General features: G+C 39.2%; 1 protein-coding gene across 6 annotated transcripts; it reads right to left on the bottom strand.

Annotated features, from left to right (window-relative positions):
* Positions 1-14,663: 14,663 nt before the first annotated feature.
* On the bottom strand, positions 14,664-49,878 carry NFE2L2 (NFE2 like bZIP transcription factor 2). Of its 6 annotated transcripts, none has more exons than XM_078146961.1 (6): positions 49,663-49,878; positions 41,221-41,381; positions 19,040-19,300; positions 18,824-18,913; positions 17,355-17,531; positions 14,664-16,436 (listed from the first exon to the last, which is right to left on the bottom strand). In XM_078146961.1, the coding sequence occupies exons 2-6, from the start codon at positions 41,239-41,241 to the stop codon at positions 15,204-15,206; spliced, it is 1,782 nt and encodes a 593-aa protein (XP_078003087.1). In that variant the 5' UTR covers positions 41,242-41,381; positions 49,663-49,878; the 3' UTR covers positions 14,664-15,203. The 6 variants fall into 6 exon arrangements, with proteins under 6 accessions (XP_078003087.1, XP_020846701.1, XP_020846698.1 ...); XM_020991042.2 differs by having other exon boundaries at positions 41,288-41,381; XM_020991039.2 differs by lacking the exon at positions 41,221-41,381.
* Positions 49,879-72,089: the final 22,211 nt, after the last annotated feature.

Below are 72,089 nucleotides of genomic sequence, written 5' to 3'. Positions count from 1 at the left end.
GATAGTGCTTAATCATTTATTGCTGGTTTAATTTTCAAGCGTTACATTCGGTATTGAGCTTGGGTTTTTCTGTGGCTTCAATTGGTTTAAAAAAAAAAACTTGTTGGAGCAGCTAAGTGGCACAGTGGCTAGAGCACTGGCCCTGAAGTCAGGAGGACCAAAGTTGAAATTCGGCCTCGGACCAAACACTTGTCACTTACTAGCTGTGTGACCCGAGGCAAGTCACTTAACCCCAATTGCCTAAAAACAAAACAAAACGAAAGTTAACGTAGTTGGTTTTAAATGTGGAGCTTCCATGCCTGTCAGGTGTAGGTACTACTGATATCCTCATCTTATAAATAAGGAAAGTCTGAATGGTGATGATGTGCACATGGTCATAAGAGGCAAGGTTGAAATCTAGGTTTTGCTTCTTTTGTACCACACTTCCTCCTATAGAACATAAAGGTAGTATGGTGTAAGAGGTACAAAACACTGAACTTGGGAGTGAAGAGGTCTAAAACAGCAAGTAAATTATGTTGCTTTAGCTTAAATTAGTATCTCATGGGAAAGAAATTCTTTAAACTTCAGGTATTTTTTTTAATTACCGTGGACACTTACCATGCAAAGTCGATCAATACACTGAAAATAAGAGGGATTTTGCCAAGAAATTCAATGTGATAATTACATGATACCAGATTGAAGACATCGAATTTATATTTCTTGGTACTTTGCTTATGGTCCCATGGCATTATAACACCTTTTTAAATTATTAAAGAAGATGTAATGAAATTACATTGTCTTTATTACTTGAGGTGTTAAATTTGTCTTTAGTACTTTGAGGGGAAGCCATGTGTTATACTTTACTGTCTTAATAGAATACTCATCACAATGCTAAGCATTTTGTAGCTATTTACGATAAGTGGAAGAAGATAACTAAAATATTCAGGGCTTCAGTATTTTCTAGAATGACATCAAGTATATATTCCTTAGGACATGAGTTGCCCTTGATGGGTCTTAAGGAGAAAAGCATGTGACATCTGCATCAACAGTTTCATAAAGGTGACAAATTACATTTATGTAGTGGCTTGTAAAATATTTTACAGTTGAAGTATTGCAAATATTACGCCCATTTTGTAAATGAGGAAAGAAGAGTCAGAGCTTATGAAGAGGATATGCAACTAGTGCCTGAAGAGAAATATAAACCCAGCTCTTATAACTTCCATGGTCCACCATACCTACCACACTACCTCATATAAAGACTTTTAGTGGTATCTTCAAAATTGTTACAGGGTTCAAGGCTGTTTTATGTCTTTATGGGAAATTTATTAAGAAGTTTAAAATGATTTAGATTTTTCTCATACTTGACTGAGGTGTGACCTGCATAATATTTGGTCAAGTAAAAACTATAGTGACCCACCAGTGTCCTAGAGATTAGGAAGGCAGATATAGTATGAGAAAGGATTATGACTAAGATTTTAAAGCCTGGCCCTAAGATTGCTTTAGATACAGGTGAGAGATAGCATTGACATGGTAGATGGGACACGAGCATTGGAAGATGGGTTCAAATCCTGTTTCTAATGTGAGTTGTGTGACCCAGGATAAGTCACATAACTTCTTGCCTCAGTTTTCTCTCTCTGAAACAAGGGGGTTGGATTTGATAGCTTTCTAAGATTCCTTCCAGCCTTAAATTTGAGATCTTGTCAGTTTTTACCTTGATTGCAATGTCTACTGCTATTATCCTAGTCCATTCAAAAACAGCATTCACAAATACTTAGATTGTGTGTATTATAAAATGCAAATCACATAATGCTTGCTATCATGTACTCCTGCAAGAAGGTTCTGCTACTAAACTATATTTGTTTTTGTCCAGAATTTTTATTTAATTAATATGAGGAAAGTAGGAAGCAATGAGGCTGTTCAGTGGATAGAGCACTGGGGCAAGTCAGAAAGACCTGTGATCAAATCTGGCCTCAGATATGCACTAGCTGTGTAAGCCTGGGCAAGACACTTAAGCTATTTGCCTTAATCCACTGGAGAAGGAAATGGCAATCTTTGCCAAGAAAACCCCGTGTGAGGTTACCATGAGTTGGACATGACCAAACAACAAAATAAAGGGAAGTAACTCCCTGATGAGGAAACCCCTTCTACCAATCCAGATCCTGAAAACGTGTGCAATTTACAATCTTGGAATTGCCTGGGACATTGAGATTTTCTCAAGGTCATACAACTGGTATGTCAGGCGCAGGACTTAAATCACCCAGATCATCCATCCATCCATCTTGGACATTTGCCATTTACCCTCCCAACTGATCATTTGGATCAGACCTCCAGAAACCATTATCCTCCGTCCCCATTCAATGAATCCATTCAACATTGGAAATACACCCTGAGACTGAAATGTCCTCTGTGGTGAGTGCACACTATCACCTAACCCATTATGTCTAGGGGGATCCACCCCATGCTTCATATATTTGCCCTGGTCTTGGAATCTGCCCTATGCATTTCTTCTTCTTTTCCAACCTGTTTTCCAATTCTCGTTCTGGGACAATTTCCCTATGGCTCTATTCTCCATTCCACACCCCAGACCAAAATACAGTTCCCTGATCACCGCTTCTGTGTTGTCTGCATCAGAATGTAAGCTCCCTGAAGGTAGGATCTGTCTTACAACTGTGTTTGTATCCCCAGCACATAGCAGATATATAGTAGAAAGGCTTTTTCATTCCTAATTCTCCAGGCTGGCTCTCAAAGCATTTTATCACTCTGCCTCCTTATTTAAATTACACAAACTAAAAGACTACAGCAACACTATTTTAAAAGCCAGCCTGATAAGATGTCACATTGTACTGAAGTGTTTAGGACGGTCAAAGCTCTTTGGTGAAAAGCATCTTTAATACTTTAGGAATAATTGGCCTTGTAAAGTCTTGCTTCATCAATAATCAGAATTTAGCTCCAGAAGAGAATTTAACCTCATCTTCCAGATTAATGTACTGAGGCTCAAAGGCTGCCTACATCCCTCCCACCCTCAACAGAAGGCCTGCTCTTAAACTCTGAGAAAGTTGAGGCCATTCTTCTTGAGTTCCCTCTTCCCAATTCTATGATTCAAATCAGGAAAACATCATCCCATGAACACCTGTACTCTAGTCTGAGGATGAATACCGAGCCCTTGGTTCCCTTCTCTTGCTTCCTCTAGAAGCTGGACCCTTAGATCATCCTCCTTTTATTCTCCTCCACTGACAGTTTTCAATCTCTGCATCCACTAGAAAACAAGCCCAGATCTTCATCTTTTTTTTGGGGGGGGGCTAGGCAATGGGGTTAAGTGACTTGCGCAGGGTGACACAGCCTAGTGTTAATATGTATGAGGCCAGATTTGAACTCAGGTCCTCCTGACTCCAGGGCTGGTGCTGCACCCACTGTGCCACCTAGCTGCCCCCAGATCTTCATCTTTAAAACACCTTCATTTGCTCTCACCATCCCTCAAGCTTTCCTACAACATTTCTCTCTTTTACAGCCAAATTCCTACAAAAATCTGTGCTCCTCATCTCCACTTTCTCATCTATTCCCTTCTCGGCTCCTTGCACGCTGGCTTTCAGGTCCACCATTTGACCAAAATGCCTCTCTCCAAGGACACCAATGATACTTTGCTAAATTCTGTGTCTTCATCTTTACATCTCTGTAGCCATTGGGTTCTATCTGTAAATCCTCTTCCCTGGATTTCTTTGCTTCTGCCTGTAAGGTGGCTTTTCAGGTTCCTTTGCTGGATCATTCTTCTTGTCCTACCCTCCTGTGTGTGGGTGTCTGCCAGAACTGTCCTAGACTCTTTTTATCCCCCCTCCCTCTATACTCTTGATCTCATCAGCTCTCATGTGTTACATTATTTGTAGACAATTCCTAAGTCTTTATATAAACCTAGTCTCTGTCCTGAACTCCAATTCTACATCACCAAATGCATGCTAAGCATTTCCAAATGGATATCCCCAAGTCATCTTAGTATGTCCAAAACATAATTTGTCTCCTCTCTCCCTACCCACACTCCATTTTAACTACCCTACAGATACTGAGGGCACCATCATCCTTCAGATCATTCAGGATTACAACCAACCTGTTATCCTTAACTTCTCACTCTAACACCCTCCCCCCATATCTTCAATTGACAAACCTTGTCGACCAGTCAGTAAGCATTTACTAAGTGCCTGTGTGCCAGACTATGTACTACGTGCTTATGATACAAAGAAAAGCAAGAGAAAGTTTTTCTTCTTGAGGAGCTCCAAGTTTAATGGGAAGACAACATGCAAATTATGTACAAACAAAATCTATGCAGGAAAAATTGGAGATGAGATAATTGAGAAAAGGCACTAATATTAAGGGGGATCAAGAAAGGCATTTGGTAGAAGATGGCATTTTACCTGGGACTTGAAGGAAGTCAGGAGAACTAGGAAGCTGTGATGAGGAGAGAGCGTACCAAGCGCAGCAACCACCATGGAAAAGGCCCAGAGTCTAAAGATGGAGTGTCTTGTGTGAGGAACTGTAAGAAGATGGGAAAGGTGGGAAGGGGCCAGGTTGTTAAGACTTTTGAATGCCAAACAGCATTTTATATTTCATCCTGGAGGTAATGGGGAACCATTGTAACTTACTGAATAAGATTATATCAGATCTGGATTTTAGGAAGATTAATTTGACAGCTGAAAGGAGGATGGACTGGAGTGGGGAGAGACACAAGGCCGAGAGACCAGGATAGGCTATTGCAATAGTCCAGGTATGAGGTTTTTAAGGGTCTGAACTAAGGCACTCTCAGTGTCAGAGCAAAGAAGAGGATACGTACGAGATGTTACCAAGGTAAAACTGACAGGACTTGTCAACAGGTTGGATATGGGGACTCTGGGTGGGAGAGTGGAGTTGAGGATGACACCTAGGTTCTGAGCCTGGATGGCTGCATACCCTCAATTTATTGTATCATATTTATTGTAACAGGAAAGTTCAGAAGTAGGGAGGGTTTTCCAGGAAAGATAATGGGCTGAGTTTTGAACACAATGAATTTATATCTTAAAGAATTTCAAATAGAAATAGAGGAATTAAATATTAAATAGAATTTTCTGGTTGTGAGGAAAGTTTTTTCAGAATCACCTTCCTTAGATCCTTAATAGTAAGCTAGAGCTTCATCTTTCCAAATGAGATGCATGCTGCAACCCATTTGATTTGTTTTTTGAATTTTTTTTTCAATACATTGAAAAAATTCACAAATACATGCAGTGTGTGACACCTGTGGACCTCCCATCTCCACTGAGGAGTGAATTATGTGTATAGAATAATTTACACAGGGCCTGTTTAATTGTGCAATAGCCAATATCGTAGCCCTCATGGCTAATAAGGTGGAAAATACCAATGGGCAGGAAGGTATGCTAATCACATGTATATGTGTAGACAATGTGTCACCAGGGTGTAACATATGATCAGGGAACATATGTGAAGAGATACATGTGGAGGAGCACACACATACTCGTTAACTTACACCTGCAATGCTTCAGTGTCACCAATGCCCTCTGGTGATTCCAGTGCACTGCTATCTGAAGCTGTCTGTTGGGTAAGATGTCACTGCTGGACAATGAATCATTAGTGGGTGTTGCATCTCGCCTCTCTGCTAGGCACTGTGTAGTCTGGCAACCAATTTGAGACACCTTACAGCCCGAGATACAAGTGTGGAAGTTAGGAAAGAGGGCTGGGAAAAGTACATCTGAGATCATCAGCACAGGGATGATAACTGACCCTGTGGGAGCTGATGAGATCCCCAAAGTGAGAGAACCCAGGGGAAATCTAGTTAGTAAGCATGACTTCTATGAAGAGCCAGCCCAGGAGACGGAGAAGCAGTCTGAGAAGTAGAAGAACCAGAACGGAGTATTATCAGAGAACTCTAGAAAGCACAGAGCATCAAGGAAAGGAGGGTAATCAACACTGTCAAATGCTATAGAGAGGTCAAGAAGGATGAAGATTGAGAAAAGGCTGTCAGATTTATTGATTAAGAGATCATTGGTGACTGGAGAGAGCAGGTGTGACTGAATGATAAGGTTGGAAGCCTGACTTCAGAGTGAAAAAGAGAAAAGAAAGGAAGTGAAGGCATCAATTACAGATAGCTTGGTAGCCACAAAAGAGAGAAAAGATATGGGGGCAATAGGTAGTGTACATGGATATATCAAGTTAAGGGGATGGGAGAGATATGCTAGGCATTTCTATGGGCACATGTCTAGGCAGTAGGAAAGTAGCCTATGACTAATACGGAGAGCTGGAAGGTAAGTGGGAGTGATGGAGGGGGAAATCTGCTGGAGAAGATGGAATGGAATAAGATCACTTGTGCAGGTACAGGGGTTTGCCTTGGTGAGAAGGTTCCCTTCATGTGAGACAGAAGTGAAGACAGTGGCAGAAGGTGCTTGAGTGAGATGAGAGGAGAGCTTTTAGTGAATGGCCTCAATTTTTTCAGTGAAATATGAAGCAAGGTTCTCAGCTAAGAGTGTGGTACAGGGCAGGGGCACCGGTGCCATGGGAGGTTTGAGGTGGAATGAAAAGATTTGGAAGAGCCTCTGTGTTTAAAAGCCACAGAGTTAATGAGGGAAATAAATTTATTTTTAAAAAATTTAGTTTTTAACATTCACTTCAATAAGATTCTGAGTTCTAAATTTTCTCCCCCTCTCTACCCCTCCAAGACAGCGTGCAATCTGATATAGGTGCTACATATACATTCATATTAAACATATTTTCATGTTAGTCATGTTGTAAAGAATTAGAACCAATAGGAGGAACCACAGGAAGAAACAAACAAACAAACAAAAACCAAAGCAAATAGTATGCTTTGATCTGCATTCAGACTCCATAGTTCTTTTTTTGGATGTGGATAGCATCTTCCATAGGGAAATAAATTTAACAGCATTGTCTTGCAGCAATGAAGGCCCAGTTGGGATCATGTAACATAAATTTGTAATAGGATGGTTTTATGATTTTTTTCTCCAGCTTCTTTCAGCAGCACTTTTGTAGGAACAAAGGCAGCTGGCAGGTGGGAGTGATCCAAGGCTGAGGCTGGTCAGGATAAGATCAGCTATATAAAGGGGCAAGGGACTCCAGAGGACTGTGCAGAGTTGAACTTGTTCACCCAAGGATCAAGATGAGAAAGAGAAGACTGTAGCTAATAAAGATGTCATTGCTTGGAAAAGAAATGAGGGGTCAAGGACTGGAGGTCACTGTGCAAATGAAAACCAAGGTTTGGCATTTGCAAGGCAGGAGAGGCGAAACAATAGATTTTGATCAAATAAAGCAACTTCAGTGTTTCTGAACATGAAAACGGTGTGCTTGTGGGTGATGACAACATCAAGGGTATTGTTGAGGGCCAGAGCCGAAGAGTCTTAATATGGGATAAGGAATTTAGGTTAGAGCTTGACTCTTTCCTTTTCCTACCCATAAGGTCTTAATTATTCAGAATATTTGGCTCACCAATTTTCCATCCTGCAAGGTGTTAGAATACTCTGCCCCTTGAACCTTGATGGCAAGCAGGTGTGAACAATTAAGGATGCGCATAAGGGCTGGGATTAGTCATGTAAGAATCATGGGAACACCTCAGGGATGATTGTTAGCTTTCACTATATAACCTGGACCCTCAGAATAATAAACGGCTCAGTCTTTCACTGACCCACCTGGCCCACGTTTCTTCATTGCACACTCCTCCATTCCATGCAACACTTAGTCGCGGGCGACAGGGTATGAGCATCTTTGCTTGGCTGAGGTGGAGTGGAGGAGTAGGTCATGTGAATCCTACCTCTACAATGTATTTAGCATCTATCCCCTTCTCTCCAGTCACACTTGCCACCATCCTAGTTAAACCTCTCATCCCCTCAGTCTATTGCAATAGCCTGCTACTTGATGCAGTTCCCATCCACCCTCCAATACAAATATGTATTTTTAAGTATATGCCTCCATGTCAATCACCTGCTAAGAAAGGTCCGGTATAAAGTTTCTTCTTGCCTCCAAGATAAAATGCGAAGTCTTCAAGTCAAAATCTACTTCTTTTCTAGGTTTGCTGAACATTGCTATTTTTCACTCTCCATTCCCCAACTGGCTACCTTGCTATTCTTCACAAGGACATTCCATCTCTAGTCTTTATATGGACTGTCCTTTATGCTTGGAGCACCTCTTTCCTCCAGTTGTTCAGTGCTCTCCTCCCAGAAAATATTTAGCATTTGTTTTTTTTTTAATACCTTTTCTGGGTACAGATAATTGACCCTACTTCATCTTGTCATCCCCATCCCCTCCCTCCATTAAGTGTGTGTTCGCGTTTGAGGGGAGGGATTATTTTTGTCTTCTGTATCTCCAACATCTGACACAATGCCTGACAAACAGTAGGTGCTTACTAAATGCTTGGGGAATAAATGTGCTCCAAGATCACACAAGCAGAAAGCAACAGACCTGCAATTCAAGCCCAGTCCTCTGGCTACTACTAATCAGATCATTATTGTGAAGCCATGACTTTTGTCAAATAGTAATTAACCAAACCACGATTTTGTGATGAATTCACTGCTACATCCCACAAACAGAACTTATTGCCCTAATTATATTCTTTGAAGCCTGTAAGACAGAAGAATACTGTGGTCCCTCTAGGTCTCAAGGTAGGTCTTGGCCAGCTCTATTGGCAAGAGGCTTAGTGTCAGATCAGTGGGGGTGGGTAGCTCCCTAGAAAGCTAACAGGGGGTGGGTAGCTCCCTAGAAAGCAACCAAATAGATCTTCACTAGAATCCTTTAGTCTCAGAGAGATCAGTTCCTAAAAAGGGGTGAGGCAGGGAAGGAGGTTGAATGGTAGCACCAATGACGGCCCACCAGTTTTCCTTTTTTCTACACAAAAAGGTCTCACATGATGCACATCAGTGACATTTGTTTTTCTAGTACCCAGGGATTCTAAAGAAAATTGGCTAGATGGGATAGCAAACATATTATCAGAACATTCATCTTTACTATCTCTCAGCAGCATGTGGAAATCTATAGGAAACAGCATTCTTAAAAAATAAAAACTATTTAATTTGGGCTGAGATGAACATTACAATTTTTAAGAATTTATAGCTTGAACATGACATTCGATGTCCAGGCTTGGTACTTTTTCACTGACTTGTCTCACTCTTCTGGAATGCTTTCCCTCCTCACTTCCACCTCCTGGCTTCCTTCAAGACTGCTCAGATCCCACTTTCTGCAAAAGGCCTCTCCCAGTACCCCACACTGCTAGCTCCTTCCCTCTTAAGATTATCTTTCATCTACTCTGTATGTATTTTCTATGTCTGAATGTTGTTTCCTCCCATTAGGATAGCTCTACGAAAGGCAAGGACCATGTTTTTGCCTTTCTTTGCATTTCCAGAGTTTAACACTGTGTCTGGCACAAAGTAAGCACTGAATAAAATGCTTACTGACCGACCACTACCCAGAGAATTGCCTTGATGCATATTCTTTGATGAAAGGATAACAAAGCCTTTGCTTTATGGATTTAGAACTTTGCTTTGAGAAGGCTCTCAGATAAAATGCTAGCCTAGAGTCTAAAAGAAAATACTTGGGGAGTCCTTATATAAGAGAAAAGGGAACCAACTTATCAAAATAGATGCATGTAAGTGTGTATGTACATGTTCTCTAACGAGCAAAAGCAATTCATTTATTTTCACAAAGGATGGCATTTATTGACTACAAGAAGCTTAACCTGGCTTCTGTGACCTTGTTTTAAAAATATTTTTAATAGCTATTTCAATTGATTTCTAATCCTCCATATTTCATTTTATGCATTAAAATTTTTTTTCTGATAAGATTTCACCAGACTGACATAAGGCTCGATGACACAAAAGAGTAAGAATCCCTGCCCTATAAAGAAAATGTTTCTTTAAATAAATTATAAAAAGAACAACCACAAACCACATACCAAATACATCGTGACAGTAGTAAGTTAGCATTTACATAGCACCTGTTTGCCAGACACTTTGCTAAGCACTTTACAAATATTGTCTCATTTGATCCTCACAACAACCCTGTGAGGTAGGTGGTGGTGTTATCTTCATTTTACATTTAAGGAAACTGAGGCAAATAGGGTTAAGTGACTTGCCCAGGGTCACAGAGCTGGTGTCTAATGAGGCCAGATTTGAGCTCAGGTCTTCCTGACTCCAGGCCTGGTCCTCTATCTACTGTGCCCCTTGTCATAGTTCAGTTGATGCTAAAACAGAATGTCATTCTGTTAATAGGAAACATCAATTTCTATATAAAAAGGTCAATGACTGAATAAGAATCATAGTGTCCCAAAATTCTTAATACAGTTTTAAGCTATTAAAACTTAAAACTACACTAAGAATTTTAGGATGCCCTATATTAATGTTTCACCCACTTCAATAAAGCAATAAAGAAATGTAAAAAAAATTTCTTGCAAGTGATATTCATTATGTATAAATAAAGCTTTGATTTTCACCCCCCTTTAAGCCTACACAATGCAGATAAAACAGGTCCAGAGAAGTTAAGGGATTTGGTCCAAGGTCAATGGCAACATTTACCTCTCCAGTGCATCATGCTACAGACAGACACCCTGAGGCGTTTCTAAGTTATTTCATAAGATGAAAGTAGAAAGTGAAATCAAATATGGGCAGGCACATTAATGATTCACTGTTAGTGGAGTTGTGAAGTGGTCCAACTATTCTAGAAAATAATTCAGAATTTTATGAGAAAAGTCATTAAGCTGTACATACCATTCAGGCCAGTGGTACCACAACTAATAAAGACTTCAGTGGTATATATACAAAAATATTGATTGCAGCACTTTTGGGGGTACTCATCAACTAGGGAGAGGCTGAGCAAATTATGGCATATGAATGTGGCAGAATATTATTTATTATGCTGTAAGAAACAACAAATATGCATATTCAGGGAAACAAGGGGGGATTTGTATAAACTGATGCAAGGTGGGTGTAACTGGAACAATTTGCACAATGATCACAGTAACTTAAGGGTACAAAGCACTTTCCTCGAAGTAACCTTCTGTGGCAGGCACTGCAGGTATTAATGTTTTATGATTAAGGAATTTTTACAAGGTGATATGCCCACAATTACACAGCTTGTGAGTGGCAGAGCTAGAATTCTAACAAAGAAGTCCAATAATATTTCCCTAAGTAGGGTTAACTGTTAACTGGGCTAACTGAATCTAAAGCAGTCTTAAGAAGTACCTTCATAAACCCCAAATGTCTAATTCTGATTTTAATCCCCGAGCAGAAAATACACAACCTGAGTTCAGGGAAACACCTCTTTTCCCATCACTTATCTGGAGCTGATATAAAAAAACTGAGGCTCCAAACTATACATAGGCTCTAAGTCAACAATCTTCCACTTCCCTCCCTATAGTACTCTTTCCCTTCCTCCAACCCCAACCCCCAACTCAGCCACAGAGAAGCATCATCTACAACTAGGAAGCTCCTGCTGTTGACCTTCCAGAAATGATGTGAAATAAAGATAATAGTGAGCCAATATGCTGCAGAAAAATGTCAGATACAATTTGAGTCTCAATAGAAATCTAACCTGCCATTGTTTGTGGACTTAAGAAAACCAAAATAAGGTCCACTGTTACCGAAAGGAAGTTTGGTCAGAGATCAAGATTTTGTTCAAGGGTCTCAATAGCTAATTTTACACTCACTCAGCATATAAATAAATCCCCTTTGCAGATGCTGTTTTAAGTTGCTTTATGAGCCAAGATCATCAGTAGGCCATTGTTTATTTCCAATTCCAAGACTAGGCTAAAATCTATGTAGCTTCTCTTGAAAGTCTAGGCTGTGTTGTTTCAGCTTTTTAGTGGATATATATTACAGTAAGGAAACATTCCCAACTTTTCAGCACTGTTCTCTTTAGTGTCCTCTGAAATTCACCCATACTAAAAAATCATGTTCTGTTAATGGGAAATTTGTCTCTTCTGGAATGAATACATCAAGCTATGCTGGGGAAGGAGAAGAATTCATTTGATTTCTTCATGGAGAGATACACTGGCTTCCCTTACTCCTGTCATTTCAGAGCACATACTGGCCCTCCTAAGTCGCAGGCTCAGCCTTTTGTGGTGAGATCATAACAGTCCTTCTCCAAAGTCTTACTGTGGCACAGAACCAACTACGCTTGGGTTCGCAAAAGCTATGCCAGTAAATTTCAAGCTCTGGCATCATCCTAGTATCAGATTATGCCTGCTTTCCATTGCTTAATATGCAAAGGAATAATCACTGGAAAGTAGACTACTGAGGGATAAATTCTTTGGCCACAGTAAGCCATAAAATGGGTAAAAATACAAAATGACCCTCAGTCCTCCATGAACCCCCTTCTACTTCTGAAGAGATCATGGCAGAAAGGAGAAGAGGGCATTAAGAATCAGCATTATTTTAGATTGCATATAAACTATGGATATTCAGTGTGAAATCTGCCCAGTGACCCTACTGGAAGAACTGAAACACATCCACATGGACATTCTTGCCATAAATGAACCAGAAGACATAATGATGTGGCCACCAAATGTAACTCAGGTTCTCTTCAGAGAGGCAAAAGGAGTTGGTTTCATGTTTTGCCCAAATGCAACAAATATCATTTCACTGTCATCTCCACCTTGTTGTGCTCATAATATGCATAAACAAAATGATGATCACTGAGATAGTGATACATAAATTGCATTTATTTGCTGGAGAAGATAATGTAGAAATATTCTACAAAGAACTTCAATAACAACTTTTAACCAAGTATATATGTATGTATTAATACTCAATTACTGCAATATGAAAGTGGGCATACAAGATAGTGAAGAATATGTTGGAAAACATGGTTTGGAATTAAAGTGTCTCCCTCAACCCTGCAAAAATAAAAAGTAAAAAACAAGCACGGTGACATAGTGCCTTGGACTGTAGGAGGGTCAGGAGAGACCTGGGCTCAACTTGCAGCTCTGGCATGAGCACTAAGGCCAGGGGCTAGTCACTTCTTTGAGTCTCAGTTTATTCATCTATAAAAGGGGGTGACTAATACCTGCAATACCGACGTAAAAAGCACGCTGCAAACCTTAAAGTATGATATAAAATGGCAGCCATTATAGTGGACTATATGGTAGGAGCTTCACACCAAACATCATTTGTTCAAGTCAGTAGGTACTACATATGGCAAGCACTGAGAAATGACAAAAAATGAAACTGTATCTTAGCAGACAAGAAACAACTGATAACCAATACGGAAGTCACTTCAGAATCATGTGTGTTTGTATATTCAGTTCTTTGGTCAGAATACCAAATGAGGATAGTGTTGAGAAGACACTACATGCAAATGCTATAGCTCCAAATCAACATATTTAAACAAGATGTTGACTTGGAAAAATTGATAAGACACTGATTCTGATTATCAAGAAGTTTTAATTAATGTAAAACACGAACCACAACTTGGCCATGAGAGTTCCAAAACCACCTCAACTAGCAAACACCTACTTGATCTCCTTGCTAGTTGGAAAGACACGGCAGCCAAGAGCAATATTCTTTTGGAACCTGTACTCTAAGGGGAAGGAGGACAGTTGATTAGGAGCAGTGTTTCCTTACAAAGCTGGAGGTGGTGGGGGAAGGGGGAAAGGGAGAACAGTCTCCTGTAAGGCTGTCCTTAACAAAGGTATTAAAAGCTAGGATAAAGTACACTGGCAAAATTTTCAGTTTTACTTATCAAAATTATGAAAAAGGCTACTACAAAATGTATATTCTACTCCCTTGTGCCTCAAAAGAAAGTAAGTTCCTTGGGAGAAGGGCTAATTTTGATTTTTGTCTTTCTCACTCTAGCATCCACCACAGTGCCTGGCATGTAGTAGGTGCTTAATAAATGCCTGTTTAATTGAATATGCAAACCGTTTTTAAGTTTAAAAGGAAAATGACCTTGAGTATTTAAGCGTCAAGATCCTTTTAGGGATTAAATTCTCATCCCTGTTAACAACTTCCTGCATCTTTCCTTTATCAGTAGGTCTCATGTACTTAAAAAAGGAACCCTGAGTATAGAAGATGTAAGAAGTGGTTAAAAGACATGAAAACATTGCAGAATGTTTGCTATTTCTGGTACAATGCTTTAGAAACCATTGAATATAAATGGGAAAAGTTGTTATAAGGCCAAAATAAGCTATAGCTACACTGAATGCAATGTATACATACACAAACACATACAGATATGTATGTATGTGTGTATATATGTATATGTACACACACTGTTTCATTAAAAATCACTTAACTGGAGGAAAAAGGAGAGAGTTCCAACAGATTAAGGGGATTATGTTAGAAAAGCTCTTAACTGAACTGACTGCATTTTGCAAATGAAGTGGACAAAATACAACATTAAATCGCCTGATAAAATTTTTTTTCAAATAATTAGAATGCTTTCCAGGAGAAATAGGTCCAAAACTTTCGATGCATGTAACTGATAGGAAGTAAATGTTTTTCTTAGATAAAATGAACTTACTAAAGTGAAGAGATTTATACTTCCCTGATGTGCATCAATGGCCTGCTGAAATAACTGTACCTAAAACTCTGCCTGATGAAGAACTTTTATGCTTGTGAAAAAAGTTCATTCTATAAATATAAAGCATCAAAATGAGATAACATTTATAATCAGTGTTATTATGTAGAAAACAGCACAATGCAAATTCAAATAAATGAATTACAAAGTAATCATTTAATGAATACTCAAAATTAAGTTACATATCTTTATTAGTATTAGCTTTTTTTTGCTAAATTAAATTTTTAGGTAAAGCAAAATAACTACATAAGAAAATGACACTTTAAGATCATACGGTATTTATAAAAAGGCACTTGTGGTTAGTCTTGCAACAAAACTGTATTTAGGGTAAGCTAAATCATATTTTCATATAAACCTATGAATATAACCAATGAGATAGGAACAGTATAAATAAGAAGTCTGCACTATTTACACTTATACAGAAACTAGCCCAAATGGTGCAACAAGAAAATATTTGTTGTTAAAAGTGAGATTATAGATTCTGCATACATATATATGCCATCTTATTATTTTAATGCTTTTATATTGTGTGCAATTTCTATACTACACTGGATACATACTTGCATAGAATTTTTTTTTATAAAATATCACTTAATTATGCATTTCACATCACAGTAGGAGCTTTTAGTAAAACAGTACAAAAACACTACCTCAGTAAAGGGCAAATCCTCCCAAATCTAATTTCTCTTAATGTCAGGTTTCTTGCTTTTGGGAACAAGGAATACATTTCCGTCCCTTGTCTGCTGCAGGGAATACTCACTAGGGGAATAGGGATCTCCATTTTCATCTCGTAGCATGCTGAAGACCTCAAGATATAAGGTGCTGAGCTGTTTTTTCAGGAGATGGAGGCTTTTGTCATTTTCTCCTTTTTCTTTCAGCAGCTTTTCCTTCTCATCTTTTAAGTGATCCAGATCTTGCTCCAGTTCCACGATATTTTCCAGTTTTCTTTTCCGGCAGTTCTGAGCAGCCACCTTGTTCTTACCCCTCCTACGTATATCTCGAATAAGTGCAAGCTGAGCCTCGTTAAACTGCTCTTTTGACATCATTTCATTGAAGTCATCCATAGGAAGGTTAATAATTTTTTCTACAGGGAAAGAGATATGAAGAGCTTTTGCTCTCATCTCATCTCTCGTGAAATGGGATTCTAGGCGGCTTGAATGCTTGTCTTTGGTGAATGGGGTTTTCTGGTGACCAGGACTGGTGGGCGATTCCTTCTTTGGTGTGCTTACACTCTGCAGCACATCAGGCACTGGAATGGCCGGGCCCTGCGCGGGTGACATTGGATAACTCATGTCTTCTTGAAATGGCACTGGCTGTGTCTTGGTGCTACTCTGCTGAATGCTTCCAGGAGCACTGTCAATATCTTCCATTTCAGAATCACTGAAGCCAAGTGGCGTGTCTCCATAGATGGAAGACTCTACCGAGTGTTCTGGTGATGCCATGTTGGAGCTTGTGTTCAAAGAAATGCCTGAGTCAGAATCATTATATTCTGGTGTGTTTTCAGGATGGTTGCTGTTAAACGCCTTACAAAGTGAAAGGTCAGAAATATCAATGGGCTCATTTAAAAGTTCTGAGAGTGACTGGTTGATGTGGGTGGGGGAAGGCATACTGCTGTTTATGTTTGTTTCTGCTATGAAAGTTGAGTAAAATTCCTCACAAAAATCAGTGTTTATTGTGGCATTTGAATTTAAAGAGTTCATTCTCAACTGGTTAGGATCTTCTTCGGGGAGCATGTTGCCAAAGGAGTCCTCAAATGCATCGAGGAAATCTGGACTGCAGGAAGCTACTTCTTTTTCCATTGTCGAGAGTGAAGTGTAGAAACTGTAGCTGTTGTCAATTTCTGTTGGTTTAGCTTCAGGACTTGGAACTATGGTGGCCTCAGCCAGCTTGTCATTTTGAATGTTAAGACACTGCATAAATAAATGTTAAAGTAAGATTTTATGTAAGCAACGCCAAAAATTTTCACACCATTAACCCATATCTGAAGCTGGTTTTAGGTGGTGTGTATATATGCAAGAAAGCATGCGAGCAAACCCGTTAAAGTCTTCAAGTCGTTCTTAGAAAATTACATAGCCTATCTGAGCTGGATGAACCCTTATAATCATCCAATCATTTTATACAGATATGGAAAATGAGGTCCAAAAAGTTGTGACTTGCCCAAGGTCATCTATATGCCAAAGTGTAGTCTGATTTCTAGCACAGACATTCATAAATTGATTTCCATTTTCTAAGCATAAACATGATTTTAAGAGTTTCAAAGTCAGATTTGAAATGCTTGCCATCTGTCCTAGTCATCATGGTGGTGCACTATAAATCTTCTGCTTATTATGAAATGAGACAGGACCTGTTATTTTGCTGAAGTATAGTCTTAAGTAAGCTGCACAGGGTGATGTGGGGCCAAGTGACCTGTCTGGGTCACAAAGGTGGCACTTGAATCCAAGTCTTCCTGACTGGGAGGCCTGCTCTTTAGGCATAGAGGCAGCACAGGAGATAGACCACTGGGCCTGCAGTCAGAAAGACCTGAGTTCAAAATCAACCTCTGGCACTGACTAGTCATTTAACCTCTCTCTGTCTGCCTCAGTTCCTCAACAGTAAAATGGGGATCATAACAGCACCTACTCCCCAGGGTTGCGAGGATGAAATGAGATGATGAATGAGATGATATCTATATAGCACTTAGTATGGAGCCTGGCATAGTAGGGGCTATGCAAATGCTTGTTTTTTTCCTTTCCTTTTTCCTAGAGAGCTGCTACTCATTAAATAATTAGTTCTTCTGCTGATGGTTAGTGAAATATAAAATAATGCCTTTGTTCTTGGCTCTTGATTACCTGTAACTCTGGAATGGACATCAGCTCCTCCCACACTTGTTCTATATCCTGCATACTGTTGTCCACTACTGAATGCAGGGCAGTTGATCCAGGTAGCTGAGCTTGATTAGAAGTAACAAAGACTGGGTTGCTGTCAATGTGATCTGGAACAAGTGACTGAAATGTGGCTGAAGAAACCTAAAATTGAGAAATAATTTATTTAAAATATGAGGTTCTTACCAATAATACATGAAACCACAGTCCTTATGGAAACTCCTATGCCCCAAGCTATGATTATAGCTTTTTAAGTTCCTGTGTCTCCCTTCTCCAACCCACCCCATATCTGACCCTAATTTCTTTTCTGTGCCAGATACAATTTTGTTCTTCCTGACCCAATTGACCCTCCCTACCTCTTACCTCTGCCCCCCCATTTATTATCTTGTTCATTATGTGATAAACTTCAAGCAACATCTGCTTGTGGGTGACAGTCAGAATTAAATGACTAAGACTGGGGCGATTACCCATTCGTCTCTGTACCTGATCATTTACCAAGTCAGATATTGGCCTATTCATGCAGGCTTTATTTTTATACAACCATAAAAAGTGGATGTCTTGTGCCCATGGCTATTCTAACTGCTATCTTTAGTTGTTAAGAGTAACAACAATTTGGCTCAGGTAGTTTTTATCTGGCTGAATTACTGTAATTAAAAAGTCAATAACAATGGTTACAAAGAAAATGTTTAGTGCACACTTCAACAATATGCTTTTCTGCACAGAATTTCTTCCCAAAAGGTCTTTTTATTTTTTTTAAAAAGGAAAGCCCCTTTATGTGACAGCAAACAACTGAAAACTAAGTAGCTGTCCATCAAAGCAGACAGCCATTCTGGATACAGAAATTGTGATCCATGAATGTTATGGAATATGACCTGTGCTGTAAGGAATGATATACGTGATGAATACAGAGAAGCTTAGAAAGATTCACATGAAGTAAGCAGAGCCAAGAAAACAATACAGACTAACTACAACAGTGGAAATAGAAAGAACACGCCCCACCCCCAAAAAAATCAAAAGTGAATGTAAATATCCAGAAAGACTCAAATGAAGAGGGATAAGAGGACACCCCCAAATCCACCCCTTTGTGGAAGTTGGAGGCCCACAGGTATTGCACATGCCACATATTTTCAGATTTTTCCAATGTATTGATGGGTTGTACTGGTTTTTTCCTCTTTTTTGGGGGGTGGGTAGGTAGTAGTCTTTAAAAATGATTGTTTGAGCTGTGTGACCCTGGGCAAGTCACTTAACCCCAACTGCCTAAAAAAAAAAAAAGACTGTTTAATGGGACAGCTCGCTAGGAGGGAGAAAGGAGGAATAATGGGGGAAATATGATGATGTAAAACAGAAGACATCTAGAGAAGAGCACACACTCATGTCACATAGAACTGATTTTGTGGGTTCTAGAGTTTTTGTTGGACATCAGCCCAAAGCTTTACCTCATCATCTTCTACAAATGGGAATGTCTCTGACAAAAGCTGCATGCAGTCATCAAAGAAAAGAGCATCTGCTTTGGGGATGTCAGCGACCTATATGAGAGAAGCAGAGGTAAATAGGAGGGAAAGTGTTGACAGCATTACTCAACAGACATAGTCTAGTTGAACTTCCCTTACATGACATTTAAAAGTCACTTCACAAAGAAACTGATCACTTACCTGGGAGTAGTTGGCAGATGTGCTAGGCTCAATGTGCTGGGCTGGCTGAATTGGGAGAAATTCACCTGTTTCTTCGTCTAACTGCAGTTGGGCCAGAAAGGCCTTCTCTTGTTCCTTCTGGAGTTGTTCTTGTCTTTCCTTTTCAAGTTTCTTTTGTTTTTCCAGCTCATGCTCTTTCCGCCTTTGACTGAAGTCAAACACTTCACGCCTTGCCCCAAGATCTATGTCTTGTCTCCAGAGGATGTCAATCAAATTCATATCCTATGATGAAGAAAGAAAAAGAAGACTACTAGGTCGAGAGGGTTCCTAGATACAGCTTCCTTTTAGTTTTAAGCACACCCTGTGGAATATGAAAATGCTTACTTCTATAGTATGTATGTATGTATGTATGTATGTATGTATGTATACACACTTAGAGAATGTTTAATATTTATAAAAGACACCATATGGCTAAGTAATTGATTTTAAAATGAATTTTACGCATAACATCTATGTTTAAGATACTTACTAAAGGCAGGATAAAGTCAATTCTCTGTGATCCATAAGTGAATTACCCACAATAAGTAAGGAAGCCAACACTGACTTCACCTGCCAGCCCTTTCTGAACTTTTCCTCTTGAATGACGGTTCATGCTTAGAGAATGTGACTATTTTTAACAGTATTCTTCCAAGCGAAACTTTAACTATGAAGGAAGCCTGTGGAAAGCCACAAAATGTGCAATCATTCAACAAATAAGTGCACTGACAATATGATGGGCTGAATGCTAGGCACTTAGGGTCATGTAAAGAAGTTGAACAGGCCTTCCTGTTCTCACTATCAATCAGTTTATAATCCAGATGGGGATAAGCCCTAGGCATGAAAAGAAATGACAAAACCCACCACACCAAAAACCAGTACCACATTTAATATAAAGGGAAAGGAAACTGTGAAATCCTTGAGGGCATGGCCTTAACTTATTTATTTTTTTATCTCCTAGGGTCTAACAGTATCTTGCAACTGGCGGTATAGCTTTGTTTTGTTTTTTACCCCTAGTCATGTCCAACTCTTTATGGTCCCATTTGGGGTTTTCTTGGCAAAGATACTTGAATGGTTTGCCATTTCTTCTCCTGCTCATTTTACTGATGAGGAAACTGAGGCAAACAGGGTTAAGTGACTTGCCCAGGGTCACACAGCTTGTAAGTGTCTGAGGCCAGATTTGAACTCAGGAAGATAAGTCTTCCTAACTCCAGGTTCAGTGCTCTCTCCACTGCCCCATTTGTACCCCTCAGCACTTAATGTGTTTGTTGGATAAATGAATCACTCACTTTGGTTAGTGGAAGTGATTATGGATAAGATAAACAAATGCAAATAAAGATCTACTGCTCTTGCTAAGTGGTTGGATATAGAGTTGAGTAGGAGAAAAAAGAAGTTGAAGAACATTCCTGAGATTTCAAACTCCAGTGACTAGCAAGATGGTGACACCATTACAGAAGTGAGAAGTCTGGAAAAGTAATGTGTGTATTTTCGGTTGTTTTTTGAAAGTTGGGGGAGGGTGCTAAGTTCAATTTTACATATGCTGAGTTTGAGGTGACAGAAGTCTAACAAGCAACTAGAAATATAGGATCAGCCCTGGTAAGTGCAGTCAGGGCTAGATATATAGATTTGGGAACCATGAATACAGAGATAATGAGAAAAAAGTAATTTCATTGTACAACGTCTGATTTAACTGGAGGATCAAATAATGTTCAGGTCTGGACTTCTACATTAAAATAACTTGTCGCCTATATAGTGATTTACTTAACAACAATAAGGTTTCCCACCCAAAAATATCATCCTCCTGCTGCTAGGTAGCACAATGGATATAGCACTTAAGAGTCAAGAAGACTCAAATCCTGCCTCAGTTACTTATTAGTTATGTGATGCTGGGCAAGACACCCAGCCTCAGTTTCTCCATCTGTAAAATGGAGATAATAAAAGCACCTACCTCATAGGTTTGTTGTGAGAATCAACTAACATAAGCAAAGCATTCTGCAAATCAAAGTACTATATTAGTGTAATATTAGTATGAGTCAGATGCTTTCCTATTAACTGCTAGCTGGTGTTAACTCACTGACAATAGTAGTTTTGATTCAGTATGTGGTGGGGAATAAGGCGATAATAACAGAGCATGTAAGAGTTCTCTTCAATAGGGTATGGAAACAACACCAGGAGGAGTAAAGTAGATAAGGACTGCAACTCACCACTTTCGATTTTGCTTAGTTGCCCTAATAAGTGCATCCAGTCCCAGCCCCATTCCCAGCTTCCCAAGGCTAAAATTAACAATTATTTCAGCAAGCATTAAACCTATTTTTAGTCTCAGAAGCAGGGCCAGGCCACCAAACCCAGAGGCATCCCTGCTCATTGGATGATGGGAACACACATCTAGCCCTAGACTGTTCAGGTCTTAAATTGTGCTGAAACCTTATTCACACTTGGAATAATTTTTGGCTTCAGTACAATTCTAGACTTGGACTTTATAATACATACGCAGACGTTTTAACTGGTATAGTTAAAACCCCAAATCTCCCAGACTTTAGAATCTGTTCAATTTAGAACTATAAGCTAGTATAATTTGACAGTTAATCTAAGAGTATAAACATTATCTCTCCCATATACGTACTGTGTGTGTGTCTATTCCTGTGTGGGGAGATGGGGAACAAGAGAGGCAATTTGGAGAGAGGGGGAAGTGGGAGAAGAGATTTCTAAAAGACAAGAACGAGATTCCTATTTTCAGATTCTAGACAGTTTGAGTCTTGTTTCTTATTATTGTGTCCACAAAGGTCACTAAAGTGCCTTCCAATTCTCAAATTTAGCAATTCTGTAATAATAAGGTGTGACATAGTACATTATACTGGACTAGATGTCAAGAGACCTGGGTTAGTTCTAGGTCCACTACTGGTTAATCAATATTACTTTTTCCAGAAGCAGAAATCCCACAATTGTTAATTTTGATTAAGGAGGCATTCCATATGTTAAGAGTCCACAGAGAGAACCAAAGGAATGAATGGAAACACTCAAAAGCCCATCATGCCTTAGTCTGTTTGTCTCTCTCTGTAAAAATAGGAATGATACTACCTACTTCCTACTTATCTCATGGGATGTTCAATCTTAGAATGCTTTGAGTATTCTGGAAAACCAATATAAGAAAACCTGGATTCTAAGCAAAGCATATCATGTCAGAGTTGTAAGAGACTGTTGAAGCACTTCAATCTAATCTGTACCTAAAAAAAAAAAAGATCCCCTATACAACATGACAAGCATGTTTTTATTTTGGGGCTGCCAAAAAATTAATGTTTTTTAAACTTATTTCCATATTTTGTTCTATGTGCTCATATACTCTCACACATCAGTTACTGGGTTTTATGCTCTCCTAAATAAGAAGTGTTCCCTGCAAGAGGCAGTGTGAGCTGAGAACATGACTTCACTCTTCAAAGTTCTTGCATCATCCAAGAGGAAATAACAATCACAACAAAGCACTCCATGAGGCTAGCTGGGGAAGGGTGGGGAAAAGGAAATACCCAAGGAAGAACTAAAACTACCCTAGCATCTGTATATAAAATGAGTCGCCTCTCCATGGTATCAAAAGAATCAGGGATACAGTATACAGACATCAAATATATAAGCTAAGTTTTGGAGACAGAAAAGAATGTATAGAGTTTTCTAAGAATTCTGATAGGCATTTCCTTGATTTGGGGTAAAAATACATGGGTAACTTGTTAAGTGTAATCAAGCTTAGGCTTCCTTTTTCTTTTCAGATGGCATATGGAACAATATTGTCTGGCACTCAGTCTTATTTTTTTTTTTGGTTCTTTTGGTGATATGTTGTTACAGAATCTGTTCCAAACCCACTGCTAGCTTGGTTTAGACAAAAGAAGATAATTTTAGTAAGATAAGCATAAATGTTCAACAATTCATGTTAAACTACCATCTGGCTCCATCGGAAATATTCGTTTAAAATTTATATATCAGCACTTGCCATCTGTGTAATCTGTTACACATTTTATGAGGAAACTGCCTGCATTGTGAAGTTGGACGATTAACTCTTACTGCTTTTAAACAAACATCTTTGCAATAGGATAAACAAAGATAGAAAGAGGCCCTGAATACATAATCCCCATTTCACATGTCCTTCAAACACAGTTTAATTCCCTCTCTCCCCCAGTACTCCACTGTGGACAGGTTCAAAGCAGATAGAAGGAGGAGGATCAAGGGAAGAAGTCTAAGTAAACTTTTTAATAAACTAATCCCATAGAAAGTAATTTTAAAAAGAATTACAAACAGGTTTCATTTGGTGTTTTACTTTTAAGTCAGGAGGGATTTCACCCCACCCCCAACCCCTAATTTTCCTTTGTAAATCCAAGTTTTCTCCCATGCTTGAAAATATTCTTCTCCCTCATCCTTGTTCAGTCATGTCTGACTCTTCATGACCCCATTTGAAGTTTTCTTGGCAAAGATACTGGAGTGGATTGCCATTTCCTTCTCTAGCTTATTTTACAGATGAAGAAACTGAGGCAAACACAGTTAAGTGACTTATCCAGGATCATCCTGCTAGCAAGGTATTTGAGGCCAGATCTGAACTCAGAAAGATAAGACCTACTGACTCCAAGCCTGGCACTCTATCCACTGTGCCACCTAGCTGCCTTACCTCATCACTGCCTCCTGAATCCTTCAAAGGTCAATGTACCTCCTACAAGAGGTCTTTCCTGAGTCTCCTTCCCCCTCACATAGTAGGGCTGATCTCCCCTAAATTCCATGTACTTAACTCTCTATATATTGTATCTACTTATTTATATGTGTATATATATATATGTATGATATATGTGTGTATATATATATATACATACACACACACTTATTTATGTACATTTTGTTTGTGAGGGTAGAGAGTATTATATTTTTGTTGTATCCTAGTACTGAGCACAATAGCTGGCATATAGTAAGCACTTAATAAATGATTGATTGGAAAAGAATGCTTTACCACAGAACTGCTCCAACAATAAGCTGCCCATGCAACTAAATTTTACAATCAATCAATTAATCAAACAAGCATTTATTAAGTGCTTACACAAAAACACCGGAGATGGTCATACAGAGAAAAAGGAAAAAACTGTCCTGGCCTTCAAGAAAAGTACAACAGTAGGCACAACACATCAATCAGAGTATACAATGTCCAAACAGAGGAGGCGATAAAATGGGTGGCCTTAAGCGGGGGTGGGGGGGGGGTAGGGGGAGGAAGGGAGGACAGGAAAGATGGGAAAAGCTTCCAGAGAGCAATGGTGATTAAGCTGAGTATTAAAGGAAGCCAGGGATTGAAATCCGGTACAGAGGTGTGAACACTGCAAGCAACAGCAGACAGACTAGTATGAGTAGAGTGCATGAAGGGGAAGGGAATGTTAGAAGACCAGGAAGAAGGTTCAGAAGGCTAGGTTTGACTTAAAAAGTCAAAGGGCTATGTTTGATCCTGGAGGTAATAGGATACTGAGGGGGCGGGTGTGTGTGTGTGTGTGTGTGTGTGTGTGTGTGTGTGTGTGCGTGCGCGCGCGCGCACAACATCTTTATATATAATTATGTAACAAAAATAATTTGCTGCTAATGAAAAACTTCAAATAGGCTTAATTTCCTCTAAAATTCCAAGTTAGTCAGGTCCTTAGAACCAAATTCATAGGTTTTATCACTTTATTTCATGCCTTCTGTGGCCCAATTGGCTTGTAAAACATTGCCTGGGGTAATCTCTACTTAAAACTAAACTTAAGTTACTATATAGCATGTAACTGTACCAGGTATTGAATTACTTTCATTTAGTTGATTTTTTAAATCTTTTTTTATCTCTTACTTCTTTCAAAGATATACATGAATATAATATATCCTAAGGTTAATCTAGTTCAACCCTTTCCAGTATAAACTGCCCAACTATTTCTGCAAAATCAGGGATGCAGCAGAAATTGTATATAGATCTTAATTCTCAAGGCTCATGTATGAATTCCTAGAGACTTAAAAGGCTATACAATTTAGGAAAGATTTATTTCTGGGATTGTAAACGTTCAAACTATACTTCCCAATATCAGAGTATGACTCACACAACTCTTGTGAAAACTTTTTTTTAGGAGGCCACTGATATGTTCTCCCTCTGCTCCCCAACCCCAACTCTCCTTTAATTTTTAGTGACAGGACAAGTATGGTCTCTAGAAACAAATCATTTCTGTAAAGTATACACACACATACATACATACATATGTTTGTAAAATACACATAAATATACACATACATATACATATAAACACAACCAGAAAATGATCAAAAATGGAGGGGGAGGGGATAGAAGAGGGTAAAGAGAGAAAATGGCTCATATTTAAATAAATAATTCTTTGCCTTCCAAAAACAATTATATCCTAGATTAAGCTAACAGGAAGAGTAAGTATGTGAGCAGTATTACAGCCTTTGACTGTTTGCAAATAGAATTTAATTATTTTATTAATCAAAGTGTTTGTAAACCTATTGAGATATTTTGGCTCGATTTGTTTCATTTCACAACTCCTCATAATACTGATGCAATAGGAAATAAAGGAAGTGATTAAATAATGATTTTTTAAAAAACTAACATAATCACCAGGAAAAACCTACTAGAATAAGTTTCTTGAGAGACAGAAGTCAGCATGGCAGTAAAGTGGAAATAGCATTAGATTTGGCATTGGAGAGGACCAGGATTCAAATCCTGATTCTACAACTTACTATTTGTGTGAACCGGCTCATTTGACAAAGATGGGGTGGGACAAGATTTCTTCTGAGGACCCTATGATCCTTCATGACTATGTCTTATTTTTTTGTATTTCCTTCAGGGCCTAAAACATATATTGTGCATAGACTCGTAGAGAATGAAAGAATGTCAGAGGTGGAGAGGACTTTAGAGGGTATCCAAAATTTCAATCTGCTGATTTTACTGAAAAGCAAATCAAGGCTAACAAGTGAGCAAGGTCAAGGTCACGTAGTAAGTTAATGACTTAGAGGACCAAAGCTAGGATCCAGGCCTTCTTAATCAGCCTAAATGCTCTCTCCACTGCTTATCTGTTGCAAGCTACAGGTAAATATTTATTTTCAAAAGTGCTACATTTACAAATAACTGAACTGTCACTAGCATGGAAATAATCTTGGGAGACTGAAAACCTTGGAGACAATGACTACTCATTCAAATTTTCTTTTGTTTTTATAAAGTCTTCCCCAAATGGGTTAACAACAGCAAAATTCTCAGATTTATACCAACAAATTCAAGGCAATTTCCTAAACCAAATCAGTTAACAATTTAATAAACTGAAAAATAACTTTCCCACTCCACCCTCTTCTTTTTTGAGGTGGGTAATTACTCTGTTTTTCAGTTATAAAGTAGTCTAGCTCTACTTGACCTGGTATGCTACCGTATACAGGTATTTTCACATGCTGCTTCTTAGTTTACAAAGACACTTCCTTAGTAATAACTCCAGGATCTATGAAATATGCCCCTGCCAATTTATAACACACGCTCATCATGCTGTCTAGTAAATTACTGCAGCACAATACAAAGCTAAACTTATACCAGACGATGAACCAAATACCTAACACAAATCATTTTCAGGATGAAAATGTGTATCTTGACCAGAAAAAGAAATTGTAGTTGGCAGTTCATTTTTGAAACAGTGGGTTAATGCCATCTGCTACAAGTACATCATTCTTAGTTATGCTTTGGAGGTTATACACCTAGCATTCTAAAAGAGGCTTTTATATGTGAACAAAGTACTGCTAACAGTACTCACAATGAAAAAGATGTGGGGGTGTGTTGTGATTACCTAGTCAGATCTGCCCAGCTCAATGAAAGCAACCCACTTTCTCATTCTTAAAAAGCACAATTTTTAATTATCTTCCCAATGTAAAGGTAGTCCTAGAAGTAAATCATGTACTGCCTTATTAAATGCATCACCACTAACGATAAGCTGTATTATGAACTTTGGATGTCAGCCATCCAACCAATGACACACAGCTGGTAGGCAGCTTGGTGGGTAAGACAGCTGGACATGGAATCATTAAGACCTGAGTTCAAATCCAGCCTCAGCCAGAAAGACATCTTCCTGACTCCAGACTTTAAATTTGACCTCAGACACTTATTAGCTATGTGACTTTAGGCAAGTCACTTAACCGTGTTTGCCTCAGTTTTCTCATTTGTAAAATGATCTGGAGAAGAAAATGGCAAACCACTTCTGTATTTCTGCCAAGAAAACCTCAAATGGGGCCATAAAGAATCAGACACTACTGAAACTACTGAACAATAGCAATATGAGGAAAATAACAGCATTGACTTCAGTTCTCAGGGTGGCTATGAGGATCAGGTGAATTAACATATGAGCAGGCTTTGCAAACCTTAAAGCATCCCATTGCTATTTACACATGTTCACAGGACCAAGCTACCTGGGCCCTACTGGGAACATGCCAAGAACTCCTCAGACCCATACTCTAAATTAGATGGCCAGATTAACACTAAATTTCATGGATATTGACCATGATACCACGATGCCAGTGTTGCTGCCTCTCAGCAACACTAATCACAGGCCACTGACTTGGTGAGAGTCATCTGACTGAAGTTTGGAAGGCCTTAGATCACCTAGTCTACTTAGTCTCCACTCCCTCATTTAAGAATGAGGAACCTTATTCCCAGGGAAGAGAAGTGATTTGCTCAAGGCCATGTCTCTCTTCCAGGCCAGAGTGTCTCAGTCTCCATCTCTCACTCAATGGGCTTCTTAGGACCCCAGGCAACTCCTTAGGACTACAAATGGTAGAACAGTTGCCAATGTGGGTTGATAGTTTCCTTATCAGGTTTAAAAAAATTAAGGAAGTAATTTGGTGTGTAAAAATGGCTGGACTAAGAAGGATGCAGTAGACTTAAGTCTCATGCCAGTCCTATAAATAACTAAAATTAATCCTGTCATAGATCCCTGATGACACTAGACTGTTTAAACTACTCAAGGCATAGTATGAAGACCTTTGCCCTAATGAATATAAGAAGTAAATTAATATTTTTTTGTGCAAAGACACAAATATTTATAGATAATAGCACAAATAGATTAATGATCTTAAAAATAAATGTATTTTTTGAGATCACTAGATTATCTCTTTAGTTCTAAAATTTTATAATTAAAAGTTATTTTCCCACTTAATCAACATTCTAATGCCTGAATGGAGTACCTACAACACACACACACACACACACACACACACACACACACACCCTCCTGGGTGCAGGGTTGACAAGAAAAGAATTTTAATATTTTTTTTTAGGATAATGAAATCCATCTCTGTGAACTATTCAAATACAAAATCCTTACACTGTACCTCACAAAACCTGTAGTGAAACCCAGGGTTGGTTCAAATTCTTCATTGTACCAGACCATATATCACATTAAATATTACTGGAAATAGTGGGCCATTGACTGAAGCTTTTAAGTTTCTTGGTAATGACACTATTTATAATGGGATAAGATCAAAAGAGAATTAATTAATCAAAAGAGAATAAATTAATTCCTCAGCTTTTATGCTGAGGAATCACTGATAAGTGACAAATGGAAGGTACACTGCCCACTGTACAAATAACAGACTCTAGTTTCCAATCATCTAATTCTAAATAAGACTCTGGGAGAAAACGGAGATAAGGAGGCAAAGATTTTAAAAAATTCTATAATGTATCAAGCCTTATTCTTTTATCCCACTTTCAGTTCCTGTGACCATTTTCCACTCCGTTGTCCCAACACCAAGGAGACATCTAATCATGAAAAACAAACTTCCTTCTATCATTTATGCATTTCACTAAAGATTACTAATACGGTAGGGGCCATCTCCAGTCATCCTGATCTATATCTTGCCACTGGAGCCAGATGGCACCAGAGAAGAAAGTAAGGATTGGTGACTTTGCACAGCCCTCCCTCCCTTAAATCCAATTCACTTGCAAGCCATCGCATCACCTTCCTGATGCCAATGAAGTCCTCTTTGAGAATGAAGGACAAACAACAACTAACAAGGTAAGAGAGGTTAATAATTACTTCCTTGCCCAATTTAAAATGTTAAAACTACCTTTAAGTAACAAGCGGATGACCACTTGTCAGGGCTATCCTGGGGGGAAATCAATACATCAGATAGGAGACTACTCTTCAAGAAGCAGCAGTATAGTGATGGGAGGGCCACTGTATTGCATGGAAGATGGACCTGTATTCAAAGTGCATCTCTTTTACAAGTTTGGGCAAGTCGTTTTCCCTCTCTGGTTCTCGGTTTCTTCACCTATAAAAACGAGGGAATTGAACTAGACCAAAGTGGCAGTCAGGAATGCATGTGACAACCTTTCCTGTTCATTAATGATCATGACAACTTGGAGAAAACAAAATCTCACCTGAGTCTTAATCTATTAACTTCAAATAGTAGGGGTTTTTTTCCATAAATATTAAAAATGAAATGCTTAAAAAATATGTATATAGATTCAGTTACTCTCAGAGGTGTGCATGTATACTTTGCAACAGCAATGTTCTTGAAAGGCTGTACTAAGGAAGTTCAGTCTTTTAAAGAATTTTTAGGGTGAATTCTTTGTAAATAATCTTTTTATAAAGCAAATGATCACCCTTACTCTATTTCATTCTGACTTTCCCAAAATTTCTCAACAGGATAATGTTCCTTTGGAGGTATGGCATATATCTTCTTCTTTGGTAGCTTTCAGGAGTTATCTCTAGAACAGTGCAAGGCATATATGGGCAGGTGATAGGTGCTAAATGGTTGATGGACCATTAGGTTTAATTAGATAAAAGTACTTATATAAAGTACTAGCACCATTTCAAATTAGGTCTACAACATTATCATTCAAGTTAAAACTGAAGAGCAAAGAAAACTTCACACACAAAAGCAACAACTGAAAGTATTTACTCAATCACCAAGATGTATATAACTGTCTGGATCAGACATCTCTCTGTAGTCTATTTCTAGAATGAACAGGACCACAATATATAGAAAGCAGCATGCGACACAGAGATTCCTGCACAAACATTCTAAAGATAAATAAGTTTACTTTAAAATTTTACAGTGAAAAATCTCAAAACATGATATTCACTAAAATGAACATTAAACAAAAATTAATCTTTTCATAAAATATGCAAAACCCCATTATTTAATGTAATGTTTTTTCTTAAGAGGAAGGCCAAATTAAGAAGGCTGACTTATTTAATAGCTCCTCATGGAACATGAAAAAGTGGGCAAAATAATAGAAAAGGGCCTAAATCAGACATCAGGATACCTAGGGTAGGGTTCTGACAGATTATGCCACTAATAAGAAGGTCCAAACAGGTGTGACCTCTAAGGTGTCTTCCCTCTTATGATAGTTTTAACATATTCTTATTAAGAACATTTCTCAGGCACAGAACATTTAGCCATTAATTTTATTTAACAATCATGTTGACATAAAGCAGTTTCCAACATATACTGTTCCTCAATAAATTAATTGTTATAGAAAACCTTGAAATAAAAAGAACACTTTGAGATTACCTACCTAAATCCTTAAGAGAAAAAAGTTCACAGCTTGGTATTAGACTATATTTTCTGAGGTTAACTTCCAATTCTAAAATGCTAGATTCACAGAAACCTACAGGGTGATGACCTGACATCTGTTACTCTAAGAATAAAGTCAGCACACACTTTACTGTGTAAGTAATACACAGTGCATTGTGTTGTTTGATTGTCCATGTATTATACTTGTATTTAATATATTAAATCTTCTTGTTTCTTTTTTTGTTTTGTTGGCTAGGCAATGGGGTTAAGTGACTTGCCCAAGGTCACACAACTAGTAAGCGTTATGTGTCTGAGGCCAGATTTGAACTCAGGTCCTCCTGAATCCAGGGCCCATGCTCTATCCACTGTACCACCCAGCTGCCCCTAAATCGTCTTGTTTCTACCACACAGGTAGGATAAGTAAGGGTTTGGGGAAGAAAAGTGTCTTCCATTTTTAGCCAACGTCAGTGTTACTGCTAACACTGCTAACAGCAATGGTGGCTCAAAAAAATCAGTGTATGGGTCAATTCTACCAGTCAATAAACATTTCAGAAGCTACTACATGCAAGACACTGTACTAAGTACTGGGGATAAAGGGACCAGTAAAAGAAATGAGGCTCTTAGTCTGATGGAGGAGATTACACACAAACAACCATGTACAAGTAAGAAATATGCAGGACAAATTTGAGATAATCAACAAAGGGAAAGAATTACTATTAAAGAGGGATTGCGAAAGGCTTCTCATAGAAGGTGGGATTTTAGCCAGGACCTGAAGGAAGCCAGAGAAACCAAGAGGCAGTATGAGAATGGAGACAATTCCAGGTACAGGGGACAGCCAGTGAAGAAGCACAGCCAGGAGAAAGAATGTCTTGTGTGAGATACAATCCAAGACCTAGGGTATAGGTCATTTAACTACTAAAGTCACCCTAAAAGGCTATTCTGGCACATGGTACAGGTACCACAAAAGGCACTTTTAACCAACTTTTTAAGACAGAGTCAGCTGAACCACTAAATACAAGGGAAAGAGACCCTGGATTACTGCCCCACTGGGGGACAAAGGAAGAATGGAGACCCTGGGATACCAAGAAGGCTGCTACCAGAACTGAAATCTGGGAAATGACTACCTGTCATATGGTAGACCTCCTTTTAAAAAAAAAAATTAATTAATCTTACTAATTCAGTTTGTACCTACCTCTGTTCACACCCTCTAAATTTCAATGTCCGGAAGCAAAGCCCTGTTTCTCTATCCTAATTATATCTCTTCTCTAAACTTTACCAATTAGTTATAAAGACTTCCTTTCAGCTGGATGAGTGGCCTAAGGTTGTTCTATGTTTGGCCTTAGAAACAATTATTTCATTTCCCTTCACTGAGCTATGCAAGGAAAATCTACTAAAATTACTGTTCAGTAACACATTATCCAAAAAATATTGGTTCATGCAAATGCATACTGATTTTTTTTAACTCAAAAATTTCGCTGAAGAATTTTATCTGTGTATAGTTTAAGTTAAAATTTGGAAGACATTCTGACTCTAATTAAAAAATTATAAACATATAAACATTTCCAAAGTCATATAACAGCCAAAAACACTACGATGATATATATAGAACAAAGGTTCTTTACCATTTTTTGTGTGTCATGGACAAACTACTTTGACTCTCTGGTTAAACCTATGGATCCTTTCTCAAAGCAGTGTTTTTAAATGTACGAATGAAATACGTAGGATTACCAAAAAAATTATAGTGAAATACAGTTATCAGAATAGTAAAAAGACAAGCTCACAGACCTCACAGATTAAGACTCCTGGAGCAGAACGACACAATGCTTGAGGAGTTTCAAATTAACAGTATTTTCCTATATGGAACAAAACTGTTTCTGTTTAGGGTTCACTATCTTTGAGTTTGAAAACAAGACCTGTGCACCTGGGTGAAAATTTGGAAAAAATATTAGAGAATGGACAGGCCCTTAGAAATCATCTAGTTCAATTACTTCAAATCAGAGTATCAGAAGAATGAAGACCAGACAGTTTGAGTGTCTAGTTCAATATCATGAAGGTAAGAAATGATCGAGTTAGTCTCTATAACACACACAACTCTGACTCCCAGTTAAGGACTCTATACAAGGTGTTTTCAATCAGTAGGCCACAGAGTTATTACAAGAGGTCTGTAAACCTAAATATTAACTAAAACACTGACATTTTTATCTTGATTTTGTTCCATCAAAATATGCAGTATGATTCAATACAATAAGCAAACTTCTGAAGACTGAGTATCTCATACACATATATTACTACTTTCCAAATGTATGTAATTTTTTTGTGATGTATAAAATAAAAACTATGAATCTGAAATTGTATCACATACTTTCACAATCAATAGACAGTACTAATGCAACTGCTCTTATGGGGGAACCACAAAATTTGATGTTAAAAAATTCTCATTCTCAAAAAAGTTGGCAATTCCCCACCTAAACCATACTGTAGTTAGATTTCATTAAATAACCAATGTCTGGACCCAATAATGCAAAAATTGATGCAGATGATATCAATATTCTGTATAGAAATATAATTTATATTTTCCATCAAAAACTCAAGTTGCTTATACTACGCCCTGTACAAAACAGTTGTCCCTAAAACCTTGAGGTTTTTTCTCTAGTGTTTTGAGGAAATAAAATTTTTAAAAAATTGTTACTGACACCAATTATAGTTCTGATGTCAATAAAACAGTATCCAAAAGTCCAAGGGAGGAAAGAGAATTGGACTGGGAGACAGAATATTCGGGTTCTAGGCCTCAGGCTCTGTCTCTGGGAGGCTCAGCTTCTTCATTTATAAAATGAAGACTCCAGGCTAGAGATCTCTAATAAAGAGTATCAAATTGTGAATTGCAGTTTGCACTATATACAGTAGCATAGTTTTTTCCAAAAATGAGTAAGCCTTTAATAGGGCTGAATTACATTAAACAGACAGCTCTTACATTTGGTAAACGACTCCTTGAAGATAAATCAAATATATTAGGTATAAAGCAAATATATATAGGAATATATACTAAGGCGGCAGAATTTTCAAATAATCCTCTCCCTGAAAGAGTTAATGTTAGTCTCTACAGTCTTGAATCTTAGTGAGTACTACAACTAAAGACATAAATTATTTGGTTACTTCTCAGTGTTATTTCTAACAACTTCTCAAATTACAAAGAGTTCAGAATCTTACAAAATGATTCTACTTATTATAAAAGCCACGTGAAAGATAACAAGAAATTCTGGGTTGTTTAAATGGCCTTCAAAGAGAAAAACAACTTAAAAGTATGGCACTATTGCAGTGCCTAGCACACAGTAGAGACTTACTAAATGCCTACTGACCGAGTGATTAGTCAAAGGAGAAAGCTACCAAAATTAGGGTCTGGTTTGTAAACAATTCTCAGTACTAGTTTAGTCTAGGGCCTTAAAAAAGAAGTTGGTTGATATTAGAACTAATTTCTCCTCTGATACTGAATAAGCCACACTAGTAATAGAGGGATTAAGAATAGGCATTTTAGTAATTTAACAATACTTATATATACATATATGTACGTGTATATATGTGAAAAATATATATGTTGCATGTATTCATATCTGCATACATACTTTATATTTGTATAACACTTTGCACACACAAAGCACTTTGACTGTATAGTCAATATATATCAAATAAGAATATAACAATTCCCATCTAAGGTTGTACATATCAAATTTCATGCATTTCCAATTTCAAACTAAGGTCCTATTTTGTTATGATGGGAAGAGGGAAAGGGGGGTATTTAATGTCCCTTTTTCCAATTCACAGCTAAACCAATGTCCAGCCAACTCACAATAGATAACTAAAAGTGTGAAAATGAAACAGATTCAAAATTCGTATCTCTGTTCTCATTAATTATATATCTGAATAAATTAATAGACTCTCAGAATTTCAAATTAATTTACTCTAAACTTCTCATTTTTATAATTGAGCTCTCTGATGCATAAGATCTAAGAATGGAAAATTACATGCTCAGCAGGGAAAAGACAGAAAAGTATCTAAGTTCAGAGGTTACAAGAATCAAAAAACCCCACAAGATACTAGAACTTTTTTCTTGAGAGACTAAGCGGTGTTGCAGAAATGGTACAGGATTAGGAGTCGGGAAACCTGTGTTGGTATCATAACTCTGCTACTAACTAGCACTGTGAGTTGGAGGAAGTTACTTCATCTCTAAAATATCTGTTTCTTCACCTGAAAATGGGGTTAATAATACCTGTCTTGCCTTTGTTCAAAGAGTTGTTTTGAGAGCCCAAAGTGATATATTATGTAAAAGTATTCCATGCTAAAAGCATGCTATGCTAAATAGCAGATAATACATAAGAGAACACTGAATCTTCCTTGTATATTTACATGTGAAATGAATTCAAAGGAAGCATCTAACTTCTAAGCTTTTGGTTCTAACAGCTATTTAAAGAGGGTCTAGTAATAACATTTGCCAAAATTCACATAAATGGTATCAATAATATGGCACTAATCCTTAAATTTTTCTTTGACATTGCAACATCCCTGAGGACTCTTAAACCTGACTGGGAAAGTTCCTACAAAATGCTATTTACAGCCTTGAATTGTTTTACCAGTAAAACTATTTTACCAGTCTTGACTTGGATAAAAGCATTGATGGCATATTCATCAAATTTGCAGATGACACAAAGCTGAGTGAGACAGCTAACATACTACATGAAAGCAGTATCCAAAAGGATCATGGTAGGCTATGTAGGATTTGGTCTAAATCTAATAAGGTGAAATTCAATAGGGATAAATGTAAATTTTTTACTTGGGTAAAAAAAAAAAACCCAAACCCCCAAAACTTCATAATTATAACATGAGGTAGGCATGGCTAGACAACACCTGTTCTGAAGAAGATGGGGGTGGGGGGTGGGGGGTGGGAAGGGCATTTAGTAGACTACAAATTCAATTCAATGAGTCAGTAGTGTGAAATGTAGCAAACAAAAAAAGTTGTAATAATGCAATCTTGGTACAGCTTTCAGGAATAGGCCCACCATAATATGACCTCATTAAACCTTGTGACATAGTTCAGAAGGATACTGATGAACCATAAAGTTAAAGAAGAGGGAAAACAGGGATGGTGAAGGAACTTGAAGGAGCCAGGGACAGTTAGCCTAGATAAGAGACTAGTGAGAAGAGGCAAGGACTTGATAGCTATCTTCAAGTATGTGAAGGCCTATAATGTGTAAGAGGGATAAGACTTGTTCTGTTTGGTCCCAAGGGACAGAACCAGGAGAGACAGACTGAACTCTCAAAGGAGAGGTGATGGTTTTCCCCTCCTTGGAGGTCTTCAAGCAGAGGCTAGATCAGAGGTGAGGGACCTGCAGCTTCGAGGCCACATGTGACCTCCCAGATGCGTGGGTGCAGCCTTTTGACTGAGTCCAAGTTTTATAGAACAAATTCTTTTACTAAGGGGATTTGTTCTATGAAGTTTGGATTCAGTCAAAGGGCTGCACCTGAGGACCTAGAAGGCCACATGTGGCCTCGAGGTCGCAGGTTCCCCCCACATGGGCTAGATGGCTACTTGTCAGATATATGGTGAATATTCCTTTCGTGTCTGGACTAGCTGGATTAGCTGGAAGGCACTTCCAGCTCTCACATTCTGTGATACTAAATATGAAGGGAAAGATCACAGGGCAGGGGACCAGGTCTGAAGACTGACCAACTTTACAGAGGGTACAATTCAGCACTACTCTGCAGGTCCATCGCCTTCACTGGACTTGCTTTTAGACCTTCCACTCTTCTCTTCCATACCAATCTCTACCTAGAGAAACTGTGGCACAAAAAAAAAGGTTCTTTTACAAGATAACCTAAGGAATCCTCCCTTCGCTTAAAGGGAACTTCGAATAAGAGCCTCAGAGGTTCCCCCCTTCTGGATCACTACTGCAAACCAAACATCCACGGCAATAAACCCTAGAGAATTTTCCAAGGGAAAAAATCCTTTCCTATTTACTATCTTAAGGAAGACAGACCAATAATAAAATAAAAGCAAGTAACTGTAAAGTTTATACAGCAACTAAGAGGAGTTTTTCTCACCGATTAGAACAGAGGTTTCAAAACATTCAATTACCTAGCAGGTCTATCAGGAGCAGAATGCCTCTTTTAATGTAAACTTTTATTACTTCCCACCTTAAGTTATTGTGACACATATAATCTGGTAACATTACCTCATGCCTGAACTATGGCAACTACTTTTTAATTAGTCTTCCTGTCTCCAGACTCTTCTTTCCTTCATACTACCACCTGATTACATTCTAGGTAAGGAATTGAGTCACAGAGGGCCCAGCCAGTATGAACTAACTGCCATGTCCAAACACTCTCGAAGCTTTCCTGCCATTGCTCATCCTGTTCCCTCTATTGGAATGCTGCTAATCTTCACTTAATGAAATCTTATCCATATTTGAAGACCCAGATGAAATGCCATCTCCAAGATGCCTTTCCTGATCACCAAACCAACCCTCCTTCCCCTATACTCTTAGATAGCATTAGGCAATACTACTTACATGGCATTTAGAACAACTACTACTCATATTTATGTAACAAAGTTTACAAATACTCCTTCCAACAACCCTTTGAGTTACACAGGACAAATAATACCTGCTTTTTAAAGGTCAGGGATATTAAGTGATGTGTCCAGGGTCTCACTGCTAATAAGTGTTGGAGACAAGATTAATAGAGTTATCACTGAAAGAGATATTAGACATTACTCAGTCTAATATCATTTTACAGATGAGGAAACTGAAGCACACATGTAATAAATAGCTGAGTTGAGATTTCAACTCTGGTCTTCTGATTTAAAATCTAGTCCTCTTTCCATTGCACCAGGATGCCCTCCCAGTCTCCCTACCTGAAGCACAGTTTTCCTATCTCAGATTGGAAATGGCTTTCTACGCAGACATAGAAATGCTATGTATTTATGTATCCCCAAAACTCTGCTCCTAACCTATCCCTAAAACACAACTACCCCTGCCCCTCTCTCCAAATAAATACAAATTCTGAAGCTATGTGCTTGCATCCTTTTTAGTCCCGCTGGCTGACATTTTAAATGTGTGTGTGTGTGTGTGTGGTGTGTGTGTGTGTGTGTGTGTGTGTGTGTGAGAGAGAGAGAGAGAGAGAGAGAGAGAGAAGAGAGTGTACACACGTATAATTTGGGAGTGCAGAAGAACTGAAATGGGAGATGGAGTGCCACGGATGAGAGACAGAGAGAAGGCCAGCTTAGACCAGAATGTAGGAAGCTGAATAATTTACAAGGAGGCTGCAAATACTGATTATTTCCCTAATTAAAAACTACTGCTACATTTTTGCTACAAATCCTAGTTGATCAAAGAGAAGATTGGTAGGGGAGGGTTATATGACTTTATTTATGTCTGAATAAAGATATTCATGTTTTAATAGTTTGTATCATTATACTTTAATAATATTAATTAAATATTAATAAAGAGTGCTTTAATGAAGTCTTCCTCTATTTTGGAAAATAGTTTGTCCAGCATAGTTATTACTTGTTCTTTAGGTATTTATTTGGTGCTTTTAAAAATGGTACCTCATTAATGGAATGTTTATTTTCTTCTTATAAAATTAGCTTATTTTATTATCTGAAGGCAGCTAGGTGGCCCAGTGGATAGAGTGCTGGTCTTTCAATTAGGAAGAGCTGCATTCAAACACAGCCTCAGACGCTTACTAGCTGTGTGACCCTAACCACCTCTATAACCTCTGCCTGTCTCAGATTTCTCATCTGTAAAATGGGGACAATAATACCATTGATAGCATTGTTGTGAGGAATAAAATATTATGTGATTATTAATATGGCATATGCATATTTATATGTGTATTATATATCATATCATTAGAATTTATTAATATATTTATATTAATATAATAAAGATAACATATGTAAAGCATATATGCAAAATATATGCAAACTTTAAAGTGTTATATAAATGCTAGCTAGTATTATTATTAACATTATTAATTATTTCTTGTTTTGTCAATTGGACTTTTGGGGGATAGGGTGGAGTAAAGCAGATCCAGATCTGTGACTACAGTGATATCAGGAATTCCTAGCAGGGAAGCTCCCTTGACATGGCATGTCCCTTGGCATGTCAGCCACTGTTCTGCAACTAGTCTCAGAGTTCAGGGTCCCGGAGCATGGAGAGGTTAAGTGATTTACCCAGAGTCACAAAGCCAGTATTTTTCTGATATAGAACCTGAATTCAGGCACTTCTGATTCTCTAGCCCTTTATCTAATATGCTTTCTACCTGGCTATTTTGCAAGTATTTATCCATTTATACTAACAGTTTTACTGGTAAGTTTATTTCTTTTGTATTCATTGTGATTTCTCCTAATTTCTGATTTTATTTTTTCCTCCTAAGTACATTTAATAGTCAATTTTATGAGTTGTTTTTTAAAAAAGTTGTTTACAATAATTCAGGTCATAGTTTTTGAGCTGAAAAACCTTCGGAGTCCATCTAGTCCAATCACTTCATTTCCTTCACCTTTCTGTAGCACAGGGAAGCTAGTATGTCTCTTTCCCAGGGTCATACAGCTAATAAGTGTGGGGCTGAGGATGTGAACCTAGGTCTTCCTAACTCCAAGTCCAGTATCATATCCACTACACTATACTGGGCCTTGTTTAACAATTCAATTTTTTAAATTGTCTTATTTAAACTGACTTATTTCAATAATTTATTTCCTCATAATTGATTTTGGTATATTAATTTGTTAATTTTCTAACTTCCTTAACCTTAAATTCATTTCTTTTCCACCCATAAGCTTTCAATGATTTAAATCTGCCTCTGCTTTTGCTGAGACCCTAAAATTTTCATATATTGCATTTATAGTTATTTTAAAATGTAATATTTTTCTATAACTTGTATTTTAACCTTACTGAAATTATTTTTTTAAAACTCCATTTAGGCCTGTATTTTTAAAAAATCCCATTTTCAATGTTGATTACCAATTGTATTGCATCATGATCCACAAACATATTTTTAAAGTTTCTGCATTTCTTGGATTATCTGTAACTTCTTTGAGATCTAGAATAAGATCACTCTGATTGCTCTGCAAAAAAAAAAATCGACCCACTGTTGAAAAAAATTTTATTTATATTTTCTTGCATGGTCATTCACAGCAGGAATCTTTCATGGTTTCCTCATTCACTGGTCATTTCTTGAAGGAATCCAAGTCACTACTATAACAGACAGAGTCCAAACCCATACAGATCTCCCAAGGGTCTGTCAAATCTCCTTCTTACTTCATTTTCCATCCCAACTCCCAAGCTTCACCTAAAAATTCCTGGTAGAAGTATAAATAAGTTTTTGAGGAAAAAAAACAACTATTCAAATAGCTAAAGTGTCTTACCAAAAGATAGAAGGACACAGAAATTTAATTAATTTTTGATGACATTTCTAAGAATATAAATGGCACAGAGGGTGAAGGCATGCATTAGTAGAAGGAGCTTCTTCATCAGAGTTCTCTATACCAGTGCAATCTCAGATCTAGTCCCTATATAGCTATCCTTTTAAAACTGCAGATGTGTGATCTGTAGGTAAGAAACACTGGCTGGTAGTCACCATATCAGATCATAGAATCCTTGTGGAAACTATAGCTGTTACTTCTCCCCATATTTCTTCTGACTGCTAAGACTTCCTCTGGACACATGTAAAGCTGGAAGTTTCCCAAAGGGAGGCCCTAGAAACCATGCCTTCAATTCAACAAACATTTACTAAGCACCTATCATGCTCTGAGGACATTAAGGAAAAATTAATGTCCCTTCTCTCAAGGAACTTATGCTCTATCTACTGCAGAGAAATACATATATATAAATATTTGACTAACACTACCTCCCTCAGCTTCCTCTCCCCTTTGATCCAAAGGCTTGACAGTGGAGTACCAACCCTCCCAATGCCTACCTTTACAGAGGGCAGAAACTTGCTCACTCCACTCTGCACCTGCTACTCTGCCTGTTTTCACCTCCACAGAATAAGATGCCCCCTTGCCAGGTATCCTCTGGTCTCTACCCCCTTCCCCTTCCTGCCTCCTTTTGTATGTTGTCTCCCCCTTATTAGGCTGTAAGCTCTTTCAGGGCAGGGACTATCTTTTTATTAACTGTATCTCCAGCACTTAGTACAGTGCCTGGCACAGAGCAGGCATTTATATTTATTGGATTGGATTGGATAAATATATAATATATGCAAAGTAACTGAGAAGAGAGACTCTGCCTTCATTTCCTGACCCCATTAAATTGAAGACATTTTCTCCACAGGCTTGCAACATTAATCTTAATCTTGACTGGTTAGCACATCTTATGACACGAGGAGATCACAGAACCTATCTGCCAAAGAAACTGCTTATTTACAACCCGATGTTTAGAGTTTTGGAAGGAACATTAGCTATGATTTAGTCCAATCCTCTCATTTTACAGATTAAAACAACAACAACAAAAACAGATCCCATAAGGTCATCCAAAGTCAGACTACTAGTTTAGTGATAGATCTGAGCCTTCTAAGGACAAGCCCAATTTTCACCTGATGACTTGAGGGAATACTTAGCTCCTAATACTTACAGTTAAAACATTTCCAATCATCCTTTATCAAGAGTCACATGACTACAGTATTCTCTCTAGGGCATACCTGCCCATCTGTGGAGTATCTGGTCTAGATATGGCCACAACTCAGGAAACAATTGAATTCTATATATTCTTCTCCAAGCAGGAATCACAGGGACCTAAAACAAAAACCAACAAGATGCAGAAATCTCTCAAATTCTGGAGGATTCTCAATTGTCTTCAGATGCTAATTATAATTAGCCTTTGGCTTTTCTCCTCTACCCAAAATGTATAAGCATGTGGTAGTGTGGAGGGAGGAAGGTACTCCATGGTTGTTATTCAACTCAGCCCTGGACTAAGAATTTGAGGACAAGTTTCCACCTCCATTTCTCCCAGCTATGGGGGGTTCTTTTCTAGTTTTACCTTTCACTGGGGTTACCAGGAAGTAAATCTCCATACCTTTAGTAATAAAAACTTCAAATTTGGAATTTTTAAACTTTGAGGGCTCCACATAAAATACTCCAATAACAAAAACTAGAGATTTTAAAGAGATGTAGGCTACTACTGAACACTATCGCTCGAGAACCAAATATCTGGCATAGGTGATGCCCACTTGTGAATTATCATTTGATGTCATTTGTGATTCTCCACTAAGGAAGTCAATGTACTAAGTATGTAGACACCAAAACAAAACAGTACTTATTCTCCAAGAACTTACATTCTATTAACCAGCATTTACACTTAGGTAAAATACAACTTATATAAAAAAAATAATGGAAAGGGAATCAAAGTAAATGTCTCAAGAGCTAGCACTTCAGCTGAGCTTTAAATGGAGGGAGGGTAAAGATTCTAAGAAACGGAAGTGAGGAGAAGTAAATTCTAGACATAGGGAATAACCTGTGTGAAGGCTCAAGAGACTGCATGTCTCATAGGAGAAACAGCAAATGGGCCAGTTTGGGGAAAAGCCACTGGAACTTTTTGACCAAGAAAGTGACATATTCTGTCTATGCTTTAGGAATACCTAGTTGGCAGCTTCATGAAAGATGACCTTAAGAAGACAGAACTTTGAGGCAAGGAGACCAGTTAGGAGGATACTGAAATAATCCAGGGGAGGGGCAAAAGAGACAGATGTTGGAAATATAGTGGAAGTAAAACCAACAAGACTTAGTAACCATGGATGAGTAGGAAAAGAAGAGATGAGAATAACTCCTAGGTTATAAATCCAGGTGAAGAGAAAGGCAATGATACCCTTGAAAAAAATAGGGAAGCCAAAGAGAAAGGTGAGTTCAGGCAATGAATCATTTTGATCATGTTGAGTTTGAGATGTCTATAGGATATCCACTTCAAAATGTCCAGACAATAGTTGGTGATTCTGTCCTGCAACTCAGGAGAAAGACTATGGTTGGACATAAATCTGGGAGTTATTTGTGTAGAGACAAGTTCCATGAACTCATGGAAACTGATGAGATTACCAAAAGGATAAATTCTTTATCTAAAAGAGAAGAAAGTCCAGGTCAAAACATTGAGGGACACCACTGAATTTCCAACAAAGGGGAAGGGCAGAGAGGTAGGAGGAAAACCAAGAGAAATCATCGTCTTGAAAGCCTAGAGAAGAAAAAATAAGAAGGTGATCTACAGAGTCAAAAGCTACAGAGAGGTCAGGAAAGATAAGGATTTTTTGAAAAGCCAGCAGATTTGGGAATTAAGAGCTTATCCCCTAGTCCCTTTCAGTGTTCACTTTCAAAGACCATCTAGGTGTGCTGAAAATCAGCATATCAAAGCAAGAGCTAGGTGGGTTTTAGGATAATCTATGCAATTTGGTAGAGCATCCCTCAGCAGAGTGTTAAATAAGTATCCAGGACTAGAAAGACAGACCCTGGAAACAAAGAAGTCAGGCTGGCTCTGTTTCTTTTTTCTTCCAGTTAAATTTCTTGAGAGAGAAGTACATTTTAATATTTAATCCTATGTCATTAAAAAAAATCCTTATCTCTGTCTCTTAGAACCCAAGTTCTAAGACTTCCTCAAAGTTCAACTCAGGCGCTATCTCATCAGATAAGTAAATAGGAAGTCTTCCCAGATGCCCCTGTTGTATTTTACTCCCTTTCCTCAAATTATTTTGCATTTGCTTTTCAATCAATCAATTAAACATTTATTAAGCACCTATGTAACAGCCACTGTGCTAAGTGCTTTTATGTTTACATGCTGCATGTTATTCGGCAGAATAAGAGCAGAGGTAGTTTTTCATTTTTGTTACTATATCCCCAGTGCCTTGTGCATAGCAGGCAGTTAATAAGTTTCGGTTCAACTTAATGAAACTGAACTGGATATCCAATATAGAGGTAAGATGAGTTAATCACAACAGCCTTGTCATTTCTTTCCCCATACATTCTCTGAACTTTTATTTATTTATTTATTTTTAAGCAAAAACATTAATTCAAGTATGTTCCTACTAGGAAGGAAAGGAATCCTATATGAAAGATATGATTAAAATTCCAAATTTCCCCAATGTCATTCTATTTTAGATTGCTTAATCTTTTAAAACACATACCTTACTCAGTATCAGTACATTTATTTTCCAGCCAAAGGGTGATTAAAAAAAAAAAAACTCAGGGGGCAGCTAGGTGGCGCACTGGATATAGCTCTGGCCTTGGAGGCAGGAGGACCTGAGTTCAAATACCGCCTCAGACACTGGACACTGTGTGACCCTGGGCAAGTCACTTAACCCCAATTGTCTCACCACCCCGCCCCCCCCAAAAACCAGAAAACAACAACTCAGTATTAGGAAAAATGTGCTAAAAGACAACATCAAATTACTAAAGGCTGATAGGAAAAAAATAATTTGAAAGTTACTTCTATTGAACACTCAATAAACGTGAGTACATTCAAAAGAAAGAGGCAATGCCAGATCTGCAGTTAAGGAACAACAATTGTATATACCGTTTTGGTTACACAGTACAAGCTCTGTACCAACATAGGGTGGGGAGCCTGTGAGAAATGGGAGGTACGGGGAACATACCTACTCCCTAATCTATTAGCAGGGCTGCAGTGATTTACTATTGTGTAAGCTAATCTTAAAAAAGATAGGCCTAAACCCACACCTCAGAAGTCTACACAGTGGGGGAAGTTCTACAAAATCAGTAAACAATTACAAAATCCAGGGACTGTCACTAGTTCCCTCACATATATGTACAGAAAACCATTATCATAAGCACAAAATATTACTTCAGTTGTCAAGCAGGTCTTTACAAATCAGTCACAGAAACCAAGGCTCAGAAAGGTTGGATGACTTGCCCAAGGTCATACAAACTAGTCAAGGGCAGAGCTGCAACTAGAATCAGATTTCTTTCTACTGGACTCCCAACACTGCCTCTCAGATGGAAATAAACTGTAAGTCATTATGTAATACTCACCTATAATCCTGATTCCTAAGCATTCTGTACTAAATGAATTTTTCTGAGCTAGCCCTAAGTAATTCAACCTTTATGCTATTATTGTAGTTAAGTCCACATTTCAAATGAACAGAAAAATTTCCTAACGCAAACGGAGAAAAGGCCTTTGATGACACAAATGTTGCTCAAGGTCCTAGGAGGGGCTCAATCAATTATTATTTATTGAATTTCAGAAATATGTCACCTTGAAACAATGTAAAAAAGTCCCTGTCATTCAACTGTCCACAGATAAACAGATCACCTAAAATGACAGGATGAAGGCCATCTAATCAAAAAGTTTAGATCTATCTTCACAAATACTCATTATACAAGTAGGCACCACAGGAGATACAAAGAATGAGAATGGCTCAAGAAGTTTACAGTCTAGCTGGGGAGATAAAGGATAAACAAGCAAACAAATAAATATGGCATAAACACACAAAAAAGGTCAAACAATAGGACATAACTAACTGTCAAATGAGTAGTAAAAAACCATGAATGAAGAAATAACTATGAATCAGACAGGGCAAATATGTTCCCCATCTAGCTGAATGACTTCCCTTCTTATCTGGTCTGAAAAAAAGTACAGCTAAACATCAATGTGTTACTGATATCACAGTCCAAAAGTCACATGGTTTCTAAGCTTGTGAGAAAAAAAAAGCTAAGTATTTACAGACTTTTAAAAAACCCTTCAGACTATGCTGATATGCTAAATTATAACGGCTTTCAAGAGTCTTATTAACGCTGTCCAATAAAAGACGAACTTGGCTCTCAAATTCTATCTTACCTCTAGCCTTAGTGTTGTTGTTTACAGAGCTCAAACACACCCAAACAGAACTACACTCAAAAGTTAGCAGCCTCTTCTTCATACACCCCGGTCCTGCCATAACTGGAGTAAAAACTGTGTTCTGTGATAACATACTTTCCATTCTCAGACTTAATTCTAGTATTTAAAGTGTTTATTGTGTCAGTGGCTCTCAAACAGAAAAATCCTCTAACTCTGGAGTGAGGATGAATTCAGTAAGTGTTATACTAAGCTTTTTGTTTTCTTGCTCATAATCTTAAAAGAATCACATATATTTTAAAATACAAATTGTATATTTCTGAGGATATTTCTAACATTTTCCCAGCTTTAGATAAAAATTTTAAAACATATCACCATCAGTTCAATTACTCGATATCTGATAAAATCCATAAAACTTTCTCAAAATTTCTATAACCTGCTGGACCAAACACAAATTTCTGAAATCTGCTGACTAGACACATCTATTTAGATCAGTTAGGTTGACTATACTCTGAAATCCAACAAATACATCAACAACTTAGGATATCACAAGTTTTCAAGGAAAAAAAAAGGATAGTTATTTTATTTTGAACATGGTATTCCTAAAGACAATGTAAACTTGAACTAGTTAATTAACCTAAAGACTTCCTAAGGCTTTATGTTTTCTTTAGCTCATAAGTACCAAATAGGTAATTGTTTTATTTATGCCAATAAATTTCCCCTTTGACTGATACTTAACTCAAATTCAGTCATCATCACATACACATTAAGGTACAAATATATTTCTTAGAGACTAAATAATAGTAAAAAACAAAAAAAAATTAATTTCTTTAGTTTTCCTCAGTTTACCCACTTTTTATTAAAATGTGACATTTTCCTCTCATAGTCACATTTATTTCTAGTAGCAGCCCTTTTCTCCGCACTGAAACTGTGAATAACGGCAATGTTAAGAGAGTCCAGAACAAGAAAAAGGAGGGGAAAAAAAACCCTGAGATTTTCCCCAAACCTCTTTGTGTTACTTTCAGGCATTAGCAAAATAAATGCCTTTTGCTCTTCAACAATGCCCATAGGGAGGTCTGTCCATAAATTATCTTGAATAAAAATAGATTAATATTAAGGAAACCATATATAATTAGTCTCAAGCCAACTTTTTGTTATTCACAGAGAATGAATGTCCTTATTGTTTAGGAAAATTCAAGTTTATCGGACATAACTCAAAAACGCCTGTTATTTTTGATGCGAAAATACCGGAGGGGGTTTTCTAAATATCTAGAGATGCTTCACACAACTAAAATGTCAAGCTGCTCTCTACATCAAGAGAGATGACTGATTTTTCCTCTCACTTTTCTTTTTATACTCGACACTCTCATTACTGCAGTGAAAAAAGTAACTGCATCTCTCATCTGTAGCACAGTGTACAAGAGAATAAATGTAAAGTTTCTATGATAGGTGTGGGAAAATTAAGTTGTACTGTTCTCCTTCTAGATATTCTCTCCTATGGGGACAGAATACCTTCCAGTACAATGTCACAAGGGGAACAGAGAAAGAAAAGGAATAAGCATTTATATAGTGTCTACTACGTGCCAGGCATTGTGCTGAGCACTTTTTACAAATGTTATCTCACTTGATTTTAATAAATTACATGTTTTAAAAAAGAGGCTTCAGAAGGCCAAGAACCTTTTTATTCCTTTGGTGATATTTAGCAAGTATTACAAAAACATCAATATCTTATTCTTTTTTCCCCATGATCAGCTCTGAAGCCTCATTTCATTTTTCTACTGACTTCAAATTGATGCGTTAGTGATAAAAATTTTACCATTTTGTTTTAAGTCCATTCGCCATGTTTTGTTTTGTCTTCTCAAGCATGAAATTTTAGGGCACATTTGAATGCTATTCTCCAAAAATGAATCTTCAATAGTATTTTGTATATTTTCAAAGAAGCATCTCACAGCCTCCGTTTTGGCCATAACTGAATCCAATAGTACATTTATCTTTATAATAGTAAGCTAATAGGCCACAAAACCAAAATCATTCTTAGAGAACAGTCCAAGACTATACAACTTCATAGGGACTTTTAATGTCCTGAATCTATGTACAAAAAGCAGGGTGAAAAGTTAAACTATTTAGTGTACCAAGATTTGATAACAGCTTTCAAACAAGGTATTCAATACCTAATGGTCAAGATCAAATAAAAATTTCCTTCAAACAATAATCTTTTTAAAACTTCAAACAAAAACTGGGAAAATTTTAGTAATCTTTTCACTCATCTGTCACACTTTTAAAATATGCTATAATTTGTAGTGATAAGAACTTACTTCCAAATTCTTCCAACTCAGACTACAGAACTTGCTAGCAAAAGATCACTATTAAACACAATTATCCCACCATCTGTACTTACAAAAAGGGCAGCACGAAAATAAACAGAAAAATTCTCTAACAGTAAGGGGGGGGGAGAAAGATTCGGGAAAAGAGACAAAGTAAAGAAAACTAGATAAGTAGTTTTGAGTAGAATTTTTAATTTTTAAACACAAACCTGATTTTATAAAAAAAAAATTCGATTCTACACTTGCATTCCTTGCCAGAACAAAAGTTAGCATATTCTACCTTACACATATCAGAAGTACAATGTGAAAAACTTAATCCAAAGACAAAGCAGCCCTGGAGAAAATAACAATTGCGCAACAGATCAACAGCTCCAACTTGTCCCTGGCCTTCAGCATTGTAAAGACTGGCACGCTATAAAGCACAAAGGGGCCAATCTAGGGCAGCTGTGACAAACAACAGATAACTTTCACTGAAGCTAGAAAAATGCATTCAGATAAGCTCCACCGAGGCAAGAAAGAAGCACAAATTTTAAGATATTGGAGCTGGGGGTGTTTGGATGCCTGTGATTTGAAGAATATATAACATTTCCAACATTCCCAAGTTTTGCAGAAGAGGAAAGGGGAGAGGAGGGGAAAGAAGCAAGATCAACTGAACTCAGAATTCCCAATTCTCTTTCCGACGATAAGCAGCAAATAAATGGCTCTTCTGAACTTCATCGGATGCAGAATCCAAGCCGTGCTCTATCTTCTATCTTGGTGCACGCCTGGGTACCACTGTCAGGGACACATTATTATGCTTTTTGACAGCTTCATGGTCTCTCGGGGCGATCTAGGTCACTCTAGAAGCACAAAGCTAACTTGAGTCTTTTAAAAATTTGTTTTTCTCCGTAACCTAGAAATTACTAGTGGGAGGGGTGAGCATGGGGAAAAACAACCCTTTCCCTTCCCTGGCTCCGCGATGCAGTAACTGGAGGGGCGGAGGTGGGAGGACAGGCTACAGAGGAATCTCCATGGAAGCCTCGGCTTCCAAGCCAAGCGAGTGCCCCGCACCAGGGGGCCCGTCCACTCCTCGCAGACCAGAGGGGTCCGAGTCCTGCCCGTACCTCATCCTCCCCCTGGTGACTAAGCACGCAGGCTTCGAGGCCAGGGAGAGCAGCTCAGGATTGGAAGGGTGAAGGGACGAAGGACGCCAGAAGCCCGAGCGGGCCCCGGAGGCGCCCAGGGAGCTTCTCCTCTCGTGACAACCAGACCCCCAACCCCCTTCCACGGGGCCGATGGAAGTGACCAGCGACGCCTCCTCACCCCACACCCGCAGCCGCGCAGCCGCAGTGCGGAGACCCGGGCAAGGGCTCCCGGAAGAGTCCGCGGGGGCGGGAACAGCTGTTGTCACCCCCCACCCCCCCACCCCTCCAGAGCTGGGAATCCCCGCCCCCTCCCGCACCTCCCCTTCCTCCTCCCGCAGGAAAGGAGCCCGGGTGCAAGGGGCCGGCGCCACGCTCGTGACAGGCAGAGCCGGGGGGAGCTGCCCGCCTCCCCCGCCCTGCAGCCACTGCTTCCTGGGGACTTCCCCTCTTCATCCCCCTTGGACGCCATCCTCAATCTCTCCCCCTCCATTCTCTCCCGAGAATGAGGGAGGAGGGTGTTGTTTTTTTTCCTTTAATCCCAGACTCCTCCGCGACCCTGGCCCTACCCGCTGTCCCCTCTCGCCGATGGACTGTCCAGAGAAGAGAGAGGGAAGGAGGTTGTCCCTCTTCGCCCCCCTCCCCGTCCCTGTTCCCGTAGGCGTGACGTCTTACCCCCTCCCCCGCCCTGCTCCCAGAGGCGTGACGTCCGCCCCACCTCCCCCAGCCCAGCTCTCATGTGCGTGACGTCTGTCTCTCCCCCCCCCGCCCTTCGCCGGTCCCGGAGGTGCCGGCAGCAGCACCTGTTGCGATGGGGGTAGCTCCAAGTCTATCATGTTGAGCTTCCGACCCCTGCGTTGGGGCTTCCCGGCCGGAGTCCTTTCTCTCTGCTCCCGAGGCACTGTGAGGAGAAGGAAGGTGCAGCGGCGGGGCAGCGTGGAAGCGGCTTCTCCTGGCAGTTCACTGTATTCCACCCAAGGGCCGAGACTCCCCGACACAGCCCCAGCAACGCCCCGCCTCCCGACCGCCCGGAGGGGCGGGGAAACGTGTGACCACGCCCACAAGGCTGGCCGCTTCCTCCTGGCTCCTCCTCCTCCAAAAAATCCCCCGCCCCTGCCCCTGCCGACTTCCTGTGGGATTGGGATGGGGAGTTGGGTTGGGGCTTGCGTCGGCGTCACTGCGAGGGAGTACTCCGCCGGGGGGCGGCGGGGAGGGACGGGGAAATGAAGTATTGAGAGCTTTTATTTATAACCCCCTCCAACCCAGTCGGGGGCGGGGGGCGGGGGGCGGGGGGGGGGAAACGGAGAGGTGCCCCTCTTAAAGCCCACGGCTGACCCTAAGAACCGTAGATTTATAGTTGGAAGGAATCTTAGAAGTCATCTCGTACAACTTCGTCATTTTACAGATAAGGAAACTGAGGCCCAGGGAAATTTAAGTGATTTGCCCAAAATCATACATGATAGTAAGGTGCAGGAGAAGGATTTGACCTCTGGTCTCCCGATTCCAAAACCAGGAGTTGAACCCGGGTATTCCCACTCCAAAGCCACGGTTTGAATCCGGGTCCCCTGACAGCAAAAACAGGATTTGAATCCGGGTCTCCCAACTCCAAAGGACCCTAGACTCTCACCCCGTGTGTTCGTTTCCTGCACGTGCGTATTTTAAGACAAAACACAAAACCATTTCTCCCTGCGTGTGTTTTAAAACTGTAGTATGTATGTGTCCCTTAAATCGAATAAAACCATTTTTGTCCTTACCTCCCTCCTCCCAACGAGATTGCCTGATGTTCAAAGCTGGGCACTTGGAAGCATAGTGCATGCTGCTATCTCACCGACCTGGCAAAGACTGTGGTGCTATAAGGGAGGCTGGCTCAAAGTCGGAGGGCCCTGCTCAATTTTATCTCTGCCTACCGCACCTACTCCAGGCTCAGGCGCCAGCAAAGAAGAACAAGGACAAAAGCTGCAGTCTAGCAAGCACACACCTTTTCCTCACTTTCCCACCCTCTGCTCCCGGTGAACTCTGTTAATTCAGTGAAAATGTAATCTGCAGTAGGAAGTTCTGGAACCACTCTGGGACTTTGGAGTTATGCCCCCTCTCTGTTTGCCTATGCCCCAAATTGCCCTCCTATTTACTTTCTCCAGCTCTTTAGCAACATTGCTAGGGATAGCACTCCAAGGTTGGTTAGAAAAGTCCTCTTGGGATTGAAGTTGACACTGTTCATCTTGGGCTTTGAAAAACTGAAAAGCCCCTCTCCCACCCCAAGTCCCATCATACAGCACTGAGCTGTTGTACCAGGTATAATCCTTCTGAAAAGTGGTAAAAGCCTCAGAGGGTAAAAGGGACTGTGAAACCCTGGAGTATGTTATTCCAGAAATACTGAAGATTTTTAAAAGAAAGAGATGAGTATCAACAGGTAGTTTTCTAGAACTAGAAGGGTTCCAAAGGCCTTAGAACTAGATCTTACAGATGAGAAAGCTGAGACCCAGAGAATTTATGTGATCTAGCATTCTCTCTGGATCTAAGAACCTTTCTATCTGTTTCATAAGTTCAGCTTTTGATTTCTAGCTTTTAAAGACTGTTAGAAATTAGGCAACATACAGATGAAGAATCCTTGTACTTAAGTGAAAAATGGACTAGATGTAGTAGTTCTCAACCTGTAGGATGTTATTACTGTAGAGGGTCTATCTCATGAAATTACTCTTCAGTATAATAAATAAATATAGTTTTTATAAACTGAAAAATGTCACATTTGGGTTCCTGTTTTTCAGATGTATGTAGATGTGATTAATAAAATACAAGTTCACTTAAAAAGCATTACTTAATTTTTAATAGCTTTTTGTTATGTAATTTCTCAGTCATTGGATACCAAATAGTACAGCAATCACCCCTAGGTCCAGGAAACTTTTTTTTAATGTTGAAAAGGAATATATACATACTAAAAAGTGTTGGTAGCCAACAGACTAGATGATAGAAGATTTTATGAACCCATGAGTTTCTATGTTAGGTACTGTGGTAGATAAAAATCAAAACCTAGGGGGGAGCCAAGATGGCGGAGTGAAAGAAGTGACTTGCTTGAGCTCTACTCCAAACCCCTCCAAATACTCATAAAAAATGGCTCTAAACAAATTCTGAAGCAGCAGAACCCACAAAAAGGCAGAGTGAAACAAATTTCCAGCCCAAGACAACCTGGATGATTGATCAGAAAGTTGTACCTCACCGGGCTGGGTGGGCAGCGCAGCGCGGTGTGGGCGAACCTGGAGCAGGCCTCAGAGGACTGAATCTCGGGCAGCTGTGGAGGTTTCCAGACTCCTCAATCCATGAATGCCAAAGACAACTTAGAAGGTCAGTGGGAAAAGTGTGTTTCTCTTGGTGCAGAGACAGGAAGGTGGGATTTCAGCTCCATTCCCCAAGAGCGTGGCCCGGGGGGGGGGCAGCTGCTTCAGAGCTTCCGGCCCACAGACTGAGGGGGAATCCAGTGGCTGAACAGAGAGGGACTGAAGGGACCTCTCTGCCAGTGCTGAGGCAGGAATCTCTTGCTTTGCCCGTGTTTGGATCTGGGTCACAGTTCTGGGCAGCAGTGCTGGGGTGAGGAGGAGCGCTGGCGTGGTGGAGCTTGTAGTAGCTGTGGAGAGGAACCCCTCCTCACAGTTACAGGACAGAAAGGAATACTTGTGGTCACAGGCCAGGAAAGGAGTAAACACCTCGCCTCTTATCATACCACCTTGGAAGAACTGAAAATTTACAGGTCCCTACAAGTATCTCTGAAAACAGCTATACAAACCCCTGAAGCTTGGGACAATACATTCTCCACATTGGAAGCAGACTCTTACCTTAACAAAGAGTTTAAAACTCAAGTAATTGGCTGGGATCATGAGCAAGCAGTGCAAAAAAGTCAGACCATAGAATCTTACTTTGGTGAAAAAGAAGATCAAAATATACAACCAGAAGAAGACAACAAAGTCAAAGCTCCTACATCCAAAGCCTCCAAGAAAAATATGAATCAGTCCCAGGCCTTGGAAGAGCTCAAAAGGGATTTTGAGAAGCAAGTAAGAAAAGGAGAGGAAAAACTGGGAAGAGAAATGAGAGTGATGCAAGAAAATCATGAAAAACAAGTCAACAGCTTGCTAAAGGAGACCCAAAAAATACTGAAGAAAATAACACCTTAAAAAATAGCCTAACCCAAATGGCAAAAGAGGTCCAAAAAGCCAATGAGGAGAAAATGCCCTAAAAAGCAAAATTGGCCAAATGGAAAAGGAAGTCCAAAAGATTACTGAAGAAAATACTTCCTTAAAAATTAGAATAGAGCAATTGGAAGATAGTGACTTTATGAGAAATCAAGACACTGTAAAACAAATCCAAAAGAATGAAAAATTAGAAAACAATGTGAAATATTCATTGGAAAAAAACTGACCTGGAAAATAGATCCAGGAGAGAGAATTTAAAAATTATTGGACTATCTGAAAGCCATGATCAAAAAAAGAGCCTAGACATCATCTTTCAAGAAATTATCAAGGAAAACTGCCCTGATATTTAGAACCAGAGGGCAAAATAGAAATTGAAAGAATCCACAGATCTCCTCCTGAAAGAGATCCCCAAAGGAAAACTCCTAGGAATATTATAGCCAAATTCCAGAGTTCCCAGGTCAAGGAGAAAATATTACAAGCTGCCAGAAGGAAACAATTCAAGTACTGTGGAAACACAATCAGGATAACACAAGATTTAGCAGCTTCTACATTAAAGGACCACAGGGCATGGAATATAATATTCCGGAGGGCAAAGGAGATAGGATTACAACCAAGAATCACCTACCCAGCAAAACTGAGTATAATCCTTCAGGGAAAAAATGGTCATTCAGTGAAATAGAGGACTTTCAAGCATTCTTGATGAAAAGACCAGAGCTGAATAGAAAATTTGACTTTCAAATACAGGACTCAAGTGGAACATGAAGAGGTAAACAGGAAAGAGAAATCATAAGAGACTTATTAAGATTGAACTGTTTACATTCCTGCATGGAAAGATGATATTTATAACTCATGAGACCTTTGTCAGTATTAGGGTAGTTGGAGGAAAAAAATTATATGTATGTATATGTAGATAGATAGATAGAAGAGGGCACAGGGTGAGTTGAAGATTAAGGGGTCATATCTGGAGAATAAAATTAAGGGATGAGAGAGGATTATACTCAGAGAAGAAGAAAGGGAGAGGTAGAATGGGGTAAATTATCTCACAAAAAAAAACAGAAAAGAAAAGTCTCTTACAGTGGAGGGGAAACTGGGGAAGGTGAGAGGGAATGAGTGAATCTTATTCTCATAGGATTTGGCTTAAGGAGGGAATAACATACACATTCAATTGGGTATGGAAATCTGTCTTACCCTACAGGAAAATAGGGGGAGAAGGGGACAAGAGAGCAGGGGGATGATAGAGAGGAGGGCAGATTGGGAAAGGGGATAATCAGAAGTAAATACTTCTGAGGAGGGACAGGGTCAAAAGAGAGAATAGAATAAATGGGAGGGCAGGATAGGATTAAGGGAAATAGAGTTAATTTTTCACAACATGTCTACTATGGAAGTGTTTTGCATAACTGCACATGTACAACCTATATTGAGTTGCTTGCCTTTTCAATGAGGGTGGGTGGGAGGGAGGAAGAGAGAAAATTTGAAACCTAAAGTTTTAAAAACATATGTTTAAAAAAAATGTTTTCACATGCTACTGGGAAATAAGAAATACAGGAAATGGGGTACAGAAGTCTATCCTGCCCTACAGGAAAATAGAAGGGGAAGGGGATAAGAGAAGGGGAGAGAGATAGAAAAGAGGACAGACTAGGGGAAGGGATATTCAGAATGCATGCCATCTTGGGGTGGGGGAGGGGGAGATGGGTGAAAATTTGGAATTCAAAAACTTGTGGGAGTGAATGTTGAGAACTAAAAATAAATAAATTCATATTAAAAAAATAAAAATAAAAACCTATAGTCTAGCAAGGGAGAGAAAAAAACTCTGCATACAAGTATAAAAAGGCCAGAGAACGAGGTCAAGGGAAAAGACAAGAGTCAACAGTCTTTTAGATTTCTCTAGCCAATCTAGCCATTTCTACTTTATACAGAACAGAAGAGCTGGTGGGTAAAGCAGTTTGGTCTTCACCAAAGTGTTTCTCAATCCTTTCTGTCTTGAGGAGCTAGACCCCTGGGGAGACTTACCTCAGCATAATCCTACAGAAACCTAAGAACTGACTTGGGTTTTTGACCATTTTGATCAACTGAATTGAGAGATCCAGAAAAGCCAGAAGTCAGCAGTAAAGTTCAGAGAATAAAAGAGAATCACTTAAAAGACTTTGAAGGCAAACTTCCTATCAGCCTAGGCCCTTGTCCCTTTGGTGGCAGTCTGGGTAAAAAGAAGAGAGTTTCCACACTGACTATTGACTGAGGATCCTAGCTGAAAACAAAAACAAATAAAAAAACTTCATAGCTATTGGCAAACACCGTTGACTAAGAATGAGGTGTAGTCCTTCCTGCTTAGGAGAGTATGCTAATCCCAACACCTTCAGTAAATGAAGAACTGAATTGAGTAGGTGGCTCTGAAGATAGCATTTAAGCTGAAGACTATAGCTAGAAATAATAATAATAATAAATAGCATTTATATAGCGCCTACTATGGGCCAGGCTCTATACTAAGCACTTTACAAAAATTATCTCATTTGATCTTCATGACAAGACCCTATTTTACAGTGGAGGAAACTGAGATAAACAGATATAAGTGACTTGCTCAAGTTCATCCATCTAATAAGCATCTGAGGTTGAATTTGAACTCAGGACTTCCTGACTCCTGGCCCAGCTGCCTCAGACTTATGTACTGAAGGAAGCTGAAATAGTAGTAGGCTGATAGATCAGATTGAAGGAGGTAGGGAATATCCTTTTCAGGAGAGAGGCTTATTAGCTAATTATAGTACCCTACCATGGCAGAGGTGACTAAAAGATCTGGTGAAAGAACTGTAACAACAGCATCTCTAGAAAATATTGTACAGAATAGATAATACACAGCTAGACAGTACAGTAGATAGAGTGCTAGACTTGGGGGCAGGACAACCTGAGTTCAAATCCAGCCTGAGACACTAGGTGAACTTAGGGAAGTAATTTAACCTCTACCTCAGTTTCCTTTTCTGTAAAATGGTAATAATAATAATAGCACCTACCTTCCAGGTTGTTGTGAGAATCAAATAAGATAACATATTAAGTGCTTTGCAAACCATAAAGCACTATGTGTGTGTGTATATATATATATATATATACATATATATGTGTATATATGTATATATATACATATATATATACATATAGATGTGTATATATGTGTATATATATATATATACATATATACACACATACACCTATGTATGTAGAAAATTTAGAGAGAGATATGCTACTTATTATTAGGTGAATCTGAAAATAATCAGTTGACATTACCTGGATCAGAGAAAAATGCCTTTTGAGGAAGCAAAGAAAAGCAATATCAGTAGGAGATAGCAACTATTCAGTGTGAGAGTCATGAGTTAACTCTTCATAATTATACTCTGGTCACATTTATTTTCTACTTGTGCATCCCTTCATATAGGTTTTGTGTCCACATATGTTCCCTATGTTTTACAGTGACTCCTTATGGACTCCAAGATCAAATACAAAATTGCTGTGTTTACCATTCCAAGTCCTTCATAACCTGCCCCTCCCACCTTTCTAGCCTTTTTACACTTTATATCATCCCCACCACCTATATTTTATGATTCAGTGACACTGGCCTCTTTGCTCTTCCTCAAACAAGATTCTCCATCTTCCAACTCAGGGCATTTCCCTCGTCTCTCGTCTCCTGGCTTTTCTGGCTTCCTTTAAATCCCAGCTACTGATCTTCCTAAAGAACAAATCTCACCATGTCTCCCTCCATCTCCTCTCTTAATAAACTCTCCATTACCTCCAGGATCAAATATGAAATCTCACTGTCATTTAATTAAATTTGTTTATGCTGTTATTTAATTAAACTACCTTTGTTATTAATTGTTACTGTGGCCGACTGGTAAAAAGTCACTGGGAGCTTACAAACTATTGTTTGGAAAGAATTTTGCAGAGGTGTGCTGGTAAAGGTTTAATAATCAATTCTCTGAAAAAATATACACACAACACACTTCATGTTTAATCTGCATTATTAACATTTTCTCCATCACTTTAAGTCTAGAAAATCAATAAAACACAAGCTCTGGTTTGTAGTGTTTGCCAATTTCTAGGAGTAAATGTTCACACTGAAAATTTACCAGCTGGCTCTCACTGCTGATACCAGCTGGCTCCTGGGCAGCTCTGATTTTGGCTCAATATTCAAGTGATTATAATACAAAGCAGAAAGTGATCATAAGAAAGGAATGACAGGGGCAACTAGGTGGTGCAGTGGATAGAGCACTGGCCTGGCAGTCAGAAGGACCTGGGTTCAAATGCGACCTCAGACCAAACACTTGACACACTTGCTAGCTGTGTGAACCTGGGCAAGTCACTTAACCCCAATTGCCTAAAAAGAAAGAAAGAAAGGAATGACAGAGCTGCTATTGGGATGATGCAGAAGGGAAGATAACTTCTGGCAGCAGGGAATGGGGAGGCTTCATGGAAAGGATGTTATTTGACCCAGGCCTTGGAAAACTGGAAGGATTTCAACAGATTAGATCAAGGTAAAGCTACCTCAGACATTACAAAAAAATTGGGCCAAAAAAAGAGCACAGAAATAAGAATGATGGATCACAGGATTTATAGCTAGACTTTAGAGATGATAAACTCTTCATCTTTATAGATGAAGAAACCAAGGCCAGATATTAAATGACCTTGTTAGGGTCATGAAGGGAGGTTCAGAAGGTAGGCCTTCTGATTCTTCTGCTACAGTATAAGATATTTAAGGAGTTTTGAGTAATGCAGTTTGACAGCAGCAGAGTGCCTGGGTACAAGAAGGATAGAAAATGAGGGGGGAGGGGTTGATGAAATGACCTCTCTAAAAAGCCCCTTGTGGCGATGAACCTGTGGTTCTATGAAAGTTGGATTGGGTCAGGGTTCTGGAGGGCTTTGAATCTCAAACTAATAACTAGGATTGTATTTGGCAGGTAATGGAGAATCACAGAAGTTTTTTGTTTGTGTGTGTGTGTGTGTGTGTGTGTGTGTGTGAGAGAGAGAGAGAGAGAGAGAGAGAGAGAGAGAGAGAGAGAGAGAGAGAGAGAGAGAGAGAGAGAGAGAGAGAGAGTGGGTTTCCCAATTTTCCTAAGGCTGGAAGTTCAGCAACCATACATGGGCCCAGCACTGATGCTGATAGGCACAAAGGTTTCAACCTGTCCTATTCCCAACCTGGGCCAGTTTGCCTTTTCTTGGGCAGCCTGGTGACATTCCCCACCCCCACCCCCTATTTCCTGTGGTCTGCCATCCTGGTACCACTTTTAGCCATACGACAACTCAGAAATCCCCAAACTCAAGTGATTCACCAACCTCAACCTCCTTAGTAGGAGGGACTATGAGGATACACCACCAACATACCTGGCAATATTGTTATTATTTTTAATTAAGGGAGGAGATATGATTAGCTCTCTGAATCAGGAAGATTAAGCTGATAGCATCACACGTGATGAAATGGAGGGGTGAGAAACTAGAAGAGGAAGCACATTTAAGAAGTTTTTATTAATGAGATGTGAGATAATGGGATCGTTCATGAAGCTAGTAGCAGTGAGAATGGAAAAGAGGGGACAGGTTCACTGTTACAATAGGATTTAGCAACTGATTAGATGTGGGGAATGAATTTGAGGTAAGAGATGGCTCAAATGTTTGAAGCAACAACCTCAGCTCCTAAATAAACTGCAAAATACTTTTTTTCTGGATTATGAACTTTGACACTCCAACAAAGATATATACTTTATATTTTTATGACATTTTATAATTTTCAAAGCCTATATACAATATTACCACATACCACAATAGCCCTATAAGATACATAGGTGGGGCCCTTTTAGTCAGTTGTCAGTCAATAAGTATTTATTAAGAGCTCACTCTGGGCCAGACCTAAGAGCTAGGGACACAAACAGAGGGGGAAAAAACCCCAACCCCAAAATAAACCAGCCTCTGTCCTTAAAGACCTCAAATTCTAATGAGAAAGATAATATGTTATTAATTAACTCAATACAAGATACAGACTTAATCTCAGAGGGGAGGGTACTAGCAACTAGGAAGGATTGGGAAAGGCCTTCTTCAACAGGTGAGATCTGAGCTGAGCCTTAAAACCAAAGAAATTAAGAGATGAATGTATGGGGAAGCATCCCAGGCCTGGACGACAGCCAATGCAAAGTCAGGGAGATCAGAAATGGAGTATCATGTGTCGATAGCAAGAGAGCCTAGGTGGCTAGATTATAGCACTGGAAGGGAGTAAAGGGTAAGGAGACAGGGAAGGTAGAAAGGGACTGGATTATGAAGAATTTTATATGCCAAAGATAGGACTTTTTATAATAGGAATTTATTGAGCATGGGGGGGATATAGTCAGATATAGACTTCAGAAAAGTAATTTTTTAGGCTCTACTTATACATTCATATTAAACATATTTTCACATTAGTCATGACGTAAAGAAGAATTAGAACTAATAGGAAAGTCATTTTTGCTACTGGGTGAAGGATGGATTAGTGTGGGGAGAGGTGATATATATATGTGTGTGTATGTGTATATATGTACATATATACACATACACATGTATACATGCATACACATACACACACATACATATCCATGCACACACAGACATATGTATCTGCCTTGAGGTTTGTTGTGAGAATCAAATGAGATATATAAGCTGTGTAAATGCTTACTTCCTTATTCCTATATATTTAATCTATATCTATTTATTTACATAGATGCAAGAGATGTTATGAAGTTAGGGGTGACCTAGTTTGGCAATAGATTGGATATGTGGGTGACAGAGTGAGCAGGAAAGGATGTAACCAAGATCTAAAGCCTGCATAATGGGGAGAATGGTAGAACTCCCAGCAGTAAAAGGCTGTTAAAAAGAAGGGAGGATTTGAGGGAAAAGATAATGAGTGTTTGAGATGTATGAAAGGTAGCCAGTGATGTGAGACTGGAGCTCAAGAGAGAGAGACTAGGGCTGGATTGGTAGATCTGGGAATCATCTTTTTACAGATGTTCTTTAAACTCTTGGGAATCGATGAGATCGTCAAGTGAGAGAAAATGGACAGAAAAGAGAAATAGGTCCAGCATGGAGCTTTGGGAGACACCTAGGGTAAGTGAGTGTGGTAGAAATGAAGAACCCACAAAAGAAACTGAGCAGAAACATAGGACAGATAGGAGGGAAGAAGTAGGGGTTGGAGGGTAAGGAAGGGGCTTTTACATAAGTTTCTTTTTGTTTGGTTGGGTTTTTTTGGAGGCAATCAGTGTTAAGTAACTTGGCTAGGATTACACTGCAAGTAAATGTCTGAGGCCAGATTTGAACTCAGGTCTTCCTGACTCCAGGGTGGGAGCTCTACCTACTGCACCACCTAGCTGCCACTTTATATATCTTTTTTACAAATATTTAATCTTCACAAGGACCCTTCAAAGGAGGTACAATTATCATCCCCATTATATAGTTGAGGAAAACTAAGGGAGATGGAGGTTAAATGACTTGCCCAGGGTCACACAGATAATAAATATCTGAGGCTACATTTGAACTCGGCTCTTTCTGACACCATCCAGGCCTCTGGCCTTTGTGCCACCCACAAGAGAAGGGAGTCACAAAAACCTAGAGAGGAAAGAGGCTCCAGGAGGACAAGGTATTCAACAGTATCAGATGTTACACAGAGGTAAAGTAGGATAAGGATTGGGGAAAGGTCACTAGATTTGGTAATTAAGATATATGAGATGAAGAAAAATTAAGCAATTTGACCGAGATCTCATAACGTGCTGGCTTTGGAGCCATTAAGTGGCTATTAAATGGCAGAGTTGGACCTCACACCCAAGTCACTTTTTAAACCAGTGTCTCTCCTTATCTTTCATTAGTGTAGGATTAAGTATGTCTGCCAGTATTATAGCAATTCATGTCTGATTGACTGACTAAGCTTTTCAGTTAATTCAAAGTATTCTGACAGGTAACAGAAAAGACTAAAATCAAGGACTCACTTCAGGACTAATAGATTATCCAGAAAAGGCTGGAATGAGTATAATTTCTTCTCTCTCAAAGGAAAATAAATTTTATGATCATGCTGATTTGGGATTGTGTGTGGTGTGTGTGTGTGTGTGTGTTAACCAAGGATTTGAAAACAATAAGCCTACAGATGTTCATGTTTAAAAACAGCAGCATTCCTCCAAATGAGAGCTTCCAAATACACTGTCCAGATAGTCTTAAATTAAGGTAAGTGAAGCTGCAATTTCTTCCAACAGAAGAGGTTTGTCAACCTGAAACTCGACTTCTCTTTTTAGTTGATAATAATGACCTAGGAGGCAGAACAGTTTAGCATACTAGACAGAACCTGGGTTCAAATCTATCTGTAGACACTCACTCTTTGTGAGGATAGGGATTGGATTGGTGATATCACTGGTTTAGGGAACTACCAGTGAAAAACCTTCATATACATATGCAAGTCAGTATCTTCATATCAGCTTAAAGCCATAGAGAGGTGCTAAGGACTGGGAGAACTTAAGTGACCTGCCCAGGGTCATAGAGTACCCTTTGAACCCAAGTCTGGCTCCAAGGCCAGCACTTCATGCATTCTACCAAGCTACCTCTCATTAGCTGTATGACTATGAACAAATCACTTAACTTTTCTCTAAGCTTCAGGAAACTCTAAGATTGTAAGTTCTAGTCGGATTCTTATCTGTGTTGGTGGAGAGAGTTCCAACGTGGATGAAATAGTGTGTGAATTTATTTATTCATTTTTTATTAGTGAATTTATTTTTACTGCAGTCGGATGTAAATAAGCACCTAGCTAAGTACTAGGCAAATGCTATCAAGAAACTTAGTTGGCATATACAAAGTCATGGTTAAATGGATGATGCCATGTGGGGCAGTGGATAGAGTGCTGGGCCTGGAGTCAGAAGATCTGAGTTCAAATCTGGCCTCAGAAACTAGCTGTGTGATCCTGGGCAAGTCACTTAACACTGACTGCCTCAGTTTCCTCATCTGTCAAATGAGCTGAAGAAGGAAATGGCAAACCACTCCAGTATCTTTGCCAAGAAAACTCCAAATGGGGTCACAAAAAGTGGGACACAACTAAAAAAGACATGACAAAAATTGCTTCAAAGAAAAAGGATTTTTTTTTTCAATTTGACCTTGAAAAAAGTACTTAGTACCACCCTAAATTAGGTATTGGTCATGGATTTGGAACTGGAAGAGTCCTTAGAGGCCAGCTGGATAATCCTATCATTTTACAGATGAAGAAACAAGGCCAAAAAGAACAACTCTCCCAAGGTTACACAGATAGTGAATGAATGAGGTAAGATTTGAATCTCAGGCCTGTGATTCCTAATCTAGCACCTTTTCAATTGTACCATTCCACTAAGGTTCTGTGGGGAATAGAAGCAAGTAGATGCATATCCCCTCACCTAAAGCAGCATATAAGCTATTTAATATTTTCTCTTCACTAAATCTTCACTTAGGTACTATTAAGCTAACCACTTGAATAAGTAATATATTTTAATAGAAATCTATTATCCTAATCAACTACAGAATATATATTTTCAATGTGAGGAGGATAACTATGATAAGAATTTGAAAATATTTCAGAAGTTTAAATAACAAAGGGGAAGAGAAATTATTTGGCATGGAAAATATGCCTCAAACTGAACTGTGGCATTAATAAAAGGAATATTGGGCTTTTTAGCAACAGTTGTCCATTTCTGAAAAGGAAGTCTTCTAACTTTATAGACACTGAAATAAATGTAGATATACTTGCATGTCCTGAGTCCTTGTTGGCCTAATAACCTATGTTATCCAATAACCTAGCTAGCATTTATTTGTTGAATAAATAAAAAGCATCATAGAATTCTGCTGACATCATCAAAGATGCACAAGGACAGAAAGAATGTAAGCAAGGCCAGGAGCGTAACAGAAACTAAAGACTAGGACAGCTTGGCAGTAGAACAGCCTGCCACAACGGGAAAGACGAGAACTCCTGAAACTTCCTATTTCCTCTATTAGGAAGTAGTATATTTGGTTATAGTACAGTTAGAGGGAGTCTAGATTCAAGTCTAGCCAGTGACACTTACTAGTCCACTAAGGGTAGAGATGGGACCTATGATATCATTGGGTACTACCAGTGAGAAAACTTCATATGGCGATGTTCGTCAGGGTACGATGACTGCACATCTGGGAGCATCCTAGTATAGCATACTATACTATAACTATACTATAACCAAATATGCTACTTCCTAATAGAGGAAATAGGAAGTTTCAGGAGTTCTCATCTTTCCCTTTGTGGCAGGCTGTTCTACTGCCAAGCTGTCCTAGTCTTTAGTTTCTGTTATTTTCCTGGCTTTGCTTACATTCTTTCTATCCTTGTGCATCTTTGATGATGTCAGCAGAATTCTATGATGCTTTTTATTTATCAAATAAATTCAATAAACATTTATTAAGTGTGTACTGTATGTAGAGCTCTGTGCTTGGATAAAACATCTTATTCTTGCCCTCCTTAGGGATTCAAGTAGTCCTTAGGGACTACTTGAGGTGTGTGTGTGTGTGTGTGTGTGTAACAAACAACTTTTGCTTAACATTACATGACAAATATATTACAATACATTACATGGTGTCATGTGAGATCAAAGGGGGAAGATCATTACTGACCCAGGGGGTCAAGAAAGGTTTTTGAAAGATAGGTTAAGGGAAATAAGAGAATATGTTTTAATACATGGCTTTCACAAAAGGTGTCCTATTTTAAGTCTTATGGACGTGAAGAGGTTCAGTAGTAGTGGCATTTTACTTAATCTAATCCGTGACAAATCTGCCAAAGGCCGAAGCATAGAAAACCATGAGGATTTGGTCAAATGCCTTTCTTCCTACTCTCTCCTGTCTTCCTTGGTGCTCCTACTCTTCTTTCTCCTTTCCTGTCCTCAAAATGCCCTCACTTTTTTTAGTCAGATATTCTTCAAAATCCCTTAGAACTACAACCAGAAATTCAAAATCAATAGCCTTGCACTTTGTGAGTATATATGGCATTGGTCGAATATATCTGAATCTAAGGCAAGTTTTCTCCTGTCTTTGTTATAGGAGGTTACTTTTATTTTGTTCGTATTTTTATTTATTTATTTTTATGTTCCAGCAAACTTTAATTAAACACCTACAGCAGGCATAATAATGTCTTAGGCTTCATCATATTTTTAGAAGCTTGACTAGGAATAAAGATGAAATTTTTTTCTGGTATTTTGAAGTGCTGTTGTTTGACAGAAGGCAGTGTGATACCGTGGAAAGCATGCTGGTCCTGCAGTCAGAAGAAATCTAAATTTGAAGTCCTCCTCTGACATTTACTACCTATGTGACCACAGGCAAGTCCCTTAACTTCCCTATCGTGGCTATGGGGTGTTCTATGGTTTTCCTAACAATAACAACAAAATGGAAAACCACAGAGCATGTAGTCCAAGACAACTGCATTATCAGGATTCAGTTGGCAAGAGGAAAGGAAGAGCTTTAGGTCCCAGGGACCATAAACTTAGGGTACATCCAGGGGTGTGCTAGTAAATGTTTAACAACTACCTCTTTGGGGGGAGGGGAGACAAGTACCCACAACACACTTTTAAGTTTGATCAGCAATATTAACATTTTCTCCACCACTTTCTTAAGTCTAGAAAATCAACAAAACAAGACCTGGGACCCTGATTTGTAGCATTTGCTGATTTCTGAGGTGTAAATGTGCACACTGAAAATTTAATAATTGGTTTTCTCGTCTCCCTGTCTGAGCTATCTCCAGTGCAGCTGGGGCTGACATCTTTCTTAGAGCCCACTCTAGCTCCAGATCTGTGGTGGAGCACAGACTACAAGCAGGTATAAACATGCCTGAGTGGATCCGACGGCCAAGATTCCTTTCCCTGTTCATATCCAGGAGTACCCGAGTACCTTGACTAACTGCTATGGACAGTGCCAGACAGAAGCTGGGATCCCTTCAGCACCTTAGAAAATTTCCTGTTACAATACTTATATCCTAGGGCATTCTGAGAGACATGGATCCTTCAAGTTAAGCCAACTGCTCAACACAGTGGATAAATGGGCAAGCCTGACCACCTAATCATAACTCAGTTTCCTCATTTGTAAAATGAGGATAATATTAGCCTGTGGAACTTACCTGACAGGGTTGGTGTGAGGTTTCAAAGAGATGATGTTATATAGTAAAGCGCTTTGCAAATCATAAAGTGCTCTATAAACATTAGCAATTATTAAAAGGTATGTCTACTTAATTACACTCTACTGCCCTGATAAATCACGACTAATGAAAGACTACTTTTATCTTGTATGTGCTAAGCATCACAGTTAATCATCAATAAAATATCGGTAGGGCTATGAATACTCCTAGAGATTCTGACCCTGATATGACCTTGGTTATGACAGTTATGTAAGACACATGCTGAATGCCTGCTGAGGGAATTTGAACTTCAAGAGTAACCTGCCCAGTGGATAAACTGAATTTCTATAACCAGTGCCTAAAATAATTGGAGTACTTATTTCAAAATGTACCCTTTGAGTCCATGCCTTATTATTCAAACTACTGGTACAATAAGGTGAGTATCTCACTACAGAGCCAGTTATACACTGGTACAGGGGCTCACTCCTAACTGACAGAGCAATAGTTACAGGGAAATAATCATAAATTTATCTAAGCACGCTTTCTTTCCAAACTACCTGTGGTGCTATGTTTTCAAACTGAATTTTAATGACAGATTGTGTAAATCTTCTTTTTCCCCTCCCTATAACCACTACGTAGCTTATCAGATCTGGCAAAATCTATTCTGTGAGTTTTTGGTGAAGGTCCACAATTCTTCATTTCCCTTGCCTCTCATTGGGTTTGCCAAGTTGGACCCAGTGGATTGGTAGCTGACAATTAAATACCGAGAAAAATGTGGTCGCCTACATTGTCCGTTGTTTGTGACTAGAATCAAAACAGAGTCTTGTAGAAAGATTTAAGGAGCCCTCTTTTGCTGAGAGCTTGGCTGGAGAGCCAAGATAGAACCACCACCATGGGCAGGCTCTGCTAACAGACATTAGCTATTAATCAAAGGGTAAAAATGGAAGCCCACACAGCAAGGTGAATGCCAGGAGGCAAATACCGGAGCACATTTTTTTGTGTTGTATCACTTCCAGAAGGCAAGTCAATTTCAGCCCGTGCCAACAGGGGTATAGGTCTGAGTTTTATTTGCATTTTCACCCATTATTTCTATTTAACTTATGAGTACAAAACTTCTCTCAGAACCCCAATTCATTAGAAATTGCCTGTTCTTTACAAATTAGCAAATCGATAAACTATACCTGCAAGCAGCATATAATTAGTCCCAGTTTGGAAATTTGGACTCTGATAGATATAGAGCAATTAAATGACTTGCTCATAGCAGTTGCCACATAGAGGTGTTACCTAAATCAAGGAAGGGAGGGTAGTCCAGCAATGAGTGGGGAAGGGCTGGCAGCAGCTATGGCCAGTATTCCAGAAGGAAGCATCAGCTTTTCTCAGGCATAGTGAAAAAGCAGAGAGAGGGTGGACCTCTGGGCTAGTATTCCTTAAACTGGCCCTTACACTGAGGTTGTCAAGTAGAATCATAGAATAATAGATGTGGAGTTGGAAGGAACCTTAGAAATTATCTAGTCCAATCCCCTCATTTTACAGATGAGGCATATGGCGATCAAGGAGGTTGTGACTTGTCCAAGGTCACACAAGAAGTTAGCAGCAATTGGACTTTATTCAGACTGTGTCCTTGGGAATTCTTTTTTTTTTTTTTGGCTAGGCAATGGGGTTAAGTGACTTGCCCAGGGTCACATAGATAGTAAGTGTTATGTGTCTCAGGCCGGATTTGAACTCAGGTCCTCCTGAATCCATGGCCGGTGCTCTATCCACTGTGCCACCTAGCTGCCCCTGTCCTTGGGAATTCTAACCCACCATTGCACTGTGATTGCCTCTTATTGTTGACAAGAAAGAAAACAACAGCTAGGTGAGGTTTTTTTGGGGAACTCTGGTGAATTGGGACACTTTCCCTGCATATCTGTATTTTTGTTTCTTTGTGTGGTATGTGTCCCTGGAGAAAGTATTGTGGGTTAAGCTGCTCAGTAAGCTGCCTGAGGTCTTAGGCACTGAGAACACTGAAGGGCTGGGTAGTGATGACTGTCATTAAATCAATGGAAACTGTGTCCTTAAAAATATTTCCTGAGTCTTTTTGCTGGAAGCAGATGGTAGTTTCAGTATTCTGAGAGTAACACCAATACTCTATGAACTCTACTTCCTTGCCAGTAAGGGTCTTTCTTACCCATGGGTTGGATTTCCAATAATTACAAGAACTGCTCATTTGGCTTGTGATTCAGGAGGAAGGTTCATACCTGGAAAGTTGGCAAGATAGGATTTTACTGTGTACAAATTAGAAAGGGCGGCAGGTCAGGGGAAGAGCATGAGAGCAACAGTCCTGGGAGAAAAGATTTTGACTGGTTATACTCAAGATAATCTTTGCCAGGGGCCAAGGAGTGGAATGCCTAGGATTTGGCAATTCTTTTGGTGAATGAAAATAGACCCCATTTGGAGAGCTAGGAAGAGTCAATGTTTTTATTACGAGTAATTTGTAGCTACTACAAGTTTGGGCTTTCAAGCAGAGAGGATACACACTAATGACCTATGAAAATGAATTCTATCATCTAAGAACCATTTGGAGTTGGGAAGGAAGGTATTCATAGAAGTAGTTAGAAAATATTTAGAATTGAGGACTTTAGGGACCTTTCAGCTAAGCATCCTATGTGTGGGGATTTGATAGCTCTCACAGATATGAACAAATAGCTGAATGATTTCTTGGGAAATAGGAAGGCTATGTGGAGCCACAGATGTATTGGGAAAATCTCCAAGCCCATACATGGAAGTCAACTAGAGCTTATACTCTAAAGGATGACAGTGCTAGTCTCTCTACTGCCTGTACTTCTTCTGGGGCAACTTAGATCATATAGTCAAGCAGTTCTAACACGCCTTGGATGGGAACCACATAAAGGTGCCCCTCAAGGAAGTTGGAGACTTCCTAAATATAGGCAATGTAAGTCTAAATGGACACTAAATCAGTTTCCCAGAGCACGACCACACCAGATTCTCCAGGACCAGTATTTCCAGTGCAAGGGGCCATTCACCTGGTTTGGTGAGTTAGGGAGCAAACAGTCGTGGGAGAAAAAGCCTGCTTGAAGCAGGGAAACAAGTTCTGGAGATATGGAGAAGGAATCTTTAGATCAGGCTCAGAAGAACTTTTGCCTGAGGCCAGGAGCAGTTTTCTGCAAGTAGTAAGTGCTTAATAAATGCTTTTTTCCCCCATCCATTCTTTCATTATATTAGATAAGCTCAAGCCCTGATTGATTCTAGGGCCTTGGGGATTGATATTGCCTAATGTTTAGCTGATATGAACCATGAGATTCCACAAGGAGATAGCCTTATGATAGGAAGCCATTTCACTAACCTGGTCACTCAGATCAAATGGTTTTGAGGGCATTCAATATGGTTTCAACATGAGTGGTAGGCTGGAGCTACTGAGGGATCAAAAATCCTCGCTTCGTTTGGAGCTCAAGTCAGTACCCAGGGGAGCAGGTTCAGAGAAGACTTCCAAGCCCACAGTAAGTAGCCATGGCTTCAAGTCAAAATAATTCTGGGGAAAGGGGCAACCAACATTTTTCTTTTCTTAAAGATGGCTTCTAAGAGCAAGAAACTCTTGTTAAATCTGAACCCCCAAAGCAGAATGAGGAAAAACTGTATACACAGTGACTACTCAAAAGAAAATGGAAAGAACAAAAACAAAACAAGGCAGGCTGAATGCTACGTAATTGTAATGATAAAGGTTGGCCCCAAAGAAGAGTTGAGAAAATGTATCTCCTCTACCTTCATTGCAGAGGCAGGGCTCTATGGATGTTGAATATCACTTATGTTGTCAGATGCACTTGAGGTGTTAACTAGTTTTGCTAAACTTGCTTTTCTTCTCTTTTAAAATCTCTTCTACAAGTGGTGGGTGGATCTCCAGGTATGAAGGAGAAAGGGATACAGTCAGAAATAAATGTGATATAAAAACAAAACATGTCAAAAAAAATTTTAAACATTCAGTCCCCCACCAACCTAGGTTGAGAAGCTTCAAGAAAGGAAGACAGGGTAAGAGGTAATAGTTTATCCCTCCTGGAAGAACCCCAAAGTTAGAAAATGGACAGAACTGGTTTAAATGGCCATTGGTAAAAACCAGTGCTTCAAGTGGAGAGCCAGATGAAAGATTTGCAAAAAAGAAGATGTAGAGAACAATGTAAGAGCACTAAGATGCAAAATATATGTGGGCTCTTAATGGAACTCAACAGTTGACTGGGGAAAGTGTTGATATATTGACAACTAAACTGCATACCAGCGCAGTGGTCCCAGGAAATATGTCCATGCCCTTGCCACTATGAGCCAATTCTATCAGGTACCTAGAGTGAGGCAAGGTCACACACCCTTTCTCAGAGAGGGTTAGGGGAAATGACACCTTAAAATGAAGAAGAAGAATAGAACTGTGAGAACAGAAAGGCACGGTAAGGGCCTTTGATTTACTCATATTCTGAGCCTGGCTTTGGCGCCCTATAAAGGTAGGTGACACAGTGGATGGAGCATCAGGACTGGGGTCAGGAAGATTCATCTTTGTGAGTTCAAATCTGGCCTCAGATAGTTACTAGCTGTCACTTAATGCTGTTTGCCTCATTTCCTTATCAGTAAAATAAGCCTGAGAAGGAAATGGCAAACCACTCCAGTATCTTTGCTGAGAAAACCCCAGGAGAGGTCATGAAGACTCAGACAGGACTGAAAAACGACTGAACAACAAAAACGACAAAAGGCAGGAAGAGCCTGAGGTTCTCTGTTAGTATTCCTTAAACTGGCTTTTATCATGTAGCTTCAAAGCTGAGTATTTTGACCAAAGGTGGAATAAGAGCCATGTGAGACCTTGCTATGGCAGAGCAGTGCTGCTGCTCTAGGGAGTCTGATTACCTGGATAGCTTTCCCTGCAAGTCTGTATTTGCCTTCCCCTGGGAAAAGCGTTATGATGTGGACTGTTCTATCGACTGACTTAGGCTCAGAGTACATCAAAGGATTGGGCAATGGTCATTTTATGTCAAAAGATCAGTGACAACCCTAACAGCACCTTCTGAATCCTTTCTTAGCCTTTTGGTACCAGTTTTGTAGGTCTTCAGAACCTGGTGATAGGTACCTAACATATTTTATCAACCTGAATTATTAGAAATAATCAGTTCCTAAGCCTATCCTCTGGGCAGCTGGGTGGCACAGTGCTAAGGCGAGAGTCAGGAAGACCTGAGTTCAAATCTGACCTCAGACACTTACAAGCGGTAAGACCTGGGCAAGTCATTTAATCCTATTTGTGTCAGTTTCCTCCTCTGTAAAATGAGCTGGAGAAGTAAATGGCAAACCACTCTAATATGTTTGCCAAGAAAACCCCAAATTGGGTCTTTAAGAGTTGGATATGACTGAAACAACTCAACAACACCAAAGGCCTATCCTAACTAGAGGGAACTAATAATTCTCTTCAAGAAGTTCTTTTAGAGTACTGTATTTTCTGACAGTGTCAAAAGAATTTGAGGACTCCCCACCCCTCATCCCCCACTCCCCAGCATGCTGGATGTATATTCCAAGAGGTGAAGAACCACACAGGAGGAGCAAGCATAGATGAGTTGTGATCTGCCTTATTGCAGAGATTAACCACTTCAGGGAGACTGCAACTCCACTGGAGTACTGGAGTACCAACATATCCTGCTCAGGGTTGCCCTGGCCAACATTGTTTCACAGTAACATCATTAACAGAGCATAGTCAAAACCCATCATTAACACTGCTCAACTGATCACTCATGCATAAAATTGTTCCTGTATAACTAACTGCCTGCTATAATATGATTTTGTCTAACGTTGTGTTTTCACAGCCCCAATTACCAGTGTTAGGTGGGGTTTGCTTGCACTAGCATCATAGCTCCCTATAGTCCACATTTTTCCACATTCTAATTAATTCCCCAAAGTGCACAATAACAAAGTGTTGTTCACTGGGGAGAATACAAGCAAACAAACACATAAGGCCAGGACTTTTTAGATTTGAAAATCCTAGGCTGGTGGGGAGGGGGGAAGGCAGGCAGGGGAAACAAACAGCCAGTTTGCCACTTCCGTCTCTTACGTCCGAGAGATTTTTATTTCCCCCTCCCTGCTTTTCATTGAAAAAATCTGAGGAGAAATAAAACATACTGACAAGACAAGCTATTACAACCCTTGAATACCTTCCAGTAAATTAAATCTGTCTCCATTAATCTGCCTCAATATAAAGGGTACGGATTGATTGGCCAGGACATTGTGAAAATGTAGATCTACTTTACCTCTGGCAAAAGAATGCCAATTGTTAATTCAAATAAGAGAGGAGAAAAAGCAGGGCAATTCAGACAAAATCTTAGTTTTTGCTTCTTTTCTATTCCTCCAGGAACCTCCATTTTGAAGAAAGGCCTGAAACAGCCATGCTTCATTCTCTGGACTTCCTCCCCTCCCCCCTTTTCAGCTCCCTTTTATGCTTCCCTTTTGTCTTTCTCCCATTATAATGTAAACCCCTTGAGAGAGGGCAAGGGCTACCTTTTTTTCTTGCTTGTATTAATATCCCAAGTGCTTAGTACAGTACCTGGAACATAGTAAGTGCTTAAACTCTTTCGAAGGGAAGTGTTAGGAGGGTATTCCAGGTGTGCAGATAGCAATGTGAGCTAAGGACAAAAGTGAGAAAGTGTCAACAGGGTGGAGTCTAATTCAACTATACCACAGATGATGTCTTTGTTCTGTCATTTCAGTTCAGTCCTGTCCTACTCTTCATGACTCCATTTGGTTTTTTCTTGGCAAAGAATTTAAGAGAGCTGAAAAGACAGAGTGGCCTCAGATAGTAGAAGGCCTTGAATATTAGAGTTCACACTTTACTTGGAAGGCAATAGGGAGGCAATGGAAGGTGTGATCAGAGGGGTGACATGGCTGAATGTCAGAATTAAGAAGATAA

Source organism: Phascolarctos cinereus, unplaced genomic scaffold (genome assembly GCF_003287225.1).
Source record: "Phascolarctos cinereus isolate Bilbo 61053 unplaced genomic scaffold, phaCin_HiC Scaffold_726;HRSCAF=1367, whole genome shotgun sequence".
Lineage (NCBI taxonomy): Eukaryota > Metazoa > Chordata > Mammalia > Diprotodontia > Phascolarctidae > Phascolarctos > Phascolarctos cinereus.
This window is presented reverse-complemented; position numbering and strand designations above follow the sequence as displayed.

What these genes read in the sequence shown, in the direction of transcription:
- NFE2L2 (XM_020991039.2), bottom strand. Translation starts at nt 49,695, where the DNA reads ATGATAGACTTGGAGCTACCCCCATCGCAACAG. An exon ending in AGCTACCCCCATCGCAACAG is followed by an intron (nt 19,301 to 49,662) that starts GTGCTGCTGCCG and finishes TCTTCATCATAG; the next exon opens with GATATGAATTTGATTGACAT. An exon ending in CATTTGTAGAAGATGATGAG is followed by an intron (nt 17,532 to 18,823) that starts GTAAAGCTTTGG and finishes TCTCAATTTTAG; the next exon opens with GTTTCTTCAGCCACATTTCA.